The sequence below is a fragment of the Pituophis catenifer genome, unplaced genomic scaffold (genome assembly GCF_029215685.1).
Source record: "Pituophis catenifer annectens isolate HBS135680 unplaced genomic scaffold, rPitCat1.0.hap2 SCAF_4, whole genome shotgun sequence".
In the NCBI taxonomy this organism is placed as follows: domain Eukaryota; kingdom Metazoa; phylum Chordata; class Lepidosauria; order Squamata; family Colubridae; genus Pituophis; species Pituophis catenifer.
In genome coordinates this window covers 46850923-46923011 of record NW_027256884.1, presented here as the reverse complement: position 1 = coordinate 46923011, position 72089 = coordinate 46850923, and the positions used below count along the sequence as shown (strand labels likewise).

General features: G+C 37.6%; 2 protein-coding genes across 2 annotated transcripts in view; both read right to left on the bottom strand.

The window, feature by feature from the left end:
* Positions 1–5110, bottom strand: part of LOC139316425 (toll-like receptor 7) — a 5353-nt gene extending 243 nt beyond the window's left edge. Inside the window, exons 1-2 of the mRNA XM_070943144.1 lie at positions 5060–5110; positions 1–2904 (exon numbers count right to left, since the gene is read on the bottom strand). The exon at positions 1–2904 is cut by the window's left edge and continues 243 nt beyond it. Of these exons, the coding sequence (XP_070799245.1) occupies positions 1–2904; positions 5060–5110 (2955 nt within the window). The remainder of the gene's footprint in view (positions 2905–5059) is intronic.
* Positions 5111–40544: 35434 nt separating this feature from the next.
* On the bottom strand, positions 40545–68089 carry PRPS2 (phosphoribosyl pyrophosphate synthetase 2). Its single transcript, XM_070943521.1, has 7 exons — positions 67864–68089; positions 59212–59395; positions 54293–54391; positions 51425–51549; positions 48688–48861; positions 45908–46067; positions 40545–42647 (listed from the first exon to the last, which is right to left on the bottom strand). Exons 1-7 carry the CDS (start codon positions 67983–67985, stop codon positions 42555–42557), a joined length of 957 nt encoding a protein of 318 aa, XP_070799622.1. The 5' UTR covers positions 67986–68089; the 3' UTR covers positions 40545–42554.
* Between the last annotated feature and the right edge of the window lie 4000 nt (positions 68090–72089).

Genomic DNA, 72089 nt, shown 5'->3' with positions numbered 1-72089 from the left:
TGTTCTGAAGTTGCCACTTGCAATGTAGCTGTTTGTCAGCACAAATATTGTTTTTCTACTCATTTGTATGCTGTCATTAAGGTTTTCCATGAGTGGGTGACCTGGTAGCCAGTCTCTTTCTTCTAAACATATATTGAATTTTTTTTCTTTTTGATCTTCCAGTTTCTCAATTAGTTCTTTCAGGACCCATTCTGTTACAGCTGCATCTTTATTATCGTAAACCACAAAAGCATCATATTTAACTTCAGATGAAAAGAGACGTTTATATCCCTTTAATTTGGCAATGCAGAAATGATAAATATACCAGACATCCCAATAATATAGGTGGATTATAACTGGAAGTATCATGAGAATGATGATGACTAAAGCTGATGATAAATAATAAATCTGAGAGTTGTCCAATTCACAAGTATTCAAATCTAATAAAATCAAACTTCTATCTTTCCATACTCGTGGCCCTGCGCAAGTCACATCTGTTGCTAGGAAAGGGATTTTTACATTTGTCTCATTGATCCAGTGGACAAGCCACACAATATCACAATTACACTTGAAAGAATTACCATTTAAGTGTAATGTTCTTAGTCCGTTAATAACATTTTTGGGGAAGCTAGAGTTCCTGATTGTTTTGATCTTGTTAAAACTAAGATCTAAATGCCGCAGGAAGAAAGCATCTTTGAGAAAATTATCTGTCAGCTTTCTAATCTTGTTGTTTTGCAGTATGAATGTCTGAAGTGTCTCAGTACAGTTGGACAGTTCATGTGGGACCGTGGTCAGCTGATTGTTGCTAAGATCCAAGATTTCCAAATTCTTTAGTGCTGGAAGACACCCCCAGTTAAAAGTCTTCAATAAATTCCTGGCCAGCTTTAACACTTTGAGTTTTGGAGGCAGATTGTAGAATACATCATGAGGTAACAAAGTCAGAAAATTCTCAGAAATGTCAAGACTTTCCAGGGTGATCAAATTCTTAAAGAATGCCAAGTATTCATTAGTTCCATCCTTCCATAAAATATCTAAGCGATTACGTCTAAATTCTAATATTTTGATGGAATCACTTGTCATTCCTTTATCAGTGGATTCAGAAATCTCATTGCCATTCATAATCAGTATTTTCAGATTAACCAGGTATTTGGTAAAGTTCAACATAAATGTGACACCTTCTGCCTTAAAATAATAGCTATTATCACTAAGATTTAGAACTTCCAGTTCTTTCAGCTGTTGAAAAGCATTTTGATGTAGCAAATCAATACGATTGTTAGATAAATCCAAACATTTCAAACTGGATAGATGAGCAAATTCAGTTCCGTTCAAAGCTTGGCTCATAGCATTATTGGAGATGTTAAGGAATTTAAGGTCTGAAAGTTGCTGGAAATCAGAAGATTTGATAAAAAAAATGTTGTTTCTGCTTAAATCAAGTGATTTTCCATAGTTGCTGCATGAAGTCTCATTGACAAAAGGCAAAGTATTACTATCCTCTGTATCTTTAGATCTGCAACTTTGACCATATGTATCATATCTGAAATACTGCATATCTTTCAATACATTGCCATTAAATTGATCGTCTGCTGAGTTGAGAACAGAGCAAAGTCTGCTATTTGGCTCATATGAAAAAAGAGATATTTTATTAAAAGAAAGAATTATTGTTCTAAGATTCTGGAATTCTTTAAACATAGAAATGTTAACGTTCCTGATAAAATTGGTTCCAAAATCCAGGACGTTAAGTTTTTTAAGAGGAATTAAATTGTTTATTGTGTGTTGATTTAGTTCCTTGAAAACAAATCCTCTTATTCTTAAGGACTGCAGTTTGGACAGGTTGGAAAATGTTTTGGGAAGAATAAATTTTGATGGGTATGATCCCAGTTTATAATTGAAAGATAAGTCAAGTTCCACAAGATTAGGAAGAAACTGTAGAAAATGGGCTTGCTGAATTTCTTGAGCCAAATAATTTTGTGAAAGATCAAGCACTTGAAGGTTCCTAGTATTTTTAAACCAATTGGAGTCCACTTGTTGAAGGGAGGTACTGTGCAGCCTCAGCACCTTTAAATGCTTTAATGAGTCAAAGGCTCTGGGATTGATTAAAATGCTTCCAGGGCATTCAATACAATGATATCGTACATTATGACAACGAGGACAGTTTCCACTTAAATCAAGTACTTCCAACTTATTCAGAGAGAACAGATCATACTCAGTGATATTTCGAATTGCGTTATTATAAAGGTAGAGTTCTCTTAAGTTTGATGATAAGTTTTGTGGGACCTTTGATAAGTTGTTGGCTTTCAAATTCAACACTTTCAAACTTGTGAGAGGTTGAAATGCTGCTTCATTAATTTCAAAAGATATATTGCAGGGGTTGCGATAATAACAGTTCTGCCCTAGATAGAGTACTTCTAAGTTTTTAAGTCCTGACAAATCTCCTTTCTTGATAGAAAAAATGGAATTAGCTTCAAGACTCAGAAGACGTAGGTTAGGTGGGAGATACTGGGGGATTGCTGAGAGCTGGTTGCCATCTAAATAGAGTGATTTTAAGCTGGAGAGTTTGGAGAAAGCATGAGCTTGGATTTTCAGACCCTGGGTGCAAACGTGATCTTTAGGTCCCAGCCTGACTGGCACACAATTACATTTGAAATCAATTTCTAGAAGGTTTTTCAGGTTCTTAAAATCGTTTTTGGAAATCTGTGGAATGTGATTAACAGCAAGTGTCAGGTTGGTAACATTGGTAGGAATGTCTTTTGGAAACTCTATGAGTTTACGGTCGCTGCAGTCAACTTGCATATACATTTTGGAAATATCCTTTATATTATTCACATCACAAGGCAAAGTTTTATAAAACGGCATTACTATAATCTCTTTCAAAGCCAGTGAAATAACAAAAAATAGCAATCGGCTTGCAAGCCAGAGATGAATAGTCTAGAGAGAAAAGAAAGAAAAGCAATGTCACATCCGCTAAATATAAAAGAATTCACTTAAACAATTGAACGCTGAACATTCTTAAATAGTTTTACATCAAGAAGAGATGTTTTAAGCTTTATCAGGAATGTATGTTCTGGCCTTCCCCTTCCTCAAGCTTTTCTTCCCTTGCCCTTATTACACCACAAGTATGCCTCAGAAATCTCCTTTCCACCACTGGACCCTCAGATTGTACCTTTTGTTACCTTATTTTTGTTACTTTATTCCACAGATCTCTGCCTGTGGCTTTCTAAGTTCCTTTCCTTTCCTTTCCTTTCCTTTCCTTTCCTTTCCTTTCCTTTCCTTTCCTTTCCTTTCCTTTCCTTTCCTTTCCTTCTTTCCTTTCCTTTCCTTTCCTTTCCTTTCCTTCTTCCCTTCCCTTCCCTTCCCTTCCCTTCCCTTCCCTTTCCCCTTTAATTTCCCTCTCTCTTTCCCTTTTCTTCTTTCCCCCAGAGATATGCTGGCCATGAGGAAGAAGTGTGAAATATAACTAACTAAATAACTAACTATTTTTAAAAAAACCATTTTTAAAAAGTCAGGCAATACAGGCCTTTTGATAACTATGAAGCAGTATGCCCAGATTTGCAGTTAGATCAGCAAATGAGTCAATAGGAACTTTTTTGGTGATTCAAGTATGTTGAAAAAAATTATTGCCATTATATTATCTGAATTCCCTTATCGCTACCAGATATCTAAAGCAAATGCCATTTTGTATGAAATGATGCATTACAAGATCTTTATCTAAAATTTGTGCACAGTGATATTTGCCTTCCTTTCTGGCTTACACCTTTTTAATCCAGTTTTCTGCAGCCTGGGATGGGGGAAAGAATATTGCTTTGATCAAAGATGGGCAACCAGTGGATACAGCATGTACTTGATGCTTACTCTACAGATCCTTCATAATTGAAGAAGAGGAGCAGGAGAAACCTTCCCCAAAATCAATAAAAAAGACTTTATTGTATCAAGTCAGAATCTAATCCTTCTCCTGGACCTGGATGTAGAAAATATTGGACCAGACCTCTCTCTCTTTCCCCTTCAGCAACTCAAAGACCACCTGAAGCTAAAGAGGAAGAAAACATGACAGAGAATTATAGGAGGCTTGGCTACATTAAGGAGCAGACTTGGTGGGGCTACTTAAGAGTCACTTGATGAAGTGACATAGGGTCAATGGCTAGTGAGCATCTGGGACTCAGGAAGGTTGTTTGTATAGTATTATACAAAACCTGTGAAGGTCTTTTGGATTCCTGCCTAAGGCATGTGCTGGAGACCCACGGTTGGGATTCTCTTGGGCGTTTCTATGTATAGCATCTGTTGGTAAATCTTTCTAGATAACTGTGATACTTGGACTGAATTTATAAGAGCCCAAGAGATAAGTCTATTGTGTCCATTACTATTTGCAGATAGATAAGTAATTCTATTTGTGAGATTCAGACAGCATATTAGACTAAAATTTCCAGGCAATCTAGATTAAGAATAAATTTATTGTATATAGTTCATTGTATCTGGAGGACAGGAAGATAGAAAAAGTTGCTTTATTGTTCTATCCAAATGCAGTCTTCTTAGCACCCAGTATTTAGGACTGGATTAGAGAACATTGGTTTTCAACATCTTTAATTACTCTTCGTCCTGGTGTTAACCATGTGGAGCACAGTAAGGATCTCCCTCTGTATTATCAGCATAATGACTTTTCTTTCCAAGCATTCTTCTATAACCTGATGTAGAATTGTAAAGTAGACTGCCTTAAGGGTACAGGAGCCCCTTATTTGCTGAAGGTTGGGTTTACTCAAGAACCAATGAGGAAAGAGAGATTTAGTGAACAATCAAGCAATCTGGGCTTCAGAAGGGCAGCAGAACTGATAATAAGAAAGGCAGTGTAAAAACTACACTTGCCAATGTTCAGTCATATGGAAGACCTGAGCATTTAGAATGCTCGAGTGCCTTTGTGCTTGGTAGAGTTCCTTTGATAAGCATTATATAGTATATCATTTTTTGAAAGAGGTGCTAAAATATGTGTGCGGGTATCCTATAGCCTTTTTTAAAAACTTATCTTTGCCTCCATGTGTATGAGAGAGAAAAAGAAAGAGACAATAGGAAGAGGTAAGATTTCTGCACTCACCTGGTGGAAAGCAAAAGACATTCTGTCTACATTCAGAGGCACTCTTAGCATCTCTCTCTGGTTAGCAGTGGAAATGTAGAAGTTCTAATATCTAGAGCACAGGGAACCTAGAAAGAGATCTGACAGAAAATTTCCAAGCTGAAAATAATATTTGCTGAGCTAGATAATTTTTTGGAAGAAAAGCTAGGATTAGCAATAGCTGCTACTAGGTCTGTCATTTTTTTGAAAGAATTATGGTTGTGCAATGTCTTCTAAAGAAGTGGCTGTTTTGTTTCATTCTGTTTTTCAGGTAGTCCTTGACTTATGATCACAATTGGGACTAGAATTTCCATTGCTAAGCAAGAATGTTGTGGTGTTAATTGTGCCTAATTTCACAATCTGTTTTGCCATGTTTGTTAAGCAAATCACTGGTGTTGTTAAGTGAATCAACAGTCACTAAGTGAATCTAACTTCCTCTATTGACTTTGCTTGTCAAAAATCAACTGAGATGGTTGCAAATTGTGATTGCATGATCTGGGATGTTGCAATTGTCATAATACCTGCAAGTTGCCAAGCACCTGAATTTTGATCATGTGTCATGCAGTAACTTTTAGGACTAGCCATAGGTTACTTTTTTCAGTGCCATTGAAATTTTGAATGGCCACTAAATAAATGGTTGAAATGGTAAGTTGAGAACTACCTGTACTAAAGGTTGCTTTGGAAACTAATCCAGCTTTCTGCATGCGTATGTGCTTTGACTGCATGTTCCAAGCCACTTGGGGGAAGAATTTCCATAGTTCTAACAGGAACCCTGTGAACTGAATGCATCCCATGAAAAACTGTCTTCTAGTAATGGATTGTGTTTTATTACAGGACCATCTGGTGTCAGAGATGGAGAGACCCTGTCACCCTTAACAAATTGTGAGCTTATTTATTTTGGAAATATTCTACAGATACCAAATTGTGTTATTTTTCCTTTTATAACCCACTTGGACTAGGAGTGTCAAACTCACAGCATCACAGTGGCATCTCGCAAAGTATCGGGACTTTTTTCCCCTTCGCTAAAGCAGGCTGGGTGTGGCCACCGTGTGATGCATCTGGGCCACGAGTTTGACAGCCCTGACTTAGACAATTTACTTTATAATTAAACAACCATAATTACATTTTTGTGAAATTTTATTTTAAAATGGAACCTTTATGAAGTAAACCGAGACCACTAACTAACCTAAAAATCTTAATCTTATACTTTTACCGATATAATTTCCAGTCCACTTTCCAAAGTGCTGCATGCCAATGATTTCTACTGCAAAAATTACTAATAGAATGACAAAATGTATGTTATGAAATACAACTGCTCAATTAGGCAACTAATTGTGCTGAAAGATAGATGCTTACCCTGATGATCAAGGAGTGCAGAAATATTTCTGCCATCTCTTCATGGTCTATGGACACAAATAACTGTTTGCAGTGAAATATTACCTGCTAAATTGAAGGAAGAATAAAGTAAGTGAGATGAAACTGTTGATGCAGAATAAGGCAATATGTTGAACAAGAATGGGCATATTCCGCATATTTTTGTGTGCACTATTCCCCAAATGTATGTCTTTTTTCCCCTAACCATTTCCTTTTAAAAATACATTTTTATATTCCTATTTCTTCATATAATTTTTTTTTGTATATATTGATGAACTATTATGCAATTCCCAGAAAATACAGTACAGATTTTGTCACATGAGCTGTTTCTGATCCATGCATAAATTGGAATAGGCAAAGTTGCCAAATTTGCAATGAAACTCAGGTCAAGCAAATGTATCCTTGTTCTCTGCTAAACAATCTCTGCTTGCAAAATCACAAAGAAGAGCCATACAGTGCTTTAAGTAAACAAGGTTTTCTGGATAAACACAGCCATGATATCTTTTGAAACAATTATTGAATCATATGCAGTATAATCCATAGATGTCTAATATACCTCATAGTAGCCTAGGTGTTTTTTTTAAAATTTCTCTATTAGATGGGTAATACAAAATATGATATTCATCCCAATGCATGAGGAAAAATTGGTCAAATATATAACTTTATGATTAACCAAAACTAAGGATACTAAGTAATGAATTTGTAATGTATTTCATTCATCTGTCACTGGTATAAAAATCTCAGTTAGGAATTATTTATTAACACTATTTTCAAATCATATCAGAAAATTAAAAATAGTTGACCTGTGCATAAATAGTTCAAATTTCTCTTCAGATGTTCCCTTCACCAGATTAAAAAAGAATAATAATGATAATGATAATAATAATAAGAAGAATTGTATGAATAATTAATATAATCTATCCTGTCATTTTAATCTTTTATACATACCATACATACAAAATATTTTATATTATTAAATTAATAAAAGAAGTCAAAGTGAAAGTTTAATAACAGTTGCACTCTAAAGACAATTTTTTTTAATGAATAAAATGGCAGGTCAACTGGGAGAAAATATGGGAAGAAAATATGTGCTGTAAGAAAAGAGTAAGGATATTAGTACCCAAAGGCCTAAAATATATGTAATTATTAGTAGAATGGAGGAAAAGGAAATGCATGGAAAGTTGGGATTGGATAGAAGAATTTATTGTTTTATAGCATGCTTTGCTTCTAATGAAAACAGCAGACCATCCTTCTCATTTCATCCTTTCAGTGACCTGATGCATTAGATACCTCTGAGAATTAAAACCTATTACAGGGATTTGCAACCTTAAACACTCAAAGAGCCATTTGAACCCGTTTCCCACAGAAAACACCAGCAGCCACAAAACCTGGATGGGCGTGGCCAACTCGACATCACTCATTCCCACCCAGTCAAATGATTGCCTCCAGCCACGCCTACCCAGATTTTGTGGCTCCCAGTTTTCTTTTCTGTGAGAAACGTCTCTCTCTCTCTCTCTCTCTCTCTCTCTCCCATCTCTCTCCCTCTTGTCTCTTTCTTTCTCCCTCTCCATTTCTTTCTCTCTCTCATCTCTCTCTCTTTCTGTCTCATCACTCTCTCACTCTCTCATTTCTCTCTTTCTCTCTCTCATCTTCCTTTCTCTCTCTCTCCTCTTTCGCTTTCTCCCTCTCTCATCTCTCTCCCTCTCCCTCATCTCTTTCTCTGTCCCATCTCCCTTTCCCTCTCATCTCTCTCTCATCTCTCTTTCTCCCTGTCTATTTCTCTCTTATTTCTTCCTCTCATCTCTGTCTTTATCTCTCCCATCTTTCTCACTCTCATCTCTCTGTCTCTTTCCCTCTCATCTCTCTCTCTCTCATCTCTCCCTCTCATCTCTCTCTTGTCTCTTTCCCTCTCATCTCTCTTTCTCCCCCCTCTTTCTTTCTCTCATCTCTCCCTCATCTCTCTCTCTTTCTCATTGTCTCATCACTCTCTCACTCTTTCTCATCTCTCTTTTTCTCTCTCATCTCTCTCATCTCCCTTTCTTTCTCTCTCCTCTTGTCTTTCTCCCCCTCTCATTCACTCTCCTCATCTCTTTCTCTCTCCCATATCCCTCCCTCTCATCTCTCTCATCTCTCTTTCTCCATGTCTATTTTTTCTCTCATCTCTTTCTCCCTCCTCTTTGTCTCTCATCTCTCCCTCTCATCTCTGTCTCTCTCTCTCCCATCTCTCTCTCCCTCTCATCTCTCTGTCTCTTTCCCTCCCTCATCTCTCTCTCTTTTTCTCTCTCATCTCTCTCTCTCTTTCTCTCTCTCTCTCTCTTTCTTGTGTGTGTGTTCCTTCTTGAACCATTTCCAAAAACAGGTGAGAGTTGGTTTTTATGTTTTTGTTTTGCTGATTTGTTCTTTCTTCTTCTTTGGGTGCTTTTTACCATATGATTTAAATCAAGAGTCATTTCAGGTTCCCAGATAATGAAGTTCTTTTGTCGCACTGCTGTGGCTTCCTGCCTGCTGAACCCACCACTGACTGCCCCTGCCCCTCACCCTCCCAGTCACTCCTCACCTGAGAAGGTAAGGCAGTGGCAGATGGAGACTCGCTCCATATTCTAGAGCGGGAACGAAATGGCCCTGTACTTGCCTTTTCTTCCAGCCCTTGTTGGTGCTGTGTGCACCTTAGTCGGTCAGGGAGACACGCAACTTTCTCTCCACCCTGAGACACTGGCCCGGCCTGGCTGCAGCTGGTGCTCCACGTTGTAATGGGCTCTCAGAGGAGCAGAGGATGCCATCTCCCCCATTGTGAAGCACACTAAATTTAAGTGTGCTGTGCAAGGCACTGCAAGGGCAGCGAGTAGGCCATGGAGGCAGTGAGAGCATTGGCGTCAGCTGCAGCTGGGCCAGGCCAGTGTCTCGGGGTGGAAAGTTGTGCATCTCCCCGAGCGACCGAGGTGCGCGCAGCACCAACAAGGGCTGGAAGAAGAGGCAAGTACAGGGCCACTTCGCTCCCACTCTGGAATATTGAGCAAGTCTCCATCCACCACCATTGCTCTTACTTTCTCAGGCGAGGAGTGACTGGGAGGGAAGGGCGAGGGGCAGGGCCAGCCAGTGGTGGGATTCGGTTTGGCAGGGAGCCACAGCAAGGGCCCAAAGAGTCGCATGCGGCTCCAGAGCTGTGGGTTGCTGACATCTAGTGAGATTTGCATTGTAGTTTCTGCATTTCTGAGTATGGGAATGAAACATATACCTGCCAAAAAGTACAGACCCCATACTTTCCCATTCACAAGGAAGGAAGGAAAGAAATATTATATTTTCCACATATATATATCATTTAGCACAGACAGCTTCAGTTGCCCATGGCCCATTCTCATAGCATGTTTCTTTCCTTTCCGGAGAAAGCATGGGATTAAAAAGTGAAGAAAAACTGAAGAAAAGGGGTATTTTTCAAATTGGATTAAGGGACTGTGTTGCGAAGTCAATGGATTCTTCCAGAAAAATCACTTGTGGTGATTTCTATCAAAATATACTGCAGCTATTCCATTCTTTACTAATGAATTTTCTGAGGCAAAGGGGAAAAATAAATATGTGCATATTTCTATGTTTGTACGTGTTTGGTGCAGTTGAAAGATTTGGAAATTTATATTATGTTCTTTCCCTCAAAAAATTTGTCAGGTAACATCTGAATAGAATGAGGAACAGAGAAGAGACAACAGATTATATTCTATTTTTTTTAAAAAAATTACATCTACAATTAATAGCAGGTGACAATGGTAATTTCCATAAATGTTTTCACTTCTTTTTTTCCTCAGATCAATCAATTAAAATGTTCTAAGGCAAATTTGACAGAGACTTGAAATATATGGGAAAGGGAAAGAGGGATGAAAACATATGGCTTTAGAAGTGAGAGAAAAAAGATACAGTATATGAAAGGATGCCGAAAATCTTGTGTGATTACATGATATCAGACATATTAGTGAAATTTCATATCAACTAGAGCTGAATCATCAGGCTACATTCCTGTAATCTATGTTTTGAGCTATTTGTAAAACTGTAAAGCTTTATAAAAGTATTTTTTTAAACTACTTATTTTAGTTACAAAGTTGTAAAACCTGCAAGAGCATGAAATGTCTCTTTTCTTACCTACTAATTCTTCTTAGAATAATCTTTTCATGTTAACAACTTTTTACATGCAAGCTGCTGTGTTAGTAATAGAAATCCTCTCCCTGTAGTTTTCTGTGAAACCAGAACAATTTTAGACTTTTAGACAAAGCTAATGTTTTGGACATCATTTTAGCTATGTTTGTCACAATCAAGGCTGCAAACTAAAACTAATAAAAGGTAATTTTTAGGACTAGTAACTATTAGCCTCTTTTTGTAAATAACAATCATTAGGTTTTTTTAGAAAATATGTTTTAAGAAATGGAGTAGATTCATTATAAATAAAAAAGAGCAACAAAGTATTAGAATTCTTAGACACAAAAATCAGTCCAAAATAAAATTATTTTTCAAAAGAAATGCAAAGATTTGTAATGAGCCTACCATTTACATAGTCCTCTGCACCATTAAGACGACTTGTCCTTCAGGAATACTGTGGTAGAAAGGACTGTTGAAAGAAGCCTTAGTTTCAAATCAAGTAACAGTACAAAGCAGGTATGCTCACCAGGAGCCCCTTGTTCATCCACTGTGTTGTTCTGTAAGAAACAACTTAAAGCATAAATAGCACGTGAGACAGCTGCCATCACTACTCACTTCCTCAAAAGACTGCATTTGAAATGTACAACTGCCATTTCTTATTCTCTTCCAGTTAAAAATAGTTTGGTTCACTGATTTGGTTCAATCACCTTTGTCCCCTGAACCATGAGACTCCACTCTAATGCAGCTGCTCATAGGCTTGATAAATTAGTAAACATTTTTTAATGAAATATGGCACTTCAAAAAGCAAGATGTTCTTTATTCATCCCCACCCCCCCCCACCCCCAGGCTATTAAAGGCAAATAGTCCACAGAGTCTGGTCCATGACAGTTTTTGATAGAGGAGACTTCTTTTTAATGTAAGCCTTCTTGGGCATTTTGAAGCAGTTGTGATACAGGTCTGCTCTTGCAGTAAGAGGTAGGCCATAATTTTATATACTTGTGAAAGGCTGATTCCAGTGTAGTCCTGTCACAACTCAGTGGCACTGTGCTAGATACAACACTCCTCCATGCCCTTGATTTTAGTAAGTATCGGGTCTCCTCAAATCAACTGCATCAGCATTGTGAAGTAGCAATAAAATATCCACAATGATCCCAGAAGCGTTATTATCTAATCAAAGTCAAAATCTCTGTAAATCCCAGGTTAGCAATAAGGCAGCTGTTGGAGGCAGTGAAAATGTCCTCAAAACACTTGGCTATAAGCCAGGCTTTGTCAAATGAAGAGCAATCCAATAGTAGATTCTATGAAGAAGGCTAGTATGCTAAGGTGACCAGATTTTAACATTGGTAAAGAGGGACATTGTGGGCGTGGCTTATTTTGTGGGCGTGGCTAGCTGGTCATGTGACTGGGTGGGCGTGGCTAGCTGGTCATGTGACCGGGTGGCCATGGCTATGTGTATAGGGTAAGGTGAACAGATTTTAACATTGGTAAGAGGGACACCATTGTGGGCGTGGCTTATTGTGTGGGCATGGCTTGGAGGCCATGTGACTGGGTGGGCGTGACTAGCTGGTCATGTGACCGGGTGGCCATGGCTATGTGTATAGGGACTACTCAGAGGGCTGGAAAGTCATTTCTGACAGGTCCTCACACTTTTGACTGGTCCTCACACTTATGACCATCCTCACATTTATGCCCGTGCAGCATTCTTAACAACCATGTCACTCATTTCACAACTGCTTCTCTTCACCATGGTGATAAGATAGGGAAAAAAACGTAAAATGTGAGGACAGTCGTAAGTTCGAGGATTGGTCAAAAGTGCGAGGACCAGTCAAAAATAACTTTTTCAGCCCTCTGAGTAGTCCATATGCACAAAAGGACTAACCAGAGAGCTGAAAAAAGTCATTTCTGACAGGTCCTCGCACTTTTGACTGGTCCTCACACTTATGACCATCCTCACATTTATGCCCATGCAGCATTCTTAACAACCATGTCACTCATTTCACAACTGCTTCTCTTCAACATGGTGACAAAATAGGGCAAAAATGTAAAATGTGAGGACAGTCGTAAATTCGAGGACTGGTCAAAAGTGTGAGGACCAGTCAAAAATAACTTTTTCAGCCCTCTGAGTAGTCCATATGCACAAAAGGACTAACCAGAGAGCTGAAAAAAGTCATTTCTGACAGGTCCTCGCACTTTTGACTGGTCCTCACACTTATGACCATCCTCACATTTATGCCCATGCAGCATTCTTAACAACCATGTCACTCATTTCACAACTGCTTCTCTTCCCCATGATGACAAGATAGGGCAAAAATGTAAAATGTGAGGACAGTCATAAGTTCGAGGACTGGTCAAAAGTGTGAGGACCAGTCAAAAATAACTTTTACAGCCCTCTGAGTAGTCCATATGCATTAAAGGATTACAGCAATAGAGAGGGATGAAGGAATGGAAATTAGAGTAGGAGTGAGGGTAAGAGAGGGAGGAAGAGAGGAGGAGAAGGAGAAAGAAAGAGGAAGTAGGGAGGAGAAAAAGAGGGTGGGGGGAAGAGAAAGTAAGAAGGAAAGAAAAGAGAGAGGTGGTAGGTTTGAGGAGAAAGATTGCTGTACAATAAAAAAGATGAAAGGGAAGAAAGCCAACCCCAAGCAAATATAAAGATATTAAGATAAAGAATGAATTGTTAAACTTTAAAGAATAAAAGAGAACAAATATGAATAAATAGCAATAATTAGAAACACACATACAAACATACAATGTATTTTCTTTGAACAGAATATTTGGCTGGTTCACAAATTTAAACAGCGGTTAGTCATTTCAATTAAATTTACAATTTCTATATTTCCTTTTTGCCATATTTATTCCTCATCTATTTTTTAAAAAAACCAATATTACCCTTCATCCTCATCTCTAATCTTAATCAAATTCAATTTTTCCCTTCTATTCTATATTATACCCCTTCCCATTGTCATCTATTTTTATATCCATCCTCACATTGTTTAATTATGTAATTATGTAATACAGTTGTTTAATACAAATTCAACATTTTAATATAAATCAATTAGTTATAAAACTATCTTTTTTGTATATTAATCAATATGAACATGAATATTCCAATTATTTCCATGCAATCCAATTTCTTACAAATCAATTAATTATATTTACCAATAATAATAAACCAAATAATTTCTCCCATATATTCCTCCGAACCACAACTTAACCATTTCTGCTTTCAACACAATATACAATTAATAGTATCTCAATTATTACAATTCCCTAGTTAAATACAGCTTTTTTTCCTTTGTGTTTTAAAATCTTGAAGTCTCCTCCTAAATTTCCCATTGTTTGCAGTTTTTCACCTACCTTTTTTGGGGAGGAAAAATAAAAATAAAAATAAATCTCTCTCTGCCTCATTTTGTCACGCTGCACCAAAGACCCTGGTTTCGGTTTCGTTTTCGTTTCTGAAGCTTAGCTAGGGGAAAAAAAAACTGCTTTACACTGATTGCCTGTAGGGCGGCCCTTTGAAGCCCCGGGCAAGAGTTTAAACAGTTTTTTTTTCTTCTAGCCATCAGCTGGGGCTCAAGAAAAATCCGGACTTTTTTGAAACGCCGCGGGACGCGGGACAAATTGCTCAAAAGCGGGACTGTCCCGCCAAAAGCGGGACGTCTGGTCACCTTATAGTATGCATATCTTCCCCTATGATTTTATGAGACTCAGAAGTCTCTCATCTTGCAATTGTTTGTCAATATTTTATTAATATTTATTTGGTAAATTATTCAGATGCCCATTTCACTTACACACCTCTGAGCAGTGCAACAAATTTAACAACACAAAAACAATAAAACAAAATAACCAAAAGTATAACAACAAAAAAGCTGCAGTGGTTAGAATGCAGTATTGCAGGCAAACCCTGCCCACAGCTTCGAGTTCGATCTTGACTAGCTCAAGGTTGATTCAGCCTTGCATCCTTCTGAGGTCAGTAAAATGAGAAATTCAGATAAAATCAGATTGTTGGGGGCAATATGTTGACTCTGTAAACCTCTGTAAAACACTATGAAGCACTTTATAAGTCTATATAAGTGCTATTGCTATTGCTAAAAATAATGACAAACATTAAAAAAAACAATTTGCAGAAGAATGCGCTCAATTTATGTAGCACTTTGTAAACTTCACATTACCAGATATGCAGGCCAGATGGCAAAATCATGTCTTCGGTCTCTTCTGGAAGGTCAGCAAGGTCTGGTCCAATATTAGTTCACAGGGAATGTTATTTGAAAATTAATGTTGTAGGCCTGTTTAATCCTTCAAGTTTAATCAGTTTTGTTCCTTGATTTTATTAGCTCAGACTTCCTTAATCTCATGAAATTTGCCATCTTCACACGGTTAGCAAACTCAGTTTAACAAAACTGTTTTTAGTTTGTAACACTGCTGACATTTCTAGAATTTCCACGGAAAATCACACTACTTTTTATTAAGAGCTTTGTTTCTTCTACTTTGGGAAATTTGGGGAAAAGGCATGTGCTATCTTTCAACCAGCCACCTTAATTTCAATTCATGGTGAAACGAAAATTTATTGCAGAGATGTTCTCAAGCAAGGCTTTTTTCTCACATACTGGTAGTAGTCATTCAAGTATGACTCATAAGGAAATCTAAAAATGATATTTTGTAAAGCTTTGTATGGCTTTGGAAGGATTGTAATAGAATTTTGCCACTTTATGAAATCACTATTATGACTGAGGAGAACTGAGGAAATAATTGATAAATCTTTTTCAATAAAAATTTTGGAGGTAGAGACACAATTAAAAATATTGAATATATTTTCAATAAAAGCTAAATAGGGGACATGCTTGTCATTTATTAAAATGAGCATTAGCTCAGTAAAATCATTCTGATTTAGCCGCAACCTGACACTGATATAAAAGATATTAGCTAAAATGTCATATAAAGGACCCCCCCCCCATTTCTTACAACAATAAATTGTTTGTTCAAGAACACCCAATAAAATATTCAAACCCCTTAGCAAACAGAATTTTGGAAGCCACAGTAATATTAAAAAGCTTCAACATACAAATACTTGATTAGAATAGAATAGAATTTTTTATTGGCCAAGTGTGAATTTGTCTTTGTGCATATGCTCTCAATATACATAAAGGAAAAGATTCAGCAATAATCATAAGGTACAACACTTAATGATAGTCATAGGGTACAAATAAGCAATCAGGAAATATCAATATAAATTGTAAGGATACAAGCAACAAAGTTACAGTCATACAGTCATAAGTGGGAGGAAATGGGTGATAGGAACGATGAGAATATTAATAGTAATACAGACTTAGTGAATAGTTTGACAGTGTTGAGGGAATTATTTGTTTATCAGGGTGATGGCGTTCGGGAAAAAACTGTTTTTGTGTCTAGTTGTTCTGGTGTGCAATGCTCTATAGCGTCGTTTTGAGGGTAGGAGTTGAAACAATTTATGTCCAGGGTGCGAGGGGTTTGTAAATATTTTCACAGTGCTCTTTTTGACTCATGCAGTATACAGGTCCTCAATGGAAGGCAGATTGGTAGCAATTGTTTTTTCTGCAGTTCTAATTATCCTCTGAAATCTGTGTCTGTCTTGTTGGGTTGCAGAACCAAACTAGACAGTTATAGAGGTGCAGATGACCGACTCAATAATTCCTCTGTAGAACTGTATCAGCAGCTCCTTGGGCCATTGGAGCTTTATGAGTTGGCGCAGAAAGAACATTCTTTGTTGTGCTTTTTTGATGACATTTTTGATGTTAGCTGTCCATTTTAGAACTTGTGATATGGTAGAACCTAGAAATTTGAAGGTCTCTACTGTTGATAATGTGTTGCCTAGTATTGTGAGAGGTGGAAATATGGAAGGGTTTCTCCTAAACTCTACCACCATTTCTACGGTTTTGAATGTGTTCAGTTCCAGATTGTTCCAGTCGCACCACGAGGCTAGTTGTTCAACTTCCTGTCTGTAAGTGGATTCATTATTGTCTTGAATGAGACCGATCACTGTTGTATCATCTGCGAACTTCAGTAGTTTAACAGATAGATCGTTGGTATACAGAGAGATGAGAAGTGGGGAGAGCACACAGCCTTGGGGGGGCCCTGTGCTAATTGTACAGGTATCTGATATGATTCTGCTTAGCTTCACCTGCTGCTTCCTGTTTGTTAGGAAGCTTATGATCCACTTACAAGTGTGTTCAGGTACCTGTAGCTGGTTTAGCTTAATTAGAAGAGTGTCTGGAATGATGGTATGCTGAATTAAAGTCTACAAAGAGGACCCTTGCGTAGGTCTTTGGAGATTCAAGATGTTGTAGGATGTAGTGCAGAGCCATATTAACAGCATCATCTGTTGATCTATTTGGTCAGTATGCAAATTGCAAGGGGTCTAACAGTGGATCCATGATGGTTTTCAAGTGGGACAGCACTAGCCTTTCAAAGGTTTTCATGACTACAGATGTTAGAGCAACTGGTCTGTAGTCGTTCAGTTCCTTGATGGTGGGCTTCTTCGGCACTGGAATGAGATAAAGCATTTGAAGCAAGAAGGAACATAGCACATCTCTAGTGATTTATTGAAGATACGGGTGAAGATGGGGGGCCAATTGGTCAGCACAGACTTTTAAACAAGAATGAGTTATCTTGTCTGGGCCTGGAGCTTTTCCTGGCTTTTGTCTGTGAAATAGGTCTTGCACTTCCTTTTCTGTGATCACTAGGGGTTGTGAACCCAATGGGATGGGGTCAGTTGTAGGAGGCTTGGCTGTCTCCTACATGAACTATCTCCTACATGAATAAACTGCCTCTGAAGCAAGCCAAGATCAATTTAAATTCTGCAAAGGTTTTCAGTTCTTTGAAAGAGTTGATCCAAAGTTGTAAAATTATGGATGCCAACTTTATTTGTTGAATGGTGTTATGAGCTCTCATCCTGTAAGTTTTCATGAGCCAAATGGTTGTGATTTTTGATATTTTCCAAATACACATTTTGGCAGGTAGTGAGCTGGTTCCCTAACCAAGGATACTAGTGCTATATACCCAGATGCTGCTGCCAACTCATGGTACGGAAAAAGGATACCACGTGCCAGAGAAAATACTTACCAGATATTCCTTTTCTGGATAAACAACATTATGCAAAACACAGCAAGTTATTCTAGTTTCTGTAATAGTGCCATTGATTCATCCAATGAAACTAGATGCAAGAAAGTCAAATATAAGTTAAACTAACATTTCTTTCCATAATATATGGCGATCACTGGCAACTAGGATGCCTGTGAGCTTCAGAGGAGTGTGCTGATTGACCATAACAGGCTATATCTAAAGAAATTACTAGAGAAAGGCATAGAGGTGAAAGAGAACGGGTAGTTTTGCTTCCTCTTTTCTTCCACTGGAGCAGCAAGTAACCCACCAGGGACATTGAGCTAGAATAGAAGATACTGCAGGAACCACCCAGTTATGACCACAGCTGTAACCAGCTACAGGAGAAAGAGGTGGCAGAGAGCCACTGCCAGATTCACTGCTACAAAGGGATGGGATTTGAACAATAATAGATTGGAGGTACCTATATAAAGATTAAATAAGGCTAAGGTAAAAAATGTGACATTGAAGACAGGAATAAATTGGAGACGTCCGATTTGGCGTTGCAGCAGTATGGTCAATGGATAGCGGAGCTCCGCAAATCCCAGCTGATTCTTCATCGTTGGGGGCCCTAAGGGGCTAGTCATCCTGGAGGGTGACAAAGAAAGGAGGGGTCCCTTGCTGATCGCAGGGAGAGGCAGCTCTTTCGTTTGATCCAAGACGACCTCCTGACCAACAAAGAAGAGTGATGGCCATTATGGCCGACCAAAGCTGGAGCAACCGAAGAAAGAAATGAGCTGGAGCAGTTTGAGAACAGTGGATTGGGACTGGGTGAGATGTTTTTTAATTTTTTTTTTTACTAGAGACCCACTTTAAATAAAAGAACTTTTGAAAGACTCCAAAGTGCTGAGAAAGCGGCAAATTAACACATGGAGAAAAAGTATAGACTCAAAAGAGAAATAAAATGCTAACGGAAGAATTTGAAGTTTTAAAATATTGACAGTCTGAACTGGAACTTGTGGTGTTATACTAAGTAACTCTAATCTGCTGAAAATGTTGTCTGACTATTGGAAGAAACTGTATAATGAAAAAGGGTTATTTTGCTTTTATTAGCAAACTTTGACAATCAGCTGAACTTGTTTTAGCACTGAGAACTAGAGTTGGTGTTATGTACTGGCCAAAGAAGAAGACCTTCAAAGTTATAAGAAGAGAAGCAAAGTAAAAGGCAAACAACATCTGGAAGGCTGTCTTCTTGTTTTCTTTCTACCTGTCTTTATCCAGCGGCCTAGGATTAACTGGCGAGCCTTTTGAAATTTGCTTCAAGGCAATGTGGATTACAAATGACAGAAATTGCCCTTGAAATTGAACACCTGTTTTGGTGAATTAATGAGTCATGGGGAAACTTGGTGTGCCATTTTGGATTACAAATATTATTAGATGGAATATTTTACGAGGTGAAAAAAGAAATTAAATAGAACCTACAAATTTGAAAAACTTAGGAGCAAAACAGCAGACCTTTAGGAGTATAAACACTGTGGACTCTGAGAACAGTTCAGGGACTGAACAAATTCTTTTAATGGTGATTTTAATTTTTCAATTTTTATTTTTGCTCTTTGCTATCTCTGCTTTTTGCCTAGATTCCTTATTTTTATTATTCTTGGGATTTTCATATAATTGTATGGGATTAAGGCACTCAAGAGCCTGAGATTTTAGTATTTAGCTTTTTGTTATACTTTTCCATATTTTTTCTCTTGTCTTTTTATTTTTGTTTCTATTTCCATCTTTTCTTTTTTGGGCTTTCTTGGATTTACATCTAAATGATTAGGGTTTGAAAGAATCTGAAGAATTTGATTTTTTCTTTTTGATTTTTCTGCTCTTCTTTTTCTATTTTATTTTTATTTTTCCTTTTTTCTGGACGCTGTCTTGGTTGAACATCTAATTAACAACTAACAGAATGAGCAGAAAAGTAGCAACAGTTGGAGCTGCTGCGACTACACTGTCCTCATCACCATCTGGAGGATGCAACAAGAGAAAGAGAAGGAGAAAGATAAAGACCCATCATTACAAACGATCTTCCAAACAGTTTTAAGACTAGAACAACAACTACTTAAGACAGATGAGAAAGTTCAAAGAATGGAACAACAATTATTTAAGACAGATGAGAAAGTTCAAAGAATGGAACAACAATTACTTAAGACAGATGAAAAAGTGGTTAGTATTCAACAAACGATATCAAAATATGAAGAAAGAATGTTAAACTTAGAGAAGAAAGATGAACAAAAGAAGGGGAAAATAAAAGAAATAGAGAATAGACTGGGAGAGGTTGAACAAGAAACAAGTGGCTTTATTGGATGGGAAATGGACAGAGCAGAATTTTACTTAAGATTTCAAAATGTGGAGGAAAAGAAAGGAGAAAATTTGGCGGACATTATGATTGGATTGTTGGCTGAGGCATTAGGCATCACTAAAGAGAAGATGATGGATGGGATTGATGAAATTTATCGAGTTTACACTAGATATGCCATGCATAATAAACTGCCAAGAGATTTATATAATGTAAGATTTACTAAGAAATCGATTAAAGCACAAATACTCCAGATAGCTAGAGAAAAAGTTTGAAATACAAGGAGAAAGATGTGGCTGTTTTGAAACAAATACCAAGAAAGATTAGGGAGCTGAGAAGAGAATACCAATTTTTGACAAAAATCCTGATTCAAAAAGGAATTAACTACAGATGTCTGATTCCAGAAGGGCTAACTCTTACATGGCAGCTCCAAAGATATAGGTTGAATACAATTGATAAAGCAAGAGCTTTTTACGATGATTTTCTTAAAGAAAGAAAAAGAAGTAGTGATGGAAGTTGAAAAACAAGATACAGTCATCCCAATTAAGTTCACAGACGAAGAACTGGCAATGCTTGAATCAACAGAGGGTGCCGTCGGTGGAGTTGTGGAACAAAAGGCACAATGTGAAGTAAGATCAACTAGAGCAACAAAACCCACATATAAAATATGAAAATGGAAGAAAGGAAACTAATTTCAATAAATGTAAATGGACTAAATTCGGCAATTAAGAGAAAGTATTTCATAAATTGGAGAAATTAAAATTTGATATAATTTGTTTACAAGAAGTACATATTAAAAAACAACATGAACAATTACTGATACAACCGAAACTTGGAAGATCTTTTTTAGCTCTTATCACAAAATAAAAAGAGAGGAGTTGCTTTATATATCAAAAATGCAATATTGGCGGAGCAAAAATACGTAGATGAAGAAGGTAGAATCTTGATGGTAGAAATAATTGACAATAATAAGAAAGTTCTTTAGTAGCAATTTATGCTCCAAACAATAATCAAAGAGACTTCTATAGAAAATTACATAATAAAATAGTTGAGATGGAATATGATGATATATGTATGATGGGAGATTTTAATGGAATTGTGGACGAAAATTTGGACTATAAAACACATAAAATAACAAGACACAGTAGAAAGACATTACCGAAATCCTTTTTCAAGATGATAGAGGAGATACAGTCAGGTCCATAAATATTGGGACATCGACACAATTCTAACATCTTTGGCTCTATACACCACCACAATGGAGTTGGAATGAAACAAACACAATGTGCTTTAACTGCAGACTGTCAGCTTTAATTTGAGGGTATGTACATCCAACTTGGGTGAACGGTGTAGGACTTACAGCAATTTGTATATGTGCCTCCCACTTTTTAAGGGACCAAAAGTAATGGGACAATTGGCTTCTCAGCTGTTCCATGGCCAGGTGTGTGATATTCCCTCATTACCCCAATTACAATGTGCAGATAAAAGGCCCAGAGTTCATTTCAAGTGTGCTATTTGCATTTGGAATCTGTTGCTGTCAACTCTCAAGATGAGATCCAAAGAGCTGTCACTATCAGTGAAGCAAGCCATCATTAGGCTGAAGAAACAAAACAAACCCATCAGAGAGATAGCAAGAACATTAGGCGTGGCCAAAACAACTGTTTGAAACATTCTCAAGAAGAAGGAATGCACTGGTGAGCTCAGCAACACCAAAAGACCTGGGAGACCACGGAAAACAAGTGTGGTGGATGACCAAAGAATTCTTTCCCTGGTGAAGAAAACACCCTTCACAACAGTTGGCCAGATCAAGAACACTCTCCAGGAGGTAGGTGTATGTGTGTCGAAGTCAACAATCAAGAGAAGACTTCACCAGAGTGAATACAGAGGATTCACCACAAGATGTAAACCATTGGTGAGCCTCAAAAACAGGAAGGCCAGATTAGAGTTTGCCAAACAACATCTAACAAAGCTTTCACAGTTCTGGAACAAGATCCTATGGACAGATGAGACCAAGATCAACTTGTACCAGAGTGATGGGAAGAGAAGAGTATGGAGAAGGAAAGGAACTGCTCATGATCCTAAGCATACCACCTTATCAGTGAAGCATGGTGGTGGTAGTGTCATGGCGTGGGCATGTATGGCTGCCAATGGAACTGGTTCTCTTGTATTTATTGATGATGTGACTGCTGACAAAAGCAGCAGGATGAATTCTGAAGTGTTTTGGGCAATATTATCTGCTCACATTCAGCCAAATGCTGCAGAACTCATTGGATAGTGCTTCACAATGCAGATGGACAATGACCCAAAGCATACTGCAAAAGCAACCAAAGAGTTTTTGAACGGACAGAAGTGGAATGTTATGCAATGGCCAAGTCAATTACCTGACCTGAATCCCATTGAGCATGCATTTCACTTGCTGAAGACAAAACTGAAGGGAAAATGCCCCAAGAACAAGCAGGAACTGAAGACAGTTGCAGTAGAGGCCTGGCAGAGCATCACCAGGGATGAAACCCAGCATCTGGTGATGTCTATGCGTTCCAGACTTCAGGCTGTGATTGACTGCAAAGGATTTGCAACCAAATATTAAGAAGGGAAAGTTTGATTTATGATTATTATTCTGTCCCATTACTTTTGGTCCCTTAACAAGTGGGAGGCACATATGCAAACTGCTGTAAGTCCTACACCGTTCACCTGAGTTGGATGTACATACCCTTAAATTAAAGCTGACAGTCTGCAGTTAAAGCACATTGTGTTTGTTTCATTCCAACTCCATTGTGGTGGTGTATAGAGCCAAAGATGTTAGAATTATGTCGATGTCCCAATATTTCTGGACCTGACTGTAAATATGAAAGATGTATGGAGGGAGAGAAATGAGAAAAATAGACAATATACTTTCTATTCGGATAGACATTTATCATGGTCCAGATTAGATATGATATGGACAACAATGGACTTGATGTTGAACATAGAAAACGTGGAAACAGAACCTAATTTATGGGCAGATCATAACCCGGTGATAGTCATATGGAAAGGGCGAAAAAAAGAGATCCCGATAGACCTTAAATAATACATTACTAAAAGAGAAAGATTTTGTACAGAAAATGGAAAGAGAATTGGATTTTTTCTTTAAGGAAAATAAGAAAGAAGAAACATCAGCACAAAATCGTTGGGATACAATGAAGGCCTATGCCAGAGGCTTAATCATAGATTACACAAGGAAACGAAATGCAAAGAAAAGACAAATCTTTAAAATATTGACTGATGACTATAAAAGATTTGAAAAGGAACTCCAGAAAGGTCCATATAAGAAAGACATTAAAATTAAAATGGATATTATAAAGCACAAAATGGACCTACTGGAGAAAGAAAGAACTATTTTGAAACACGAATAAACCAGGAAGATGGCTAGCATACAAATTAAAAAAAAGAAAGAGAATCAAGAAAAATAGCACATTTAGTTGACGACCAAGGGCAAAGTAAATTTGGAAATAAAGAGATGGAGAAAATAATACAAGAATACTATAGACAACTTTATAAAAGAGAGACAGTAGAAGAGGAGAAAGTGGCAAAGTACCTACAAGAAGCTAAATTATCTCGGATTCCCAAAGACATTGAGGAAATGTTGGAAGGAAATATAACAATGATGGAGCTAATAGAAGCAATTAAGAAGCAAAAGAACGTGAAGGCACCAGGACCAGATGGTTTACTGGTTGAATATTATAGGACATTACAAGAACCCTTGGCTCTCTCATTACTAGAGGTTATGAATGAAGTGATGACAAAGAAAGAAATACCCAAATCATGGACTGAGGCGTATATTACGCTGATCCATAAAGAAGATACAGACCCACAACAAATTAAAAATTACAGACCTATTTCCCTGTTAAACTCGGATTATAAAATTTTTGCTTCAATATTGGCAGAAAGATTAAAGAGATATCTGAATAATTATATACATATAGACCAGAATGGATTCCTTCCCAAAAGACAAATTAGAGAGAATATAAGAATAATTCTGGATACACTATAATATTATGAAGCACATCCCGAAAAACAGATGGCTTTGATATTTTTAGATGCTCAAAAGGCTTTTGACAATGTAAATTGGCGATTTATGACGCTGCAAATGGAAGAGATGAGCTTTGGTAGAAAATTCATCCAGGTGATTGAAGCTATATACAATAAGCAGACTGCAAAAGTAATGATTAATGGAGAAATGACTGATGCCATTGAGATAAAAAAAGGTACTAGACAAGGATGCCCGTTATCGCCATTTTTATTTATATTGACATTGGAAGTCCTAAATAGAAATATTAGAGAAGAAAAAGAGGTAAAAAGTATGAAAATACGAAAAGAAGAATATAAATTACAAGCCTTTGTGGATGACTTGGTCTTCATAATAGAAGAACCTCTTAAAAACAATAAATAAATTGATAGAAACTATAGGTGAATTTGGGAAGGTAGCGGGCCTGAAAATTAATAAAGATAAAACGAAGATAATGACTAAAAATATGTTGAAAAAGCAAAAAGAAGAGTTGATGGAGATATCTAAGATGCAGGTCACAAACAAGATAAAATATTTGGGGATACATTTGACAGCAAGATGTAATGCAATTAAAGAAAATAATTATAATAAGCTTAAAAAACAGATAGGGCAAGATTTGGTGAAATGGGGAAACTTGCAGTTATCATTGATTGGCAGGATTTCAACTATTAAGATGAATATTCTGCCTAGAATTTTGTATTTATTCCAGACAATTCCAATTAAGTTGGGGAAGGAATTTTTTGAGGACTTGAATAAAATGATATTGAAATATATTTGGCAAGGGAAAAAGGCAAGAATAAGATTAAAGTTGTTACAAGATGCTAAAATGAGAGGTGGTTTTGGCCTGCCTAATTTTGAACTTTATTATCAAGCAACATGTTTAATGTGGATTAAAGAATGGATAACTTTGAGAAATATTAGATTATTAAATTTGGAGGGTCATGACTTATTGATGGGATGGCATGCTTTCTTATGGTATAAAGGTACTAAAGTACAAGGGTATTTTAGAAGACACCAGATACAAGAAGCTTTATTGTCAAATTGGGAGAAGATAAAAAAACAATACTATTTGAAAATTCCAGTCTGGGTATCTACAATTGAAGCTTTTACATATTCGGTAATATTTAAAAGGGAACAAATCGTTAGATACAGTGAATTATTGAATGAAAAGGGTGAACTTAAACCAAAGCAAGAATTAGAAGATCAGGGATATAAGATGGTTTGGCTTTCTTATATGCAAATACGTTCTAGATATGAAGAAGATCTCAAACAAGAAAGTATTTATAATGTTTCGACTAATTTAGATAAGATTTTAATGGGCTCTGATGACCATGTAATTAAAAAACTATATGGATATTTGTTCGAAATAAAATTAAAGGAAGAACAAGTTAAAGAATTGATGATAGCTTGGGGGAAAAATTTTGGTCATGGTATTGATTTAGAGAATTGGCAAAAATTGTGATCACATAATTATAAGATGACAATGTCTATAGCGTATAAGGAGAATTTGTATAAGATGTTTTACAGGTGGCATTTACTGCTGGCGAGGATAGCCAGAATGTTCAAGAATAAATCAGAGAAATGCTGGAAGTGTCATCAGACGCCAGGATCATATTACCATATGTGGTGGACATGAGGAAAAGCAAAAAGATATTGGACTAAGATACACATGTGGTTGGAAAAAATGATAGAGAGACACATCGACATTAAACCAGAAATATTTTTACTAGGGATTTTACCTGAGACATATAATAAGGGGCCGTTCCCCCCTCCTCCCCCCTTTTTGTTGGCCTGTATAGGCCTTATCATGGTCACCACCCCAGCTGCTTTCTGCCTTGCAAGCCATCTCCCTCCATTGCCTTCCGTGTGTCATCTATTCCCCGGGTTTACTATTCTGCCTTCTAGACTGGCTCTATTCCACCTATGCCCTTGATGGTGTGGAGAATGGACAATTCTGATGTGGATTCTGAGGGAGTCCGGTTTCAACTGCCGTTTCCCTACCAGAGTGGATAGACTATCGAATCTCTCCATAGCCAACTCCATCTTGGCTAGCCATCATGAGAGGATGGCCTGGAGAGAGCACCTTCTGAGTTTTTGCTGAAATGGCACGAGACTTCTTCCACTGTCATGAGAGGACAGTGGAGTCCAGTTTTCCCATGTCTTGAGTTGCTGCCTCTCCATTCCCTAGGACGATTAGACTATTCTATGGAACCCAGCCAGATGATGTTTCACCCGTTCTTGGATGCACTCGGCCGCCGAACTCCTTGCGCTGCAAGACTCCCCCCTCTCGCAGGCCTGGCCCTCCACGTTATCGAGGGCCTACCTTGATGACGGATTTTGGAATCCCGAGAGATGGCATGCAGCAAAGAGGGGGTTGAGGGGTTTTTTATTTAAATTTTTAAAGAAAATTTTAAGGGGACCCGGGAGGAAGGGAGGGGGTTGTAAAAGTGGACCTGGGGGGGTCCAGATAGCTACTGAGCGGGGTGATAAGTTGATTGGCTGCAGCAGAGGGGTCAGGAAAGAAAATTTATCCGGGGAGCAGGGGGATAACAAGAAGGGCAATGCAATTGAAATAATGAGTGGGAGGAGCAGGTATGACGGGCGCAGGGGACCATATCATGTGTCGGGGGTGCGCATACGCTGTTTACGAGCAATTGCGCACTCCGGCCCCCAATGCGCGACTCGTGGCCTGGGTTGTGCAGAGTCTCAGGCCCAGGGTCCACGGCTGATGTTGTGTAATGCCAGGTCGGTTGTTAATAAAGCCCCCCTCATCTGTGATCTTATATTGGAGGGGGTGCGGACCTGGCAGGTATTAAGGAGACCTGGTTGGGCCAAGAGGGGGGGTCCCCCTCGTTGAAATGTGCCCACCAGGTTTCCGTGCATTTCATCAGCCAAGGGCCCAGGGGAGGGGTGGGGGAGTGGCGGTGATTATTAGGGAGAGTCTTTGTCCGAGGGAGACCACTGTTCCTCAGATAGCTGGATGTGAGTCCCTCTTTGTGAAGTGGGGCCGTGGGGTGCAGATGGGTTTGCTGACTGCGTACCTGGCTCCCTGCCACGTGGCAGCGACCCTACCCGAGCTACTCGACGTCATCGCCGGGGTGGTGGTGGATACCCCCAGACTTATTGTCATGGGGGATTTCAACCTTCCTTCCGCGGGTGAGGGTTCATGGCTTCCATGACGGCCATGGACCTGACCCAGTTAGTTCAAGGCCCCACTCACATAGGGGGACACACTCTGGACTTGATTTTCATCTCTGGTCAGTGGTTGAATGATCTTGGTAGAGGGGACTTAGATATTAAACCCTTGTCATGGACAGATCATTCGCTCCTTCACTTGGACTTTCCTACTCCTTCCCCCTGCCGCAGGGAGACGGAACCGAACAAATGGTTCCGTCCCAGGCGCCTGATGGCTCCCGAAAGATTCCTGACGGAGCTTGGGCCGTTTCCTGAGACTCTGACACACGACTCGACTGAAGAGCTGGTGGCCGCCTGGGATAGTGCGGCCACCGGAGCTTTGGATCGTGTCGTGCCTTTGCAGCCTCTGACCCGATGCCGATCTCAATTGGCTCCTTGGTTCTCTGAGGAGCTGAGAGAGATGAAGCGTCGGAAAAGACGCCTAGAGAGCATTTGGAGGACTAGTCATTCTGATTCCGACCGGACACAGGTGAGGTCTTATATCAAGACCTACCTAGTGGCGATAAAAGCGGTGAAATCTAACCATTTTTCCACTCTTATCGCATCTGCAGAGAACCGCCCAGCCGCCCTGTTTAGGGTGACCCACTCCCTTCTTCGGGGGGCAGTGCGGGAAGATCCCTTGCAGGGTCGAGCTGAGGATTTTGTGCAATTCCTGCACGATAAAGTCGCTTGGATTCGGGAAGGCTTGGACTCCGACTGGGTGAGTCCGGGGGAGGAGACGAGGGTAAGTCTTGAGAATATTACCTGGGAGGAGTTTGATCCTGTGGCTCCCAAGGATGTGGACAGGGTTCTGGGTAGGATTAGTGCCGCCAAATGTTTATTGGACCCGTGTCCCTCCTGGTTGGTACTGGCCTCCCGGGAGGTTACACAAGGCTGGCTCCAGGGGATTATAACTGCTTCTCTGAGAGAGGGTGCCTTTCCCGCTGCCTTGAAAGAGGCGGTGGTGAGGCCCCTCCTCAAGAAGCCTTCCCTGGACCCGGCTGAATTAGCTAACTACCGTCCAGTCTCCAACCTTCGTTTTGTGGCGAAGGTTGTTGAGAGTGTGGTGGCACGACAACTGCCCAGGCACCTGGATGAAGCTATCTATCTAGACCCGTACCAGTCGGGCTTCAGGCAGGGGTACAGCACAGAAACAGCATTGGTCGCGTTGGTGGATGATCTCTGGAGGGCTCGGGACAGGGGTTGCTCCTCTGTCCTAGTCCTATTAGATCTCTCAGCGGCTTTTGATACCATCAACCATGGTATCATGCTGCAGCGGTTGAGAGGGTTAGGAATAGGGGGCACCGTTCTGCGGTGGTTCTCCTCCTTCCTCTCCGACCGCTCGCAGTTTGTGTTGGCAGGGGGGCAGAAGTCGACCTCGAGGCGTCTCGCATGGGGAGTGCCACAAGGGTCGGTCCTCTCGCCTCTTCTGTTCAACATTTATGTGAAGCCACTGGGTGAGATCATCCGTGGTTGTGGGGTGAAGTGTCATCTGTACGCTGATGATACTCAGCTGTACATCTCCACCCCAGACCACCCCAACGATGCCCTTGATGTGATGTCTCAGTGCCTGGCGGCCGTGCGGGTTTGGATGGGGAGGAACAGGCTCAGACTCAACCCGTCCAAGACTGAGTGGCTGTGGCTGCCGGCGTCCCGATATAGTCAGCAGGTGCCATCGCTGACTATTGGGGGTGAATCTTTACCCCCCACAGAGAGGGCTCGCAATCTGGGTGTCCTCCTGGATGCACGGCTGTCTTTAGAAGAGCATATGATGGCCGTGGCCAGGGGGGCCTTTTATCAGGTTCGCCTGATCCACCAGTTGCAGCCCTTTCTGGACCGGGACGCCTTGCGCACAGTCACTCATGCCCTTGTCACCTCCCAGCTGGACTATTGTAATGCTCTCTACATGGGGGTCCCCTTGAAGAGCACTCGGAGGCTCCAACTGGTCCAGAATGTGGCCACGCGGGTGGTTATGGGCGCAACTCGTTGTGCCCGCGTGACACCCCTCCTGCGTGAGCTGCACTGGCTCCCAGTGGTCTTCCGGGTGCGATTCAAGGTGTTGGTTACCACCTTTAAAGCGCTCCATGGCATAGGACCCAGGTACCTTCGAGACCGTCTTCTGCCACCAATAGCCTCCCACCGACCAGTCCGCTTCCACAGAGAGGGTCTCCTCAGGGTGCCATCAGCCAAGTTATGTCGGCTGGCGACACCCAGGGGGAGGGCCTTCTCTGTGGGAGCCCCAGCCCTGTGGAATGAACTGCCCCCAGAAATACGTAAGATCTCCGACCTCCAGGTGTTTCGCTGCGCACTGAAGACCCTGTTGTTCCGCCAGGCCGGGCTATCAACATAATATTTTAAATTGGGGTATTTTAAATTTTTGGGGTTTTAAACCGGACAAATCTATTTAATTATTTTAATTTTTAATCATTGTTGTGTCTTGTGTTTTTAAATTGGCTGTACACCGCCCTGAGTCCTTCGTGAGAAGGGTGGTATAGAAATAAAATTATTATTATTATTATTAATTGTGAATGTTTTGACAGCGGCTAGAATTTTATTTGCAAAAAACTGGAAAGGAGAGAAAATACCTACTGATGAAGAAATTATTAATAAAATAATAGAATGTGCTGAAATGAGTAAATTGACATTTGAAATAAGGGAACAGGAGGACAATCAGTATTACTTGATATGGGACATGTTTTATTGTTGGATAGATAATAAAATATGGAGATGAAATATGATATATGAAATGAAATTAAGATATATTGTGTTAAAATTTGCTTTTTGGGAATAGAACTATGTGTTACAGATTGATGTTTTGAAGATAACGTGAGCACAAAAAGATACTAACCGACGGATACACTGTCTGAAATTGTTTGAAAGAAAGATATTTTTATGTTGTTTTTGTTTGAAAATAAAAATTTGTTTAAAAAAACAAATTCTTTTAATATTGACTTTTAGACATTTTTGAACACTTTGGATATTGGGACTTGAATGAATTACTGAATAATTTTCAGCACACACAAATAAAGTAAAATGTTACAACAAGGAAGAATAAATACATTCCAAATGGAAATACTACTAATGTTTCAAGATATTAAGGAAACTATGACAAGGAATCATAGGGGGATGATGGAATTGATGCACGATACAGATTGGAGATCAGGAAATTGCCAGAAAAAGATAATGGAAAATGAACAAAAAGTTCAGATAATAGAGGAGAATTCAGAGGGAGTAGAAGAAAGAAGCAAGGAGAGAGACCAATTAATGATAGAAGTAGATAAAGATAAAGAAGAGATAGTAAGTATAGACCAGAGAGATTACCCTTTAAGAGGCCAAAATGAAGAAGAGAGCAAAGCGAAAGATCCACTAGCAAGAGACGAAAAAGATACAGATGGGTACTTTGGAGAGCAGACAACGGGAGGCAGAGGCAGAGAAATAGAAGACATTTAGAGTAAACAGGAGTGACATAGAAGGATACAAGGTCCCAATAGAGGGGCAAGGGAGACTTACCAAAAAGTCAATAAGAGTTGAAATACTAAAAAGGATAAGAGATGATGGATAGATAGAGAATAAATTTTGAATCAAGGCAAGCTGGACATGGTCAAGAAAGAGATGACAAGACTGAACATCAACATCTTAGGAATCAGCTAACTAAAATGGACAGGAATGGGTGAATTTAATTCAGATAAACATCAGGTATACTACTGTGGACAAGAATCCCTCAGGAGAAATGGAGTAGCTTTCATAATCAATAAAAGTGTAGGAAAAGCAATACTGGGATTCAGTCCCCAAAATGACAGAATGATCTCAGTTCGAATCCAAGGCAAACCATTCAATACCACAGTAATCCAAGTCTATGCCCCAACCACTGGTGCTGAAGAGGATGAAATTGACTGGTTCTATGAAGCCCTATAGCACCTTACAGAATTAACACCAAAAAATGATGTCCTTATCATCATGGGGGATTGGAATGCTAAAATAGGAAGCCAAATGATAACCGGAATAACAGGCAAGTTTGGCCTTGGAGTACAAAATGAAGCAGGGCACAGGCTGATAGAATTTTGTCAAGAGAATATGGTTGTCATAGCAAACACTCTTTTCCAACAACCCAAGAGACGACTCTACACATGGACATCACCAGACGGTCAACGCAGAAATCAGATTGACTATGTGCTCTGCAGCCAAAGATGGAGAAGCTCTATACAAACAGTAAAAACAAGACCAGGAGTTGATTGTGGCTCAGATCATGAGCTTCTAGGCCACTCAGCTATGAACTAAATCATATCCCTGATGAATATACAGTAGAGATGGCAAATAGATTTAAGGAATTAGAAATAATAATAATAATAATAATAATAATAATAATAATAATAATAATAATAATAATAATAATAATAATGACAGAGTGCCTGTTGAACTATGGACGGAGGTTCGCAACATTGTACAAGAGATAGCAACTAAAACCATCCCAAAGAAAAAGAAATACAAGAAAGCAAAATGGTTGTCTGAGGAAGCTTTGCAAATAAGGGAAAGGGAAGGGAAGTGAAAGGCAAGGGAGAAAGAGAAAGTTACACCGAATTGAATGCAGAATTCCAGAGAATAGCAAGAAGAGCTAGGAATACCTTCTTAAATGAACGGTGCAAAGAAATAGAAGAAAACAATAGAATAGGGAGGACCAGAGATGTCTTCAAGAAAATTGGAGATATGAAGGAAACGTTTCATGCAAAGATGGGCATGATAAAGGACCAAAATGGCAGGGACCTAACAGAGGCAGAAGAGATTAAGAAGAGGTGACAAAATTACACAGAAGAACTATACAAGAATGAGCTTAACGTCCCTGATAACCACAAGGGGGTGGTTACTGACCTCGAGCCAGACATCCTAGAATGTGAAGTCAAATGGGCCTTAGGAAATCTGAGCAACAACAAAGCTAGTGGAGGTGACAGTATTCCAGCTGAGCTATTCAAAATCTTAAAAGACGATACAGTAAAAGTGCTACACTCAATTTGCCAGCAAATTTGGAAAACTCAACAGTGGCCACAGGATTGGAAAAGGTCAGTTTACATTCCAATTCCAAAGAAAGGCAATGCCAAAGAATGTTCAAACTACCGCACCATTGCATTCATTTCACATGCTAGTAAAGTTTTGCTTAAAATCCTACAAGCTAGGCTCCAGCAGTATGTGGATCGAGAATTACCAGAAGTACAGGCAGGATTTCGAAGAGGCAGAGGAACTAGAGATCAAATTGCCAACATACGCTGGATCATGGAGAAAGCTAGGGAGTGCCAGAAAAACATCTTCTTTTTTTTTTTTTTAATTGAGTTTTAAACAGAGATATAAAGACAATACAAAAAATACAAAGACATTACAAAGACAAACGAGTTCCCACCACCAACCTACCCACACCATACTTTACATATATGTTTTGATCATCATCAGAATATATTTTGCTTTATAAGTTAATATATACGTAATACATTGTCAATTCAGATGTTTTAGATTAGAAATAATCTTGCATCTCCTCTTTATTTATTTATTTCCGGTTTTATTTTTTCTACCCTATATTCTTTCATCTATATTTGTACTGATTTTCTTTTCCAGCCATTGATACCACTGGTGCCACACAAGATAGAATTCACTTTCTTCTTTATCTTGGAGTTCTAATGTCAGCCTATCCATTTCGGCACATTCTGTTATCTTTGAGATTAGTTTGTCTTTGGTTGGGAGTTGATCTGATTTCCAATTTTGCGCAAACAGTAACCGTGCTGCTGTCAAAATGTGTATGATGAGGTATTTTGTCTCTTTGTTGTGTTGTGTTGTTATCATTCCAAATAAAAAAAATTCTGGAGTGTTTTCTACTTGTTGGTTTCTTATTTCTTCAATGATTTCCTTTGTGTCCTTCCAGTATTGTTGGGCCTTTGTACATTTCCACCAGGCATGGTAGTATGTCCCCTTTTTTATTTTGCACTTCCAACAGCGTGGGGAGGTGTTTGGATATATTTTGGCTAGTCTGGCTGGTGTTAGATGCCATCTGTAAAACATTTTTATGAGGTTTTCTTTGTAGGGTATGGCTCTTGTCATTTTGATGTTCTGTTTCCACAATTTCTCCCAGTTTGCCAGTTGGATGTTGTGCTCTATATCCCTGGCCCATCTTATCATATTTTCTTTTACTGTTTCTTCCAGTAATTTATATCTAAGTAAGTAGTTATATAGTTTGGTTATCATTTTTTGTTCTGGGCCTTGTAAGATCTTATCCAATTCGTTCAAATTATTCGAGATTCCATATTTCTTTTTATCTGCTATGTGTCTTGAGTGTATTTGAGTATAGGGCCACCAATCGATATTTATGCCGGAGTTTTGGAGTTGCTGTCTTGAGATGAGTTCGCCTTCATGATTCAGTAAGTCTTGGTATCTCATCATTTTCCCTATTTCGAGAGTGTTCAGGTATATCAATGCTTCCATCGGGGACCACCATTTTGGTATTTTAGTATAGTGAGTTCTCTTAATATCCTGCCAGATCTTGAATAATGAAGCTCGAATTATATGACCTTGGAAGTACATGTGTCTTTTATCCGATCCGTCCCATAAGAAGGCGTGCCATCCTCTTATTAAGTCAAAGCCTTCTAAATATAAAGTTCTTTTGTTGTCGAGTTCCATCCATTCTTTAATCCAGGTCAATCCTGATGCCTTATAGTAGAGTTCCCAATCTGGTGTTGCTAGGCCTCCTTTGTCCCGTGAATCCTGTAGAGCTTTGATTTTAATTCTGGCCTTCTTTCCCTGCCATATGTAGTTCATTGTTGTTTTGTTGAGGTTCTTAAAGAAATCTCTTCCGGGGTGTATTGGTATCACTTGATATAAATATAGTACTCTTGGTAATATATTCATTTTTATTGAGGCAATTCTGCCCATCAATGAGAGTTGTTATCTACTCCAAATTTCTAAGTCTTTTTTGATTTGTTTTAACAATTTGGTATAATTATCTTCTTTAATTGTAGTTGCTTTTGCTGTCAACCAAATACCTAGGTATTTTATTTTCTTTACTATTTGAAGTCCTAATTCTTGTTCTAATTTCAACTGTTGTGTTTGGGTCATATTCTTCGTCAATACTTTCGTCTTCTGCTTATTTATTTTGAGGCCCGCAACTTCCCCGTATTCCTCTATCATTGTCATCAACCTGGTTCCAGATCGTATTGGGTTTTCCAATATGAAGATCACATCGTCTGCAAAGGCAAGTAATTTATACTCCTCTCCCCGAATCTTAAGGCCTTCCACGTCTTCTTCCTTCCTGATTTCCGTCAGTAAAACTTCCAGTGCGATTATAAATAATAGAGGTGACATGGGGCAACCTTGTCGTACGCCTTTCTGGATGTCAAAAGTTTGCGTCATGTCACCATTTATTGCAATTTTGGCTGTTTGACAGGAATAAATCTTTCTTATCAATTTAAGGAATTTCTCTCCGCAATTCATTAATTCAAGTTGTGATGTAAGAAAGGACCAATTTAAATTATCAAAGGCCTTCTGGGCGTCGAGAGATATTAAAGCTATTTCCTTATCTATTTTCTTATCGTAGTATTCCAGTATATCTATGATCGTTCTCAAGTTATTTTTAATCTGCCTCCTGGGTATGAAGCCGTTTTGGTCTGTATGTATGTATTTATGAATTATTGTTTTAAGTCTCTGCGCTAATATTGACATGAATAGTTTGTAGTCTACATTGAGTAATGAGATGGGTCTGTAATTCCTAACTTGGGTCCGGTCTAAATCTTCTTTGTGTATTAACGTAATAATGGTTTCTGTCCATGATTTTGGGATTTCAGCTGTCAATAATGCTGCATTGAAGACTTGTAGCAGTATTTCGTCTATTTCTTGTTGGGAGTGTTTATAAAATTCAGTAGGAATTCCATCTGGTCCTGGAGTTTTATTGTTCTTTTGTTTTTTACGAGCTTCAATCAATTCAGTCATTGTTATGGGACGATTCAGGGTCTCTCTATGGTCTTCTTCGAATTGTGTAATATTCACTTTACTAAGATATTTTCGAATTTGGTCTTCGGGGACATCTTCCTGCCGATAGAGATTCTGAAAAAATGTTTTGGCTATGTTTTTCTTATCTACGTGTATATGGAATAAAGTTCCTGATTCGTCCTGGAGTTGGTGTATAATTCTTTTGTCTGTTTGCTTTTTTAATTTATGGGCTAACCAGCGTCCAGTTTTGTTTGCGTGTTCGAAGTTGGTCTGTTTTGCCATTTTTATTTTTTGTGCCAAATCAGCTTTTGTAGTCAAATTCAATTTGTGTTTAGCCAAATTAAGTTTTTGCTGTGCTATCTTATTATTAGGGTGCTGTTGTAATTTAGTTTCTTCTATCTTGATTTCTTCCAATAAGTCATTCCTGATTCTTTGTTTCTCTTTTTTTCTCTTTGCCACGTATGCAATGGTTAGGCCCCTAATATATGCTTTCGTCGTGTCCCATAGATTTTGTAACGACGTTTGATCCTTTGTGTTAATTTGGAAAAATATCTTAATCTCTTTTTCCATCATTTGTAGATACTCTTTTTCCTTTATAATACTTGTATCCATTTTCCATCTTTTTTGTTTTCGGGAGCCTTTCCAAATTATTTTGATGGGGTTGTGGTCAGCCCATATGTTAGGCATAATTTCTACATCGTGTGTTTCTTTACTTAGTTGGGGTGTCATCCAGGCCATATCCAATCTTGACCATGATTGATGTGGGCCAGAAAAGTATGTGTACTGTTTGGTTGTAGTATTTAATTCTCGCCAGGTGTCATGTAGACTCATTTCTTGTACCAAGTTCTTAAATGTTTGTGGCAGTGTCCTCCTTTTGATTTTATTCTTCCTGTTACTATAGTAGTCTTCTCGTGTGTTGACAATTGCATTAAAATCTCCGACAATGCAGATATTTTCATAATCCAGCTCTTTTAATTTATCGTGTAATTTTTTATAAAAGTCTATTTGGTTTCCATTTGGGGCGTAGATGGCTACTAACATGTTTCCAGTTTTACTTCTATTATTAAGACTCGAGCCTCTTTGTCCACATATATCGGCTGAGGCAGAGGAACTAGAGATCAAATTGCCAACATACGCTGGATCATGAAGAAAGCTAGGGAGTGCCAGAAAAACATCTTCATTGACTATGCTAAAGCCTTTGATTGTGTGGATCACAACAAATTATGGCAAGTTCTTAAAAAGATGGGAGTACCAGACCATCTTATGGGAGTACCAGACCATCTTATTGAGAAACCTATATGCAGATCAAGAAGCAAGGAACCACTGATTGGTTCAAAATTGAGAAAGGAGTTTGACAAGGCTGTATGCTGTCACCCTGCCTATTTAACTTATATGCAGAGCACATCATGAGAAAGGCGGGGCTAGATGAATCAAAAGTTGGAATTAAGATTGCCGGGAGAAATATCAACCTCAGATATGCAGATGATACCACTCTAATGGCAGAAAGCGAAGAGGAACTAAAGAGCCTCTTGATGCGGGTGAAGAAGGAGAGTGCAAAAGTTGGCTTGAAACTCAACATTAAGAAAACTAAGATCATGGCATCCAGCCCTCTCAATTCCTTGCAAATAGATGGGGAAGAAACGGAGGTAGAGACAGATTGTATTTTCCTGGGCTCCAAGTTCACTGCAGATGGGGACTGCAGCCAAGAAATTAAAAGACTCTTGCTCCTGGGGAGGAAAGTTATGGCAAATCTAGACAGCATTGTAAAAAGCAGAGACATCACCCTGCCAAAAGTGCGTATAGTCAAGGCTATGGTTCTCCCAGTTGCAATGTATGGCTGTGAAAGTTGGACCATAAGAAAGGCTGAGCACCAAAGAATTGAGGCCTTTGAATTATGGTGCTGGAGAAGACTCCTGCGAGTCCCTTGGACTGCAAAACGATCAAACCGGTCAGTCCTAGAGGAGATCAACCCTGATTTCTCTTTAGAAGGCCAGATCCTGAAGATGAAACTCAAATACTTTGGCCACCTAATGAGGAGGAAGGACTCACTGGAGAAGAACCTGATGCTAGGAACGATTGAGCACAAAAGAAGGGGACGACAGAGAATGAGGTGGCTGGATGGAGTCACTGAAGCAGTGGGCGTAAGCTTGAGTGGACTCCGGGGAATGGTAGAGGACAGGAAGGCCTGGATGAACGTTGTCCATGGGGTTGCGATGGGTCAGACACACCTTCGCAACTAACAACAAAAATTTTGATATGGGATCTGTTTTATTAAAGATCAGGAAATAGAGCTAGAAACTAAAAACTGGGAAATGGTTATTATATATATTGTCATATGATGGAAGTTATTATAATTACTATGTACAAGTAAATATTAGAAATTAAGATTATTGTTTATGTTTAAAAAGTAAAAAATAGATGATGGACAGAAGGCTTACTAAGATAAACAAATACTACTATTATGTGATCACCATTGTTGTTTTTCCTCCTCCTCCTCCTCCTCCTCCTCTTCCTCTTCCTGTTATTATTATTATTTCTTAAAATGAACTATACCCAGACAATACACTATTCATGTAGATACTGATGTTTAATAAAAAAAAAATTGGAAAAAAGAAGACAGGAATAAATTGGTAGAGGAGATCAGCCAAACTGAAAAAAGTTGTTGGATAAGGATAAAATGATAGAAAATTATCTATTGAAATAAAAAATAAAAATGAGATAAAAATGAAGTGGTTAAGACTGATTAAAACCAGTTGCAACGGTCTAAATATGGTACTTGAGTATGAGGTAGACAAGTAAGGATAGAAAGAAGATGAAAAAGTCCAAAGGTCTTGTGAAGTACTGTATGGTAAAGCTAAGGTATAGCACTAAGCTCTACAAAATCTTAACTCTAGTAGAATAAATGAGAGGGCGTGCATAGAAAGAGTATAACAAATAGAAAATGTGAGGTAAATTAAAAGGCACTTCCTGCTCAGTTAATCAGCAATGTTTTATTTTTGTAGTGCACATTGGGAGTTGTTCTCAGGTTCTGCCTGGTTTGTCCCGTGAACCTATTACGGTAAACTTAGCAATTACTGTATGCCTGAATTGTGAATATCCCAACATTAGCAGTCAAAAGTTTAGCAAACATAAAATGGCATGGGACAATTAAGGGAGATAATTATAATGCTCATAATTAAATAAGTGGCAAAAGACACTCATTGTTCTATATGCAGTGTAATAAACAAAACAAATATGCACCAGTTTTCCCTGGCCACCTGAAACGGTGCTTTTCAACGTGTGCGGTGCTGCCGCCGCTTCAGCTAATCTCCCCTCCCCACTATTCCCATGTACCACCTGCCAGCTGCTGAAATACCAACAGTGATACGTGTACCATGGGTTCAAAAGCACTATAAAAAATAGTGTAAAAGAGGGGATGGGGGGATGACCACACAGGCCTGTGGGAGCATCAGCTGGAGCTGCAGTGTTGCCAGGGCTCTGCTGAGCGCCCAGGATCGGTGCACACGGCTCCAGCTGATTGGCACTTCCGGGAGCACGGCACAGCCTTGGAGAAGAGTCAGTTGGAGCTGCACTGGAAGAGAAAATAAATGGGTGGGGGGAGAGGAGAGGAGAGGATATAAGAGGAGGTTTTGGTGGGAAAGGGAGAGAAAAAAAATGACGGGGAAAGAGAAGGGGATGGTGAGAGATGGAGGAGAGGTTTCTTTGAGGCAAGCAGAGGGAGAAGGGGATATAACAGCGCAAAAATTAATGTCAGAGAAACCGGCACAAGTTTCCCATTACAAATATGGTAAGTGGGTGTACATAGTCCTCAACCTACAACCACAATTGAGCCCAAAATGTATGTTGCTGAGAAATTTGTTAAATGAGTTTTGTCCCATTTTACGACTTTTCTTGCCACATTTATTAAGTAAATCACTGCAGTTCTTAAATTAGTAACACGGTTGTAAAGTGAATCTGGTTTCCCCATTGACTTTGTCAGGTTACAAAATGGATCACATAACCCTGAAACATTGTGACCATCTTAAATATGAATTAGTTGCCAAGCATCCGAATGAAAATCACGTGACCCTGGGGGGTGCTGCAACAGTCATAAGTGTGAAAAATGGTTATAAATCACCATTTTCAGTGCCATTGTAACTTTGAAATCACTAAGTGAACTGTTATAAGTCAAGGACTACCTGTACTTTATCACTTTTTTCCTTTTTCTTTGGTCATCAAGTTTTTGATACCTTTCTACGCAACTGGTGGTATTCGAATATTGCCATATCCTAAAAGTGGTACAATCTGTGAAAAGGGTTGAAAAGCACTTACCTAAAACAAGCTCCTTGACCTATGTGTTGACTAATTTTAACTGTGTCAAAGGGTTTTTGTGGTTCAGATGGTCTGTACCTATGACATACCCCAACAGTCACGAATAAATCTGTGTTGGTGATTCTGGCAATACACAAATGAAACTGTATGAAAAATCACTATATTTGGAAGAGAGGTTATCTGGGAAACATCTGGTATCACTAATCCCTTTCTCATTGGTCAGGGAAACAGCGCAGATAGTTGCTGAGGAATTGTATTCTGCACTGTGGAGTTTTGATAATTAATCCAGCAAGAGAGGTTCATTTTTATTGTTGTTCTTTTTCTTGGACTAGGTAGGCAAAAATAAGTCAGCTGACCAGGGTGGATAAAAATAGATTAAAAAAAAAATTAAAAATCAATTTTTAAAAAAATCAAATTTATTTTAATAAAATGCTTCTGGAGTAAAAATCTATCTAAAGATAGTTTTCTATTTAAGATACATTAATAATTTAGTTTATTCAGCATGAAATGGAGCTGTTATGTAGCATGAGGCTGTATATTCTGCAATATTTACATTTTTGGTAAACTCGTTCAATTAATCCAAGCTCTGCAAGCTAAATAGGAAACCTTCATTTTGTTTGAAAATAATATTAAAGATTGTACCAGCAAGAATGAATCCTTACATTTAAACAGCACCTGTCATTTCAGATCCATCATGGCAGCGCCTGTTAGCGGGCATCCACTCACCTGCTACCCGCCATGTCCCTCACCTTGTGTCACTGCCGCATCATCATCCATCCCATTAAAGTGATTGGGACTGTCAATGAGTCAACAGTGGGTCAGAGGAGGAGCTGCTGCAGGACCGAGATGACAGTTGCTCTTTTAAAATCATGATTTAAATCCACCCTGCAGCTGACAGTCTTGATTCTCAACATGTCCAACAGTTTAACTCTATGCAAGATCATAGAATCAGGTTCAGGCTATATCTAAGCCCTAGGAAATTGCGCAGCCCACATTTTAAATACAGAATTATATCCTTGTTATTTCTCAATTAACTAAATATCACCACCAATCAATCAGAATAATGCTGTTTTAAGATTTATTGAGAAATTCTGAAACAATGAACAGGCTTTTCTGATAGGACTTGAAATGGAGAACCGATTTATAACTTAACACATTAACAAACTTTGGCTCAGCTTTTTTTGAATCACAGTAAAAGACAAATATAAAGATACAATGAAGGAATACTGTATCAAATATTAGATTAGGGTAACAAAAACAATGCATAATAGTTTGAACAATGCAATACTTTGATTGTACACTAGTTTTGATTTCAATTTAAGAAACTTTGCAACTCTTCTCTGCTTTGTCAAGTTTTAGATGGTATTGTTTTAATATTATTATCTAGAGATGCAACTTCACTTGATACACAGATAAGAATACCAACTGAGGCAATTGTTGTGGAAAATACTGAGCACTCTAAAAATAGTTAATTGTTAAAATGTTTATTATAAAAATACAGGCTTTTCTGGCATATCCAACTCATTACTAAAAGAGAAGACAGCACATATGGATAGTTTTAAGTAACCAAATTTCCCAATGTTGCAAAACATCATTAAAATGAATCATGAAAGTTTGATTTGCCCCTTTTATGTAATATAGCATAGCATAGATGTAGCATAGACTAGACCTTGAGGATGCAAATGGCCAAAATACAAGCTGTTGAGAAATAATACGTAGGCTTGCGTTAGTAAATGCTTTGGGGTAACAGTGCTGACTGTGGCTTAAGCAGCATTAATTCTTATCCTCATCACTGAATAAGGGTGCCCTCATATGCCATTAAGTCAGAAATTCTCATATTCATGATGCCTCTTACAATGAGATATGAATTCATGTGACACTCCTATGAATAAATTAATGGTTTTGTTTGGCTTAGGAACGGTCAACAAAATATACGCTTACTTTTAAGAATCAAAATTTAATTTATAACAAGTATCTTAAAACAATTTTTACAAAATAAATTCTTTTAATTGGAAATAAGGAATAAAACAATAAAACTTAACATGTTTTTTTTTTAATAGGAAAGAAGCGTTTGGGTGTTTGGCAAAACTCCTGGAATTTATTTTTAAGACGGAGTCTCATTTCTTATTTGGCATTTCATTTGGATTGATACACAATGTTTATAGTAGCAACTATACAACTTTGTTGCTGGCTTGTCAAGGCAGAGCAGGAATATGTACTGCCACCAATCCAGGTTGCATCCAAAGCTGGAGCCATCTCAGAATTCACTCTTGCTTTCCTTAATAAGCTGGCTGCCAATTTGCCCAAACACAGCAGAAGCTAGTTAATGTGATCCACTTTTATAAAGCATATAAGGCTGTGGTGCAGTTGGGAATGAATTTTGATAGCAATCCAGCTTTGTGTGAACAAATCACTAGATGGTGGTAATTAACAAGCATTAATTATACATATGTTTATAGTCTGAAAGAACTGCATATTTTTCAGTTGTAAAAGAAGTCACTTAACCAAGCACGTGATCTAATTTGACTTACTTCATTTAATTGCCTTACAAACATATTAAACACAATTCAGTAACTTAAGACTCAAGACAAACAATGCTGTATGTTGAGATCCTATTATTTTGAACAAAGATTTGAAACAAAAAATTGTTTGGACAAGAGGACATGGAGTTAATAATTACTCCAAGTCTAATTTCAAGAGAGGTAAAATGGTTACCATGTTCCCATAAAAAATCTGTAGCCTAGATTACCTGTCTGCAAAAGAGATCAACCTTAACAATTTATTGAAATGTCTGAAGTCTATAAGCAGATGTTGTAAATGCAACTATGGCTTTTGGAAAATATGGTATTTTTAACATGATATTTACTCATCAATATAAATCATGGCAACTATTATAGTGTCCTCTTTTAAAGCACAAAAGTTGTAGATTTGCAACCAATAAAAACAGTGTTGCCCATTTTACTTATTGTCCATGTTAGAAGTAGGAAATGAATAGTCAATCTAAAGCTTTCCAAGATATTATCTGAATATTGAACTGTGTTCTTCATTGTAGGGCTCCTAAATGCAGATTGAAATTATAAGGGGACATGGCTGAACAGGTAGGATACAGATTCACCATTGTGTGTTCTTCTGATTGCCTCAGCCAGAATCATAGAAATATCAATAACCTAGAAGAAAAGGCAACAGGTTATTATTATCCACACATAAGAGTTGATTCCTACCTGAATGCTACATAAAAAAAAAAAAAAAAAAATAGCCACATGTGACAAAGAAACAAAGCCAAAGAATCCTAAGTGTGGAAAAGGTAACCTATTTTTGTGCAAAATGTTGAGCAAGTTTTATATATGTGCATAAATCATTCAGCACTGATCAGCATCCTCGCAGTGGTACACATGTCCTAGTCCTGCCTGATCACTCAAGAATCCCATATAATCAATTAGTAATATCAATAGCACTTATACCGCTTTATAGTGCTTTTACAGCCCTCTCTAAGTGGTTTACAGAGTTAGCATATTGCCCCCAACAATCTGAGTTCTCATTTTACCGACCTCAGAAGGATGGAAGGTTGAGTCAACCTTGAGCTGGTAAGAATCAAACTGCTGAACAGCAGTCGGCAGTCAGCAGAATTAGCCTGCAGTACTGCAGTCTAACTACTTCGCCACCACGGCTCTTAATTACAGTATTCTTTTCTACCATTTCAAGGGTTGGGAGTAGAACATACTGTTTTTCAGTGGTTCTCGTTCTTCCGAATCAGTTTCCAGTTAAAATTGCTAGCTGGGAACAGATACAGCATAATAACCCTTGCTTTGTATGCTCCTGCACGGCTTTGCATTCTCTCCATTTTTATTCAATATTTACATAAGGCTGCTGGGCAAGGTAATCTGCATACAGATTATATCAGTTTAATATACCAGCTTTACACCTTAATCCTTGATTAAACATGCAATGCTCTGGAGACTGTGAGGGGCTGGATGGGAAGGTAGTCTTAGCAAGACTGAGTGGCTTGAAGGACCTATTAGTTGTAGTGATTTATCATCTTTAGTTCTTGAAATGATGGCACTTCTCTGGGTAGAATTTGCTTGTAATTTGAAGCTCCCAGGACTCCTGTGCAACAAGGAGATGAAAGCTTTTCTAAGTGGGCATTCATATAAAATCGTGTGTGTCGATTGTGTCCCTTCCTGGATCAGGATCAGTGCCTCCTGGATAGGCACGTTTGGTCACCTCTCATCTGGATTACTGCAATTTTCGCTACATAGGGGTACCCTTGAAGATCATTCAGAAGCTACAACTGATCCAAAATTCAACCACATGAATAATTATGGGCATTTACATCTTTATACATCACTGCTCCAATGCAATGATTACTAATGAGCTGCCTGGTACAATTCAAGGTACTGGTTGTAACTTAATGTGTCCTCTGAGACCCAAATAAATATACAAAAGTATGAAGGCTATTGCCTATTGCTTAACGCACTGTAAGCCGCCCTGAGTCTCCGGAGAAGGGCGGCATATAAATCAAATTAAAAAAAAAAAAAATGGCAAAGCCAGAAACAAGTTTACAAATAAATTAAGAAATAAACATTTAACTTGCATGTGCCTGTACTAGCACTTGTAAAATATGTACTGTAGGCAGAAAACACCCTTCAATGCAAACTTTTTAGTGTGAAAACTGTCTTTAACGAAGATGAAAAAATGCATAAAAGCAGTCATCCAGCCACAGGGCAGTAGAATAATTCAAAAAATATTTTTTCTTAAATTTTCTTATTTCCTGAGCTAACCTTTGTCCTTAATTTTTTTTTTTAGGTAAACTGTCATTTATGGAGGTTGGTAGTACATCTATTAACCTCCCTATAATCTTGTTTCCAAAGAGAAACAGGACAGCGGAAGATTGATCTGCATATTTCGAATTCTATTCCCCCATGATTATAATACCGTAAGTTTTTCACTATTAACAGAGGGTGGCTAAATCCCAGTGATGTGAGCTGTTTAGAAATATAAACAGGAAAACAAATTCATTTCTGAAAAATATTTCCAGTGCCTTACATGTGCAGTCATTTAGTTTGCTTTGCTTGGCAATCTTTTATTGGATACACTTCAAAATATTTTTAAAATAAATTAGTAAGTGTCTCTGCCACCATGTTAATGAAAGTGCGCTTCAATCTGGTAATTCCTATTGTTCTAGGTTAGTGATGGCGAACCTTTTAAAGACCAGGTGCCCAAACGGCAACCCAAAACCCACTTATTTATCTCAAAGTGCCAACACGGCAATTTAACCTGGATACTGAGGTTTTACTACCTAAAATAATGATAAACAAGGCAAGAGTTCAGCTAATTGTTCTAAGAAAAATGTGATAAATGCACTTTTATGCCCCTTCATTTTTTTTCTGCTTGTGAAATATTACTTTTAGCAATAATAAAAAAGAAAAACTTTTATAATATCATTTCTCTTTCCCGCCCTCTCTTTCCCTCCATTTTTTTCCTTCCTTTCTTTCCCTCTCTTTCCCTCCTTCTCTCCTCTGTCTATTTCTCTCTCTTTCTCTCCCTCTCTCTTTATATATCTGTCTCTGCCTGTTGCTCTCTCTTTCCCTTCCTCTCTCTCTGCCTCTGTTTCTCTCTCTCTCTGTTCTCCCTCTCTGTTCTAACCTAGGCTTCCTGATACAATAAAAACACACAACGAGTCCCAAAAACCCTCTTTTTATTTCCATGGCTGTGAATTCTGCTCATTCAGAGCCTGTTCATTCCCAATCTGTTCATTCACAGAGGAGTCCAAAATAATTGTAAAGAGTCCGACAGAAATCTGCCACAGTTCTTCGGGATAATGGTGATAAACATCCACCTTTATCTCCCTTGACACGCTGCCAAGACCTAATTGGCAATTAACTTTGCAAAGCCACACAGAACACAGAGTCAATACAGAGCTGCAGTCTTGAAACTGGCCAGCACGAACAACAGTTGCTTCCTGCGAAGGGCTCATGTGCCTTTGCTTCTCCTTTATGTCTTATGGGAGGGGCCAATCATCTCCACGTCCTACTCCCAAGTCATCTAACTGTTCTTGCCTTCTGACAGCTCTGTGCATGTGCACACTGGGAACAGGCTCCCCTTGTTCCTCTGCCTCGCTGATGTCCAACTCTGGAGGCTCCAGAGTCCGCACATAACTCCCAGATGGCCCTGGCCCCATCTCTGCCTCCGATGCAGAGCCCTCGTCTGAGCCTTCCCCAGACTCCAGGACTGGCCCATGTTCCTCCCCAACCTCACTTCCGATTCTGCTGCTAGCTCCACAGGCTGCCGGCAGACCACAACGCTCTCTTTCTTTCTCTCTTTCCCTCCCTCCCTCTCTCTTTGTGTCTCATCTGTCTGTCTGTCCATCCATCCATCCATCCATCCATGCTCTCCTGCCCATATTCATATTCAAGAATATGAAAAGTACCTGGATCTTAGGACAGTGTTTCATTTTCTCCTCCTGTGGGATTGTATTAGTTACAACAACAGCTTCAAATGCAGCATTATTGATCCGAGAAATAGCAGGGCCAGAAAAGATCCCATGAGTGAGAATTGCATAAACTTTAGTTGCGCCTGCAGAAACCAGCCTGTCAAACACATAAGATAGGGGAAAGTATTTCTACAAACATCAGCCAATGATAAATTAGATTCAGGTAAATCTAAATATCCTTAATATTTACAAAAAAAAAAAAAGATAGTAAAAGACACGCCTGCATTTTTTCCTGGCAGATAAAAGAACCAGATGGAACATTCCTTTAGATGCTTGGGAATGCTTCCTGTTGTTATACTATATTATGCCATTATTATGATACATTATGCTTCTGTGGCATGCCATACATGTTTAAGCGAACATTAAAATTATCACAGTAATATAAAACAAAATGAAAATTATCCCTTAATAAACCAAATTGCTAAAATACTCTTCTTTTACATTCTATTCTAGTATATGGAGCCTTCTTGAACTGTGTTATCTATATTGGAGCATCTTCAGAGTCACTAGATATTCTCAACATACTTTCCGAAAATAATTTCCATACCTGACTATAGGTAGCCCTCGACTTTACAGAAGTTTATTAAGTGACCATTCAAAGTTACAACGGCACTGAAAAAAGTGACTTATGAACGTTTTTCATACTTATTACTGTTGCAGCATCCCTCTGGTCACATAATCAAAATTCAGATGCTTGGCAATTGGTTCATATTTATGAAAGTTTCATATTTATGAAAAGTTGTTGTAGTTATGAAAGTTGTGGTGTCCTGGGCCATGTGATTGCCTTTTGCAACCTTCTGACTAACAAGCAAAATCAATGGGGAAACCAGATTCATTTAACAACCATGTTAACTAAATTAACTGCAATGATTCATTTAACAACTGTGGCAAGAAAGGTCATAAAATGGGGCAAAACTCACTTAACAAATGTCTCATTTAGCGACATAAATTTTGGGCTCAATTGTGGTTGTAACTTGAGGACTATCTGTATATGTGCACTGCAAAGGTGTGATGACTATGCAGTGAAAGGCTATTATATAAAGACTATTATCGGTCTTCATCCCAGTCCACTATTCCATCTTGTTTGAAGGCTTCCACCATTGTTCCACTGCCAAAGGAATTCCCTATCAATAACCTCCACGATTATAGACCAGTGGCACTCACTCCTATCATCATGAAGTGCTTTGAGAAATTGGTCTACAGGCACATCATTTCTGGTCTTCCGCATACATTTGATTAACACCAGTTTGCATACAGAAGAAACAGATCTACAGAGGATGCTATAGCCATCACTCTTCACACTGCTGACTCATTTGGAACGGGGGGGGGGGGGGGCTATGTGAGGATGCTTTTTGTAGATTTTAGTTCTGCATTTAACACAATTCCACATAGACTAATGTCTGCACTTATGGATCTTGGGCTTTCTTATTCAATCTGCCTTTGGATTATGGATTTCCTGTCTGGCCGCTCTCAGAGGGTCAGATTAGGTAATCATATCTCTTCATCCCTTATTTTTAATACTGGTACACCACAGGGTTGAGTGTTGAGTCCCTTACTCTATACTCTTTATGTGCATGACTGCATTTCCACTCATGCTAGTAATACTATTACTAAATTTGCAGATGATACAACAGTGGTGGGACTGATCTCCAGGGGGGATGAGTCTGCCTATCTAGATGAGGTGGAACGGTTGCTTTCGTGTTGTAGAGACAATAACTTGGTCCTTAACACAAATAAGACCAAGGTGCTTATAGTGGACTATAGAAGGAATAGATCAGACATCCAGCCCTTGCTTATCAATGGAGACTGAGTGGAGCAAGTGGCCAGTTTTAAGTTTCTGGGTTTTATCATAAAAGAGGACCTGACCTGGGGCACTCACATTGCAGCTCTGGTCAAAAGGGTCCAGCAGAGATTATACTACCTGAGACTTCTCAGGAAACAACAACTGAATGAAAAACTGCTGGTGACCTTCTACTGCTGCACCATAGAGAGTATTTTAACTCACTGCATCTGTGTATGATTTGCCAATTGCACAGTGACAAATAGGACAGCACTCCAGAGGGTCAACGTCATTGCTCAGAGGATCATTGGTTTCCCTCTCCCCTCCTTGGAAGAGCTTTATAGCTCCCGCTGCCTTAAGAAAGTTCAAAACATTCTTAGAGATCCATCTCATCCTGGGCACCCTTTTTTTGAACTATTACCATCTGACAGATGGTACAGGTCAATAAAAACAAGGACAAATAGGCTGAAAAACAGCTTCTATCCCAGGGCAATAACCATATTGAATTCTACGGTAAAGTGCAATATTGGGCTTTCAATTTCAATTATATAAAATGTAAAGGATGTATGTTTTTTTATTTTTATTTTTATAGTACTTTATGTACACTGAAGACGGCATTTAATTTCGTTGTACCATGTGCAATGACAATAAAGTAAACTATATTATATCACTTGATTAAGTCAAAGTTTATTTTCATCTGGGAAACTTCAATTTTAAAAGATGAGATAATTATTTTGTTCTATGAATTTCCTTAACTTTTGATGAACAGAAGAAAAATAAAATAAAAATGGAAATCTAAAATTCTGTGCATACACAATCCACATTTCTTAAATTAAAACTCATTGTTCCTTTACAAGAAACTCCTTTAGTACCTTTGCTTCCTTTTGCCTAATATCTTAATCCAAAAATCAGACTATATTCCTCAGGATTTACTTACTTGTCAGCTGCATGACATATTGTGCCACATGTGTCTGCCATATCATCCACAAGAATTGCTACACGATCAGTCACGTCCCCAACCAAGACCATTCGGTCCACTTCATTGGCTTTCTTTCTTTCTTTGTGAATCAGGGCAAATTCCACATTAAGCCTGTCTGCAATTGAAGTGACCCTATAGTGTGTTAAGAGAGGAAAAATGAGAGAGCAAATAATTTTAAATATTGCATGTAACCAATGTTTGAAAGGAATCCTAGACTTCTTTATATCCTTTATATACTGTATTAAATTCCTAATACGTGTACTTATATCTCAGTTATTTGTTCAGCCCCACTGATACATCAAAATAAACTACCTAACTTTAAAAACTTACATCCTGACAACAAATCAATCAATTTATGATTGCTAAAAGTCTGTAAACAGATCACTAGATATTTTAAAGTTAAGATCTTCAACTTACAGTGCTTCTTAAACAAATCTATTCTGTGTTTGGGTGTATGTGATTATTCATATACACAAAATTAAGAGTGACCTCTAGTGGTCCAAACAAAATGAACTAAGAGATACTAAGAATGTGTGTATGTATGTACCATATGTTCGGTCTGTCTCTCTGTCTGTCTGTCTATCTATGGGTGGTGTATATCTACTTATGGATAAAATCTAGGATGAACAGACTATGTACAGTAAGTTTTCAAAGTATCGACGACATTTTCTGAGATACAGAGAACTACAGGCAATCTGTATGTTTGCACATGATTACACAGACAACAGACTCATATTTTTTAGTGATCTGTGTTCTTGAATCATGACTGTTCATTTAAGTAGTCATAGCAAGATCTACAAACTTGGCATAAATACATATAGGTAGTCTTCAACTTAAGGCAATTGAGCTCAAAATTTCTGTTACTAAGCGAGAGTTAAGTGAATTTTGCTCTATTTTATGACCTTTTCTGTCAGTTGTTACATGAATCCTGCAGATGTTAAGTTAGTAACAGTTAAGCGTATCTGGATTCTCCACTGACTTTAACTGTCAGAAGTTTGTAAAGGAATCAAACATGATCCTGGGACACTGCAGCTGTCAGAAATATGTGACAGTTGCCAAGCATCTGAATTTTGATCACATGACCATGAGATCTGCAATGGTCATAAGTCATTTTTTTTCAGTGCTGTTGTAACTTTAGTCACTAAATGAACTGTTGTAAAACAAGGACTACCTGTGTACACATATGTATCTCCATCCTAAGTTGTCATGCATAAACCTGATTCGAAAAACTGCTCATTTAGGTGAGTGATTGTTGGACTCTTAAAAAAGAATCATTGTTGCCATCTACAAATCTGATTTAGGTCCATGACTAATATTATACAAGTTTGCTACTTCAGTCTGACCCTCTCGTTTTACCCACTATAGCAAATTTAATATAAAGTGAACAATCTTGATTTAAAAATCCAACATTAGGAAGCATATAATTCCAAGGACAGGAACCTTGACACTACTTGTATTACAAAAGATTTCCATTTTGAAATAACTGTTCTGATCTTACCAGAAGTGTTTCAAGCCCAAAATCTATTGGTTTCACCTGGAACACTGCTGGCAGGATCATAATGATTCAATTTTGAACTTGGAATGTTCTATCTAGACAGAAATAGGAATGTTTTTGTAAGAAAGAAGCTTTGAACCCTTTGGCACAAAAATGAACAGAGGAAGTGCCAAATTCCTCAAAGGTATCAAGTTCCAGAGTTAAATCCACCATTGAAAATACCTTTGGCATTATGTATTAGAAAAAGAGTATTACATTATTATTACTGACTTCAGTAACAAAGTGAAAATGAAGACATCAAATAATCTTTATAGCTTAAAACTTTCCAAAGTTTCAAGTCTGGTGCTGAAGATTGCTTTTGACACATGAAGCAAACAAGTGTACTATGCAACCCTCTGGCTTCCAGGACCAAAAGATTCTTTAAAATACATAAGGGTATCAATGTGGCATCTATATGCAATTCTTTAAACTAGCTTTCCCTAACCTTTCCAGGTGGTGGCCCGCAGGAGGGAAGGGGGGAAAGAAAGGATGGTTTTGTGGGAGGGGCAAGTGTGAGTACTCATTGCTTGTGTTGAGTGGGGCCACAAGCCCCTGCGACACTCACACAATGGGGCTATGTCTGTGCGGACGCACAATCACCAGCTGGCCACTCATGCGGCCCAGTTGCAAATAGGCCACAGCCCAGCAGAGGGCCATGGTTCACACTTAGGATACCCCTACTTTAAACTACACACATTTTTTTCTGACTGTGCTGCAATCATCAAAGGCAGAAACACAAATATGATATAGCCATTTTAGGTGCAGCACAGAAGTGTCAGATGAGCACCTAAATTGCTCCCAAGCACTTTTTTCCCCTAAAATCTATACTAGCAATAGCACTTAGACTTATATACCACTTTACAATGCATTACATCTCTAAGCTGTTTATAGAAAATTGCCCCCAACGATCTGGGTCCTCATTTTACCGACCTCGGAAGGATGGAAGGCTGAGTCAACCTTGAGCAGGTGAGAACTGAACTGCTAACAGTCAGCAGAATTAGCCTGCAATACTGCATTCTAACCACTGTGCCAGCACAGCTCTTATACCCAGAACCCTATCATATATGGTTTGTTTGCTACAACTTAATCAAACATTGAATGCCAACATATTTTTTTCTTTTTTAGAACGAATGTTTATAAGCACATAATAGCTGCTGTGACCTTTTTGCTCCACCTGCATCGGGAGACACAATGACACAGTTTCTCCAGTCCACAATATTTTCTTTAATCCATTGTAACACAGCTGGTTCTGCATACAGGTTGTCCACAGGGATATCAAAGAAGCCCTGATATTACAAGAAAACAAACAATTGTATATTGAATTCTGTGAACAGCTGCCTTTATCTGGTCTGATTAAAAGATCACAGCAGAAGACAGAGGTGATGATATATAGTGTTTTCTGATGATATATATAGATTTTCTGTAGTGTTTTCTAGGCAACATGCAGGGCAAATTGTAAACTTGCTTTTATTTAGGCTTTCAAAAAACTGTTTAGACTTTATTCTATATTCTAGTCTTATTTTGGCATACATTTTTAATTACATTTTATTCTAAAATAAAAATATAGGAAAAGCAAAAGTAAAAAGAACTAAAAGAAAGAAAAAGAGAAAGAAAAAAGTGATGACTTCCTTTTTTCAGTGCACTAAAACAGAACCTCAGACTTGTTTTACTGTGCATTTCATGTTTCAACCTATTTCTATAACAAAATAATTATAATAATTAAAATTTAAAATCAAGTTTTGATTATGATGATCATTTCATTATATCATTTAATCATTTCATTTTTTTCCATTTTGAGCAAAAAGTCCAGAAGCAGTTTCCAAATAAAACAAAACTAGTTAAATTCTTCTCTGTAATTTAAACAGTCAATTTCTCTATCTTTACTATCTCCATCACCGTTACCATCCACTCTTCCATGGTGAGAATTAGTGTGCCTTTCCATCTTTGTGCACTATCTTACAGTCTTAAAAGAGAATGTTTATAAAAGAATATATCATTGGTACATATCACCAGAAAAGCAGTCTAGAATGTATAAAGGTTCTTCAAATGTATGCTGAGAATGTCACCAAGGGAAACTTCATCACACATACTAGACATATAAAAGAAGCCAGAAAATTCTAGATTCAATTACAGATAATAATAGAGAAGATTTTAAAGACTTTATATACAATTCAATCACTGGACATGAAACTTTGTTTTTAAATATGACAACTATAGTGAGACTATTATATGCATAAAGGTGGGAAGATTTGACTTGACCCACAATGAAGGAAAGAATGGTAACAATGATGGAACTTGCTCAGATGGCCAAAGTGACTTCTTTAGAGATACAATATTGTCTACATTTGATATTGAAAAACTCTTATAAAGTGATAAAGTTATAAAGTGGTTTTGATTAGAACAAAAATAACATTATACAAAAATGTAAACAGTGGTATAACCAGAGGGTAAGAAGGTTAATTTAAATTTATAACTGCTATAAAAGAAAATTGGAAGTACAAGTAGTCCACGATTAATGACCACAAGAGAGCCCAAAATTTCTGTTATTAAGAAATTCGTTAAGTGACTTTTGCCTCATTTTACGACCTTTCTTGCCACAGTTGTTAAATGAATCACTGTAGTGAAACTGGCTTCCCAATTAACTTTGCTTGTCAGAAGGCCGTGAAAGGTGATCACATGGCCTTGAGATGCAACAATGGTAATAATAATAATAATAATAATAATAATAATAATAATAATAATAATTTATTGGTTAATCTTTAGTGAGATTCACAGCCTTTGAGGCTGGTTAATAGCTCAGCAGCTCGAGTCCTAACCAAGGACCTAGGAACTGTTAAGGTATCGTTGGAGGATGTAAGCTGTTCCGAGTAAGGTGGTTTTTTGTAGAGTCAAAATGTTCAAGTCCGGCAAATTTAGAATTTCTAAATAGCGGGGTAATTATTATTATTATTATTATTATTATTATTATTATTATTATTATTATTATTATTATTATTATTATTATTTTATTGTCATTGTACATGAATACAGTATACCCATAACAACAAAATTCACTTAACACCCTAAGACCAGGTCCAACACACATAACAATTCCCAAATACACTCCCACCCACAATTCCCCACCCCTAAACCACCACCCAACCATCCACACAACAGACCAATTAATACTGTCCAACAGCTCACTGATGATGGCCCTGATGATGCAACAATGGTCATGACTATGAACCAGCTACCAAGCATCTAAATTTTGATCACATGATCATGGGATGCTGCAAAGGTCATAACTGTGAAAAATGGACTTAAGTCACATTTTTCAGTGCCGTTGTAACTTTGAATGGTCAGTAAACTAAATATTGTAAGTTGGGGACTATCTGTAACTTCTTTATAATCTTTTTCTTTTGATTTCTGCATTTTTGTTTTTTCTCTTTTTTTATTCTAAATATTAGTTTTTATTAGTTTTTGTTGTTTCAAAATTCTAATATAGTTTATTATCAAAAAAGCTTCTAGACATATGTGGAAAGGTGGGCTAAATCAATGCTATAATATATTTATGACCTAAATGTAACCTCTAACTAGTTGTGCCCAATCATTTAAGGAAATGAAGCAAGCAGACAAATCCTCCACAGAGATATAGAATGCAAAGGTCTAAAAGAAAATACCAATTTACTGACACTAAGTACTGACTTACAATCTATTTCAGACTGAGCTAAAAGACTGTATAAGTGGTTCTGTTTTGTAACTGTTTATTCTGCAGGGCTATTTTGCGATTTGGTTCGTTTTTAAAATATTATGTTTTTTAACATAATATTCCTTTTCTTTTATCCTGCAGTTTATGGATCATCCAGCTTGTCCACTGAATGGTCCCCACACTGGCAATTTATTTTACACATTCCCTAAATTCTTGGGAGGTTATCCTTATCAAAGGGCAGCATTTGCAGAATTGTGGTGTAAAGGACTGTGGGAGCCAGGTATAGAAGTCACCAGGAGGTACATCTGTATAAGTGTTGTTTGTCTCTGACTCATAATTACCTGGATCTGGGAAGCATGCAAATCCATGGTGATAATGTGGTCTGCTCCAGCAACTGATAACATGTTGGCAACAAGTTTTGCAGAAATGGGAGCCCTGCTCTGAAGAAACAAAATTTGGATTTTATGAACTTTGAAAATAATTCTTAAAAGTCTACATTTATTGCTACAAATTATTTTTATACAAAACAAGTAGAAATTCCATCAAAAATTGTACTGTTCTTTCCAAACAGTAATATTCTTATTCAAGTTAAAACTCAACAGGCATGTTTTTCTGGAATATTATTTTTTCATAGTATTGGCCCTACTAAGCTATAACAATCTTTGTCCCTCCCATCTTTGTTCTGCATTTTTTTGTTTTTGTTTTAATGACACAGCAAGTGACAGTGGAACTGTGCAGTGCTTCAAGGCAAAGAAAAAAGTGCTTCAAAGAATGAAGAAGCATTCTGAGGATATCTGTCTGCACACCTTGTTAAAGCAGCCATATATTTTCCTGGGATTGTCATTCTCTATAGCTACTCTGCAGTCCCTTAAAAATGTTTGGTTTATGGAGTGGTGGACATATGCTACATTAATTAGAAGGCCTAGGCAAAGTGCTTCTTCTTAATTCAGAATTATATGTACTACACAATTCAACCAGGCATTACAGTTGTTCAATTCCTTTGATTTGTGAACAATCCATGCAAATATCTCACAATTAAAGGAAAAATGACAGCTCACCAAAAAGGAATATTGCACATAACAAAACTGCAAGATTTCAAGTAGTGATTTAAATACTAAAAAGCCATGAGGCAGAAAACTTTCATAAATTTCTTTTCAGCAAGCAAAAGCAAAAATAATCATTCAAACAAAATGCAAAACAGATGTTTTTTTTAAAAAAAGAGATGAGATAACAGCTATGTCATTTACATCAAAAGTTATATGTAAAATTCAATTTAAAGCTTATGGTTAGGGGAGCAATAGTAGACAACTAAAAGACCAGTAATTATTTCAAAGTAATATTTGAGGTTGAACCTCAGAAAAGATATAACCTGTAAGCAGCCCAGAGTCACCTTGTAAAGGAGATGGGCAATATAAAAATTAAACAAACCAACAAATAAATACAATTAAAAACAAACATCAGCCAGGTTTATTAAGGCAAATTGTGTTTTTTGGAAAGAACAACTTTGAGAATAGGGTTTCAACCAATTATTCTAGTTTATCTAGAATACTACTACCACAAAGTCCAAAGAAAGGGAGAAAAATTAAAGACAGTTAGGTAGAGTTAATACAAATATGGGACAGGGAATTAACTTTTTACAGGAATCCTCAGGACTATTATCTCTAAACAGCCCTAAAACTATTCCAAATCTTTTAAAATTACAATCTGCTTCAGAGAGCAAGCATCACTAAAATGCATTATTTCAAAGATGTCCAAAGGCAGCAAAAAAGGGGATTCTTTTTGTTTTACAAAAAATTAAAGATAACAGTAGCCACACCACTTTTGGTGATGACGTGGGCACATCTATGTAAATTTTTGCAGCAATAACACTGATTTGCCATTGACTTCTTTCAACCTTCTAATCTACAGTCCTGATGGTCCTACTTCAAACAAATAACAGGACTGTTGATATCTCAAACAGTCTCATTCTAAACCAAAAAGGCAACTTCAAATTCTTCATCCACTTGTTTACATTTTGGAACAAACTCCCTGAAAGAAGTTTCCTTCACTTTCATCATACGGTACTTTGAAATTTCAAGAATTCAGATCTAGTTTTGATAATACACAAACATGTATTTTTCCCTATGTGAAACATTTATTTTTCCTAGGTATTCCTAGTAACAAATATCTGAAGAACAAGCAATGAAGCCATTATCAAAAATCTGATATGTTACATACAACTTTTTATGATGACACTGATTCAGAAAAGCTGCTGAATTCAACAGTTGGGCTCAGGCAGGTGAATTTGTCTACCACACTTTTTGACTTACACTTTTCTAGAATGCTATGAAGTTAAATGACATGATCTTACTTCTCATGTTTATGCCATCAACTGATAAATTTTCTCTCTTGTAATACTCATAATGTGGAAAGATATCAACTTTTGCTACTTCTGCAATAATACAGAAGCACACTTTGCTTATACAGCTCATGTACAACACACACAAGTTTGAGCAAATAGGCAGATTTAAAACTTTCTTGGTTTGGCAAGTATTTAAGATATTGTTTCAGCTAACATATTTACTTTGGAAAAACTTTGTATTGATTTCAGTATGAACTTTGTCACACTAACAAAAAATTGCTAACTTATTTGTAATGGCAAAAGTCCCAGACTCTTGCTTTTACAGTGCCTAAGGATAAAGCTTGCTCCAATGGTAATTAAATATTATGCAATGAGACTCCAGCAGTTGAGATAAAAATGGGTATCCTGAGATTGTAATAATCCATGGTATATTTTAGAGTTAAGATAGCTGCAAGGTACCACTTACCCATCTACCTTGGTCCTATATAGGAAAACACAATAAAAGCAAATTAATGAAATGTGCAAATCCTCATATGCAAGAACAGGATAAATTTAAAAACCATTTCAGTCAAATTTATCAAAATCCCAACTGACTTTTCTCATTTACAAAGATGTAGTATTATAAACAAAATATTATAGGGTTCATTAAGAAACAGATCTATTCATGCATTTGAAGATGGATGTTGCATATGATTTGAAGAATTAAACAAGTAAATCACTTTTGAAATTTCTAGTTTCAATATTTTCATTTATGAAACAATGTAAGTCAGAAGTGAGACTTTTAAGATCATGTGTCCACATGCAGAACTTATATATAGTATTCAAAGAGAATACAAATATATATTGTAACAAATACAGGGCATCTTTGAAGTAGAAACAATTTAAAAATCCATTTAGGAAAAAGTCACAATTGTTTAATATTAGCATTTGAATGGAATAAGGGCATTGAAACTCTTCTCCCAGGCCTTTATAGCAAGGGTGAATGAAGCCCCTTAAGAGTGAATGGGATTTCTTTTTTTCCCATTTCTGTGGGTTATTATTAACTTTGCTATCTTTTATTTTTTTTATGCTTGTTTCTAATTGTATTGTTTTAGAATGTGTTTATTTGTGAATTGTTCAGGGTTGTTGGGAGATATACAAATTTAATAAATAAAATAACTAAAGATAACTATGAAATATATAAGCAAAACTGAAGGGGAAGAAAACTGCCATGAGACAGCATACACCATGGTGACTATTAAGTACAACTTCTAATGTGGTAACTACTGGAGATTATTGTTCACATAAATGGTAGATTTTCTTTACTATACAAAGCATTTGGGTAAAAAATGAAAATGACTATTTCACTGACTTTCAAGAGTATCTCACTTGATTATCTAACCATAGGTTTTCAACTGTTGTGCTCACAGTTGCAAAAATTGTGGTAGCCAAACACTGAAACCCAAGAAAATATATAATCAGAAGCAGATTATTAAGGTATGGCCAGCAGCAGCAGCAGCAGAATTAACAGAATTAAATGAAATAATTAAACATAGCATGGAAAGATTTGTATAAAATAGCGTATTTTTCTTCTTTGAAAGCAACACTAGACACAACATAATTTATTTTGTACAGAGGAATGTAATATTTTGTTCCATTCACGTGGACACACATATAGCATACATCTGTAAAAATATTTTAGTAAAATACGTTTTAAAAATAAAGACTTGAATTTCTCTTCCTCCTTTTCATGGTGGTGGCTTTGGAGAACAGTCTTTTCTTATTTAAAGTGGAGTGAAGGAAGAAACATGTTCCAAAATCAGGGCATTGTTTCCTAACTTTCTTACCTTTTCTCTTGTACTTTGCTTGTCATCAGACTTTAAGTGAAGTTCTAATTTATTTACATCTAAAGAAATTATGATTGGGCATTCTACTTTCATGGCTCTGAATCTTAATTTGGGCTAGAACCTTTGTATTTCCCTGTAGTGAAACTATATTTCCCGGCAATAGAAAAGCATGCATAGGTTGCACATGTTAAGCTAATTTTAAAGGCAAGTTTAAGATATACAACTTGACTACCATTGGTCACATAATTTAAATGGTAAACAAACGTGGTTAACATTATACAACTTTCTTACCAGATTAGAAGATGCTGAAAAAAATGAGTTCATAATATAGCAATAATCCAAACTGGCTTTAAGAATTCTTTAGCACTGTATATTACAGACTAAACATTTGTAGCCACATGGTCTGAAGAATACATGAAATGCATTGCCAATTTCTCTCAATACTTCAGTAAAGTTTAAAATTACTTTCAAATGGAAAAAAAATTACAATAAAAAGTACAATAAACATTTTGCAGTAGCTCAGATGCTCAATAAATTTAGTGTCCTAACCAAGTTTAAGAACTGTTAATAATTGTTTTAGATTAGAATTTTAGAACAGTAGGTTTTAGAACAGAATTTTTTTTTTCGCTATTGTTTCTGGTTCCGAGAACCTTAAAATAATACAGTAATTCTTCTGTAGCTCTGTATACCACTTTAATCTCCTTCCCTGCCATGGAAAAAGAAAAATTATACTTATACTTAGCCAATCTGATATAAGTAAAATAATTGTCTTATAAAAATGCTCTTTTTTTCCATTTTAAATAATATAACAGAAAAAGGCAGACTTGTAATCCTAAAAAACTTTGGCTTTTTAATATATCATCATAGTTCTCATTTTGTGCAATAACAATATTGTTGGCTCTCTTTCCTATCTTCCAAAACTCTTGAGGGAGCAAGAGCTGAGGAATGTGAAGCTGTGCACTTCACAAAATATTGTACCAAACTAATCAGTTACGAAACAAATAGTTTGCCTGTAAATAAATTCTTTGTTTCAGGGCACTAGCTTCAGAATCTTAATAAATTGGCTAATGAAGAATCCCTACCCCTCACTTACCTTATCTTTCTTATCTTGCCTGGCATAAGGAAAACATGGAATTACTGCTGTCACACGGGAAGATGATGCAATCTTGCAAGCATTGATCATGATGAGAAGCTCCATCAAATTGTCATTTATTTCTCCACAACCACTTTGGACGATGTACACATCTTCTCCTCTAACACTTTCACCAATCTCCACACTGAAAGATTAAAATATGTGCTGTGAAGCAATGACAACTGAGCACTCTAATCTTAGACCATTAACATTTTGCATTCATAATTTACTTCTTTCCAAATTAGTCCTCTTCAGAAATAGATAAAAGTAAGCAGGGAGTGGTTATGTGCTGAGCCTGTTTGCATTCCTTTTCAGATGAAGGCCCCCATTCATTTATGGACTTATTTATTTTCATTCATATATTCACATGCTTAGCTTCATCATGGGATTCATTTATTCTTTATGCAGTTTAGAGGCTACCCAAGTCTATAAGACCATATCTGGCTTACAACTTTCAAGCCAGGAAACAATAAAAGGTCATCCAGGGGGAAAAAGTTAGTAACACAAAAGGTCTCAGCATCTACCTTATACCCCAAGGTCTAGGAAAGTAGTCAGATTTTTCAACAACTTTCTGAATAACATCAGGGTGAGAACCATAGACCTCTGGGGAATTTCTGGAAGGGTGGGAATCAGTAACAATATTCCAAAAATAATGAAAGGTTTGTTCTACTGTTCCTTAAGGAGACAATTTTAAAATGCACTTTTTAAAAACAGCTGCAGGAAAGCTAGATATCTCATTTGCACCCTAATACGAGTCTTCTCTCAAGCCAACACCCTGAGAGCAGTTTAAGTCATCCTGTTCTGTAGATTGGGCAATCAATAGCATTCAGCCTGAACTTCTGCACCTCTTAAAAAAATGAGGGAGTAAAGATTTTTGAGGTATCATTATTTTTGTTGTAGAATTCATTTTTAAAAATAATTAATATCCATAACAAATAATGGAAGCAGCAGTTCAAATCATGTATGAAGCTTCACTGCACAAAAAACAACAGAACTGAACCTAGGAAAGAAACAAGAGCAATGGAGTCATTTCAATCCATCCCATCAGTAAGAATGGAAATACATTTTTATGCCTGCAGCCAAGTACACACTTGCATTTAGCCATCTGAAAACTCAGCATTACATCTGAAATGCACATGGGACAATACTTTCCTTGGTATTTGGCTGTCTGCTTAGGGGGAAAAAATGCAACTCAGAAAGGAACCTATACTTGTTTTACAGACTAAATCACTTCAAGATGGAGGAATGTAATTGTATACTAACTTGAGCTTCCTACCCCAATTCAACTTTCCAATTGCTATACTATTTTATAATGTACAAAGTAGCCCTAAAATGCAATAAATTGGCCCAACATACAATACATTTGACATCCAGAATTAAGTGAATATGGAAGTTTTAAAGACATTCCTTCTTTTTTATCTATATACTACTGAAACTCTTTGTGTCTATTTGATTGTTTGTAACCTTCAGTTGGGTGAAATAGTGCATCATAGGGCAGCATTTTTTGAATCAACTTACATTAAATGGTCTAATTTACAGAATGTAAATTACAGAATGTGTCCAAAATCCAGGACATTACCCCATGGAATTGAACTCTAGCAAAGTTGTGGCTGCTTCAGCCACAGCCAGGTGATTGTCATTTTCAACAATCATGGCCACCTTCCTAAAGAAAAAACAACAACGAAACATCAATGGGGAAGATCATTCCTGTTTCCACAGGTCACGTTGTCTAACTGAAGTTATAAGAGCCTAACTTTTGCATCAGACTGTTACATAAATCACTTTATTCCGCATGTATCAAGGACAAAATTACTAATTAACTAATCAGCCTCCTCTCCTCTTCACCCCCCATCCAATTTAAGCAATCTTCAGAAATGACGATATAGATGAAAGGGCATTAAGTAAGGTTTTTTTTCTCAACACATCATCTATGTTTGTTTTATGCAACTTATTAAATTTGGTAATTCAGATCTTTCTGTTCAAATTCTCTATTAATGCATGCCAAATCAGTAATTAGGAAATGAAATGAAAACTATGTGTAAACACATGGTCTGATTCTGTAATTGAAAATTACTACTTCTTTGGGAACAATAAGTTAATCATATTGCCTTTCTATTTTGCCATGGTAGACATGGTCAATACAATTTTAAAGTATACAATTTTAAAAACAGTGTAAAATTAAAACAGACTAAATCTGATACAATGAACAATACATCATATCACACAACTATAACATATTAAAAGATGTTCCACATTTTTATTAAAGTTTTAATATTTTTTAAAAACAAACATAAAATAATATTAATGATAAAATACTAACTAAGCAGTGGTGTTGAAGTCAAAGATTTCAATTGCCCAATTTTTTACTATAAAGCAGTCTGTAAATACTTTTATAAAACAGAAATGGTGAATGTTCTTTGCTTCCCTACAGTCAAGAAATAAAAGATAAGAACAATACAGAACATTCTGGGCACTTGGGGAGCGTAGAGGCAATCTAACCAGTTTGCCTTCTGGCCAGTGGTCATTTTGTGACTGGCCATGTCAACAATGGAAACCATTTATAGTCAATCCCACAACGGTAACCATGTTGTGAGAAATCCATGGCTGGCCCTCACAATTCAGAATATAATTACCTTGCTAACTTTCCTTTGGTGGGACAAGCCTATTTGGTTCCCTATTTTAACTATAGGTAGTCCTCAACCTATAACCATAACTGAGCCCAGAATTATGCCTGTAAGTCTTTGTGGTCATAAGTTGAGGTACTCATATGACCAGAAGTAATATTCCAGCCTTTTTCATTGTGGTTGTTAAGCAAACCAATTCATTTGAATGGCCATTTTATGCTGGAAATCAGCAAAAAATGCCAGAAACCAACAAAAATACATCACAAATTACAGTCATGTAATCGCAGAACACCACAGCCGATTGTAGAGCTGACCTGCAAGGCATGCAGATATGTAGCCAGGGTGCACAGTGTAACCATTTATAATTATCATCTGTTAAATAAGGACCAGCTGTATATCACTCTACTGTCAAAGCAACACAATGCACCCATTACGAGTATAGTTTATATCCCATTCCATTTCACTGAATTCAGGTTAGTGCAACCATTTTGTGCAGAAAGCTGAACACCTAATAAAAAATTTACCTATGAAACTGACTTTAGTTTATGCCTAAATTTCCTTTCCCACCCATCCAGAAGAGCTAATTTAAGAAAACAAGACCAGTTTTTGCAGTTATGCTTCTCTCTAGACAAACATTGTGTCTACATTACAAGAATAGATCAGCAAGTAAAGAGCAGCATTTTCAACAAGTGTGAAACAGTATTTTTACTTATTTATGTATTTTACATGGCCACCCGCCTCATAGCAGCGACTCTGGACAGTGTACAAAGATGTGACACATGCAGACTGCCCTCACAACTCTACCATTCAATAGACAGCAGTTGATAAACAATTGCTTAGCTCTGATGGGATAACATCTACAAGCTGTTCCCAAAATGACACACATACTGATTAAACTATTGGTAGAGAGGGATGGAAAAATAGGGCAGAATGGAATCAACCCTTCTTTGAATTGGGGTGGGTAGATTTTATATCTAATGTGCATCTTTCAAATTCAAAGTTAAAAAGTGATTTATTTATTATTTAGTTATTATATTTATATGCTGCCCATCTTGCTACTGGAGACAACTCTGGGTGGCTTATAATATATATGCTTTGGTGCATGTGGAGGTCTCAAATATAGTGCTTATCTTCAACTTTTTAAAGCTTCCATGTCTTTTCTCAGGAGCAAGAAAGTGTGACAGAATAGTCTAACTCAAATCTAGGCCTTCAATTATCTTGAAATGAGTTCAGATAACCTATAATATACTTTTTTTTTTAATTTTAGTTATATTATTACCTGAATCTGTATTATGTTCAGGAGCAATGTTAAATTACAGACAGTTGTTTTGGAAAGCATTGTAAATGAAACATTGTAAGCTAGTATTTTAAGAACATTTATAAAGCTACCTGTTTGGCAATACTGCCACATGAACTCTTAATTCAGATATCACAAAAGAAAAGGATGAGTTATTAATTGTTGATGTTTATATCCCATCTTTCAGTGAAATTCCCAGAGGAATAAATACAATCGAGGATACAAATTAAAATACATTGCCTATGTGTAAATGGATCATGGAGTTGTGTGTTACATTTAAACAAACAAAAAAACAAACACCCCCCCCCAAGATTAGTTCTCCCAGCCAATCAATTTAAGCACTGTAGTAGAGATATACTATCTCACCCTTCTCCAGTGAACTATGTTATATGAACAGCTCACAAGGGATGTATAATATTAACAATCCTTTCCCACCCATTTATGAGGCTGTTTCATTTTTCCCTGCCTGTGGCATATATGGGGGTGAAAAGAGCTGACTATGTTGTTAAGGTTTCCTTTTTTTAGGGAAAGAAGTAAGAAAGAAAGCAGAAATTTCTGTCTGCTTTACACTGACTGAATGAGTTCAAATGGCAAAGGATCTCCATCTAGTGTCTGATTGCATGCAGATAAATCTTTTGGAAAGGGAGAATATAGCTATATTATCAAATGTAAAATACAATTAAAAATGAAAATATTTTACAATCTCAAAACATAAAGCTAGTTAAGGCTGAGCAGCATAAAAGATTAATATTGTAGTTCTATACAAAACCACTTTGAAAAATTTCGTTAACTTCAAGAGGATTTATAATGCTTGTGCACAGCAGAAATGGAGAACCAAAGAAGGTTCTTCACTTATTCATGAATGCTTTCTGAACATTAACCATGATGGCTAGGTCTGATGGAAGCTGATCTCCATATCATCTAGATGGCTTTCACCTTAGCACACAGGAATGAAATCTTGCCTGACTAGAAGTTAGCCATTGCACTTTAATTTAGCCATATGACAATTTCTAGTCAGGTAATATTACCAGTTTTCAAACCCGTTAAAAGAGACACACCTAACAAGTAGCAAGAAACAGTAATTTTGGAGGAGACTGGTAAAAGAGATTGAACATGCTGACCAAATGTTGATTCTGGAATTCATTCCCTCAACTGGTCCAAAAGAACAAAAGTTTGTTGACCGTCAGGGCAAGCCTTATCAATGTACACAGATATTTTCCTTGGAGTTGTGTGGAAATAGCCTGAATTTCAGGAAGAGGATTAGTAGTATTTTAATACTAAGCCAATTGGTTAATTGTTCACTTCTAATAATGCACAGTGCAAAAGAGCCACTCATGTAATAATGTTCTGCTAAGAACAGAACAAATGCAAGTCAGCAAGATCTTTCCTAGACTGGATGCCTTCCAAACATGGAGGTTTTACAGATCATAGAATTGACTTCACTCAATCTGGCCAACCATCAGCCATGTTATATGAGAATTATGGAAGCTACAGTTTTAACATGTTTAGAGGGAACCAGTTTAGAGAAGTCTAGGTTAGAAATACAACTTGAGATGGCCTAATAATATTTGCCCATCAGCAAAACAAAACATCAAGTTACAAATGTTTTCTATAAAGACTGACATCAATTTCCCACTCACAGTGACATATGGTAACTTTGGGCCAGTTACCCTCTCTCAGCCCAGTCCACCTCCCAGGGTTGTTGTGAAGTAAGAGAGGAGGAGGAAAGTGTGTTATGTACTTTCACCACCTTGCGTTACTTATGAACAGAAATAAATGTGGGATAAAAATCTAATGACAGTAACAAAAAGACAAAAACATCAGAAAAGTATCAGTATCACTTCATTTCCTATTACTTAATAACGGAGATTAACTCAAGGATGGTGAAGTGAGGTTGAATATAGGAAATCAGCTCCAGATAGCAACTTCCATTTCCTGTGAAGATTATTGGTTATTTCGCAAAATTACTCTAATGATAAAATATGACTTCATACTTTCTTAAGAAGTTGACTACAGAATCCAACTGTACTCTCTTAAAACAATTTTATTTACAAGACACATTGGGGAAAAAATGAAGATAAAAAGACAAATCAGCATCAAGAGAATTTTCTTGATAACATTACAAGAGTTGATTTGTCATTATCTTCTTCCGCAATGGTATTGGGTATTTCTTAGGGGAGGGGAACTTTCTGGTTTACTCTGCTGCCCCAGTTTTTCTCCAACTCAAGTACTATACTAACTAGATCGAATTCTGCTTAGTTTTTTGAGATCTGTCAAAGTTGATTAGCATTCAAATTAAGCATAAATGAAAAATACACAAATAGATCAAGCATAAGACTAATGCAGCATAACATTAATGAATTTGCAATGAAACTAAAAAGAATAAACATGCATTCAAAAATAGAGAAGCATTTTACATAAAATACTCACATGGAGGCAGAAAAATTGAAGTGCAAATATTGGAACAGATAAAAAGGAATTGGCAAGCAAGGACTAAAAGTGAATTGACAAAACCTTGGGGTTTTATGCTACTTCAGCTCTCCAAGAATTAACTGAAGAATGGATGCCAAATCCAATTCTGTTTTTAAAATATTTTCCATGAAATATTCTGTGTCCTCATATTCCTTTATAACAATAGTAATGGGTATCCCTAGCTTATAAAAGAGATTACAGGGAAATATAACTGGCTATTGGCATCAGTCATTTTCAACTCCTAGTGACCATATAGATTTTCTTCATGATGATCTATCCCTAACCTGTTCTTTCAAGTCTCAAAATATAATGATAACATTTAAGTATCCTAAGATATGACACATAGAAGAAGGAATAGGCTTATCTTGTTGCAGAACATAGATTAAAACGGGAAGGAATTACGTTCATGCTAAATATAAAGAGGAGCTTTTTGACTGTACAATGCCAGCCTTTGGAACAGACTGAGCCCTTGAAGTGGTGAATTCTTTCCTAGAGTTCTTCAACAAAGTCTGATGGTCGTTTGTCCAACATTCCTGGCAGATCCTGTACTGAATTAGACTAGTTGACTTTCATGGTCTCTTTCAATTCTGTTACTCCATTACTATGAGACAACTTAATATAATACAGAGTAAGCGCTTTTGTTAATCAAAAGGAGAAAAAGAACAATAAATAATAAAATGAACTGAATTCTTGAGTTAATGTGACTGATAACACAATAAACACATATATAGATTAAACTTAGAAAAATAAGCATATTTAACAATGTTAATTTACTTAAATAGCTTTATATTATTCTGTTACTTGCTTTCACAACAACATGCTATTCAGAACAACCACTGTTATTGATTGCTTTATGTTTACTATGGAGGAACATATGTAATAAGCTTTGTCTATGCAATTATTAATGAATATCCAGAGCATTTCACAGCTAGATCACAGGAGGTGACATAATGGGATCTGGAGTAAATAAGAGTAATCCTGTTCCCTGAGTTAATTTAGAGCAGTTCAAGGAGAAAATGTTAAGCACGTATATTTAAAAATAAAGAACTACAGTGTACTTAGAAACACTCTATAACAAATCTTGTGAAATGTAAACTATTTTTCAATGCTGTTCAATGCATGTTCTCTTAATCACATAAGTGCAATATTTCCAAGTGAAATTAGTTCAGAAGGAAAAACTTTCACATTATTTGTAATTTTGCTTGATGACTTGCCTAAACCTTTTTCCTAGTCACATGATCACTGGAAAACAGAACATTTGCTAAGAAGCAGCAAGAAAGTTAGGTAATCATGAAATCAACAGAGCTTTTAAAAACATTGTTCAGTTTTCATAAACAAGATTGTCACCATGAAGAGAAAAACAGTTTAAAGCTAGTAATAAAGTATATGTAAAGCAAAGTGAGTAGAGGGGATCATTAGTATCAGCAGTTTTGGTTAGCTGCTAGTTACAACTTGTGACCAAAACACAGCCTTAAACGTACATCTTCGAAATCTTATACAAGATGTATTTTGAGTTTATCACAATAAGTGGAGTATTTTTAAACTCAGAACTAATTTGCCCATAATTCACTTGGATGATTACCCAGAGAGATTTTATGTATCAATATGATCGTATTTAAAAAGAGATCATGCCAACAAATACAAAAGGACTGTTGTCCAAAAGTACTGAAAATGAGATAATATTCCAGATAGTGTACCGAGGCTACAATTTGTGGCTAAGCAAATCTGTTGATGTATAACGCAGGTAGCAACTTCCAGACTAAACACACCGGTGGATACAGGAAGCAAAGGGATTAAAGCGGCTTCTAGTAGGAACTTTTTTTTTTAATGCCAGCAAACCCATCCAGAGCACTGTTCTTCTGAACACATGCAAGGTTTATTTCATAAAGTTCTCCCCGATTGTTTATTCAGCAGTCTCCTCCCCCGCCCCACATCAGAAGTCTCATAATGACACTAATAGTAGTCTTGTCCTCCATCAAGACCCATCCACGCAGGAACTGGGCGAGACTTTTACTCGGGGGAGGCTGCGCATTTCCAGAAATCCTTGGCTGCACAATTCACTTACGGGGTTCACACCCACCCTTCTTTTATCTGCCGCCCCAACTTCCACCATCCTGAGTGCAAAGGAGTGCAAATCCTCCTCGGGGGGTGGCAATGAGAACTGCGGGGATAAGATCCAAGGGAGGCAGAGGAGGGCCGACCCGTCGCCCTTAGGCTCACCTGGTCTCCTGGTTGCTGAACTTCTTCGTCACCACCTTCCCCAGGTCCAGCCCCAGGCGATCAGCCACCCGTTGGGACAAGTCCTGGTGAGAACTCCCGCTGAAGAGCACGATGTTGGGCATGGCTGGGCACAGAAGGCCGAAACGAACCAGAACCGGGGAAGAGGAGGAGGAGGAGGAAGGGGAACGAAGCCACGCGAGGGAGAGAAAAGAGAGCGGCCGCGCGCCACAGGCCGACCAGATAACCGCGGCCCCGCCTCCCCCCTCGTGGAAAGCGCGCCAGAAGGCCACCCTCCCCTCGGCCCGCCCCCATCGCTCTCCGGGGCCGTCGAGGCAACGGGCGGAGTGGGCGGGGCCAGGCCCTAGTGACGTTTTAGAAGGGCGGGATTCGAAGGGGGAAAGAAAGGTCGCGTGGGGGGAATGAGGCCTAGAGAGAGAAAAATACAATGTCTATAATGTGATAACCCCCAATTTAAATTTCCTGCGTCGTGCTTGAAGAACTTGCCGGAAGGAGGGTCAAATCGTGTGGAACTTTACCTCGGGAAAGTGTTCCGCTTAAGAATGCAATGCTCTTATATTTTTTTATCTCTCTGATGAGGGGAAGGTATTATGGATGATGGGGAGCAAAGGTTGACGGGAAGGAGGTCCCGGTGGATGGAAACGGGATCCTGAAAAGGGAGGGAGCAGTTTGGGTGGAACCTGGTCATCCTGCTGTATTCGGAGAATGTGTTCCACGCTGATGGGTCTTACATTTCTTTTATTCATTAGTTCATAAATCAGGAAATTCTGTGCAGTTAAAATATGCTACAGGTAGTCCTCGATTTACAACCATTCATTTACTGACCTTTCAAAGTTATGGCACTGAAAAAGAGACTTATGACCATTTTTCACACAATGGTTGCAGCATCCCCATGGTCATGTGATCCAAATTCAGGGGCTTGGCAACTGGCATGTATTTATGATAGTTGCATGATGATCACCATTTGTAACCTTCCCAACCAACTTCAGACAAGCAGTCAATGGAGGAAGCCAGATTTGCTTAATGACTACACGATTTACCTAACAACTGCAGTGATATGCAGTCATAAAATGGGGCAAAACTGACCTAACAACTGCCTTCCTTAACAAAAATGTTGGGCTCAGTTGTGGTTGCAAATCAAGGATTATCTGTATTGTATATAATAAACCAGCCTACCAGATTTGATCTACAAAAAACAGGAGGACTTCTAGTTAACATTCTGGCTGGGGAAATATGGGAGTGTAAGGTCACACATCTTAAAGTTACCAAGATTGAGAAACACTGATCTAGATGGCTGCAAAGATGTCTCCAGGTTTTTTTTTATTTATTTTTTATATATATTAAAAAAAACCCTGGAGACATCTTCGCAGCCATCTAGATCAGTGTTTCTCAACCTTGAGATAGATTGTTACATAGATAGATAGATAGATAGATGATAGATAGATAGATAGATAGATGATAGATACCCTGTTTCCCCCAAAATAAGACATCCCCTGATAATAAGCCCAATTGGGCTTTTGAGCGCATGGCAATAAGGCCAAGTGCTTATTTCAGGGTTCAAAAAAATATAAGACAGGGTCTTATTTTTGGGGAAACACGGTAGAAAGATAGATAAAAATAATTTTATCATATCCAAGTCCATACCACTTAGGAGTCTTCTTCAGAGAATCAGAAGTTACTGATTTTATATAGATTTCATACTGAGAACCTCCAGATATAGGTACAGCTCACATGATTCTGGTTCTTGGTACAGGTTGTCCTTGACTTACACCCACAATTGAGCCAAAATTTTCATGGCTAAACAACAGTTGTTAAATGAGTTTTATCCCATTTTACGACTTTCCACAATTGTTAAATGAACCACTGCAGCGATTAAATTAGTAATATGGTTGATAAGTAAATCTGGCTTCCACATTGACTTTGCTTGTCAGAAGTTCGCAAAAATTAAGCACATGACCCTGGGACTCTGCAATTGTAATAAATACAGGGCAGTTGCCAAGCATCTATATTTTGATCACATGGCCATGGGGAAGCTGCAATGGTCATAAGTGTGAAAAACGGTCATATATCACCAGTGCCATTGTAACTTCAAATGGTCACTTAAATGAATGGTTGTAAATTGGTGACTACTTGTATTTCCTGTAGTGGTGTATCAGTTGCTTGTCCCTCTACTACTGATTTTAATTATACTCTACATTAATTCTTATTATTTCCTTATTTGTACATTGTTCAAATATATATTCAGATATTTGTCTAAAGGCAGCATAAGTAATAAAATATTGATGGAACTACTGACATGGGTTGCACATGAACAGATATACTGTATACCCACTACATAGGAGGATTCCTCCCCCCTTGCCCCCATCCTGTCTCAACAGATTTTGATACTACCAACCATGGTTTATTTCCATAGCATGCAAGGATTGGTGAGAGGAGAATACTGTGTTGCAGTGGTTCTCTTTCCAGAACAGGTAGTTCCAGAAGAAAGAATGGAAGAAATTGGCCCAGGCCTTGGCATTCTGCCCTTGGTTAATATCAATATGGAACCACTCAGGAATTATTTGCCAACATGTAATTAATTAACTATGTTGATGATTCCCAGTTGTGTATGTCCGCGTTGTTTAGGCGATACAGCTGAAGGTTTGATTCATTGCCTGGATGTTTTCAGTCTGGATAGGGAGAAACAGACTCGGACTTAACCTGCAGTAAGACAGAATGGTTGTTGATTCAAATGTCTTCAAATTTCAGAGAAATCTAAACTTGATTAGATGAAGTTACTCATCCAGAAGACAGCAGATTGTGCAGTCTGAGGCTTTTCCTGGAAACATAGCTCTTGCTCAGAACTTTAGGCAACCCAGAGAGTCATCTAGGTACCCAAATAGAAAAAAATCCAAAATAAAAAATCTGATAATTTTTCCTCCTTGGTTTATAATTTATCTTTTTTCATTTTTCAAAAATACTTACTGAAAAGTTCAGTTGAGTGGTAGTGAGTAGCATACTAGCCAGATGTGGCAACTCATGAAAAAGAAATTATTACGTCTGTGGATCTGTTAGCTTTTAATATTACCAAAGCAAAACAAAAGTTTCTTAAGAAGATACTGAGTGAGCAAGTTGTGTGACTATTGGGGCTATCACAGAGAAGAGGGGGACAACCTATTTTCCAAAGCATCTGAAGGCCAGACAAGGAACAATGGATGGAAACTAATCAAGGAGAGATTTAACCTAGAAATAAGGATAAATTGTGTGACAGTGAGAACAATCAACAAATGGAACAGCTTGCCTTCAGAAGTTGTGGGTGCATCATCACTGGAGACTTTCAAGAAGAGACTGGAAAGCCACTTGTCAGAAATGGTATAGGGCAGGGGTGTCAAACTCACTTTGTCACGGCAGCGTCACGTGACATATCAGGACTTTTCCCCCCTTCACTAAACCAGGCGTGGGCATGGCTAGGGTGTGACGCTTCCGGCCCATGGGCCAGGAGTTTGACAGCCCTGGTATAGGGTCTCCTGCTTAAGCAGGGGGTAGGACTAGATAACCTACAAGATCCTTCCAACTCTGTTATTGTTCTTATTCTATCAGGTTATCAAAATTATACCCAGAAAAGTGATAGCAATATACCTGTGCATGTTTGCTCAATGGTTAAATATAATTTTGCAGAATTGTCATATCACAATTTTAATTGCATGACAACAATTTTAATTACATTAGCATACAATTGTTATATGATAATGGGTGCTAATGTAATTAAAATTGTTTACTGTGTTTTATAGTAAATACCTGAGAAAAGGAAACATGGATGGTAAAAGTGTAAAATCTCAAAAAGAAGAAATGAGAGCATGAAATTTGAAATTCCTAACAAATCAGAAGATGAGCCAAATCGCGGGGGGGGGGGGGGGGTAGCAAATTATAACTAAGTTGCCAAAATGTCTAGAGCTAGAAGAGCAGATGGCAGATACTATATAGCTGTGACACCTTTTGCAGCAGTTGTGGCCTTTTCTGGAATGAGAAACTTTAAGAATAGTTGTGCATTGCCTTATGTCATAATTACTGTGATTATTCATCAGAGGATAGGACAAGAAGCAATGGGTGGAAACTTGTTAAAAAGAGATCCAACCTAGAAGTAAGGAGAAATTTTCTAACAGTGGGAACAATTAATCAATGGAATACTTTCCCTCCTAGGGTTGTGGGTGCTTCATCAACAGAGATTT

Coding starts and splice junctions, on each gene's coding strand:
- PRPS2 (XM_070943521.1), bottom strand. CDS start 67,985: ATGCCCAACATCGTGCTCTTCAGCGGGAGTTCTCACCAGGACTTGTCC. Junction 46,068..48,687: donor ATATGTCATGCAGCTGACAA/GTAAGTAAATCC, acceptor TGTGTTTGACAG/GCTGGTTTCTGCAGGCGCAA. Junction 42,648..45,907: donor AACACTGTCCTAAGATCCAG/GTACTTTTCATA, acceptor CTTTTCTTCTAG/GTTATTGATATTTCTATGAT.